Source organism: Cupressus sempervirens, chromosome 8, assembly GCF_028749045.1.
Source record: "Cupressus sempervirens isolate cs-2001-9-10 chromosome 8, ASM2874904v1, whole genome shotgun sequence".
Lineage (NCBI taxonomy): Eukaryota > Viridiplantae > Streptophyta > Pinopsida > Cupressales > Cupressaceae > Cupressus > Cupressus sempervirens.
Window position 1 is genome coordinate 543675260 of NC_143125.1, and position 72089 is coordinate 543747348.

The window sequence follows — 72089 nt, forward strand, 5'->3', positions numbered from 1 at the left end:
TTCTGAGGGATCTTGTGACCTACTGGAATCTGCTCAGTTTAAGATAAATATTTAGGTTCACGAGGAGGCTTTTTTTGGTTTGAATAATTTTGGATAAAATGTTTGATCTATTGTTTGAAAGGTAACCACAAAAGAGATATATTTTTGGTATTTTATGTTTTTATGATGAATATAATTTATCGACGCAACTATATGAATTCCTATTTTAACCAAGTGTTTGTAAAGAAAATAACAAAGATAAGATAATGAGAGTTTAAAAGAAAATAACTTGAAAGGGAAATTCCTAACAGACATAAACCATGGTAACAACATGTTTGTGAGTTAAATCATTAAAAAGATCAGGTAAGAAACCAATGAAAATAAGAGCATTGCTTCCTCAATTCCATTGATGCAATCTTCAATGGGAACTCAATAATAACTAAAAGATGTTTAACTTCTCATCAAATTATAAGGCCATCGAAAGTGAGTTCATGCGAGACAAGAAGCTATGTAGGAACAATAGGTGATCTTTTCTCCAATTGGTACATCAACAAAATTCATTAACACAAGGCAAATGTCAAAACTAAAAGGTTGCACAATTATAACAATGCAATAAAACCAATGGCCCGATTATTATTCATGAACATACATTCACAAAATAACACAATCTGACAAGAATAACTACACTCACAATGAGAGTGCCAATAACATATATTATTGCATTAAAATAACAACCTTTAGTACATATTATATCCATATATATATAAAACAAATCCTCTCCTCCTTTTGTGTTAGGAGTGAGAGCTCTTCTAATGCAAAATCATGCTAAAAAACTAATAAAATAAAGCTAATTACATACAAAATGATTCTCTATATGGTGCTCAATTCACTAAAAAAATTCAAAGTTCTCAATTTTGAAAATGGTTTCTAGGCTTTTCTCAAATGAGGTCTGAGAGCACTCTAGTGTACTTATTTTTCCCTTTTTGATGAGTTATACCCTATTTATAGCCCAACATTTTCATAGACTTCAAATCCTCCTACTTCTTCTATCTGAAATCTGAAGGCAGCTATTTTGAAAAATGTACATGCAATACCATGGAAATTATTTTGTGCCATGAATGATGAGGATTCCATGATGACCTACACAAAAGATAATCATTAGTATACTAGTGTTTGGGGTTAAAAAAATAATGCTAGTTGACCAGACTTCTAAACACAAACTACAAAAATTCTACTCCTTGAGCCACCTTGGAGGATACCCTATTCTGACAAACAAGCTTTTGTGACCCAAAAATAGGGGGCTCCCATTTTTGAAGTTGAAAATGGGGTGTGTGTTGTGGAACCACAATAAATAGCCCCCAAAAAAATGAAGAAATAAAAAAGGTATTTCTTCATCAGCAAGCATTCTTATAACATTGTCAAGTGACAACTGGATTTCAAATATTTTAAGAAATGTTCAAGTCCTTTGGAAGTTGAAACCTCAAAATCTCAAATATTCTAGCTCAGTGTGGATTTAGTGTATCAATTTCCTTTGACATTTCGAAGTGTAGTCTATCATGAGTATCTAGCAACTTGGAGAATTTTTTTAACTCAACTAGTCCATTCATTAGGAATCCACGTAAACCTCTTTTTTCCATCACTATCTAACCAAATGAAAGAATCTATTGTGAGAGCTCTTGGAGAGTTATCAATTCTTTCCATTCTGAGTCTTTATTAATCTTATTTAGCTTGCTTTGTGGAGCTTGCATGTTTCCACTTGATTCTTCCTTGGATCATTTTCATAGAATAGGATAGCCATTTTGGAGTGAATATCCCTATATATTTAATTACCTTTTATAATTCTATGGAATTTTTAGATGTAACACCTTTTTTATTCTTATTTTCTTTCTTTTCTACCCTGACCATGGTTAGACTGTGTGGTCAAGGTATTGGTGTTATTTTCTAGATCTGTACTTTAGTCGACAACTCTTGTTTTCCTCTTTTGATGAACTTTTAGGAAACTCTCATGCCAAATAGTGATCTTAGTAGTTCTTTGAAGAGATCATTTGTCTGAACCAACAATTTTTCAATTATCCATAGCTACTATCAACCTAGACTTAGAAAAAACCTAGATAATCAAAATTTTAATTTGTAAAGTGTTGAGAGATATCAATCTACAATTATGATTTTAAGACTAGAAATCATCTACAACTACAAGAAACACCTTGTTTTAGTTGGTACAAGAAAAAAATCATCTGAATGCTTTGACAAAGAAATACATCTTCCCTAAAGTCGAGACTAGTTGCGATGGACCACATGTTGGGACTTCTTGACTCAAAGACTATAAAAAAAAATGTGCAAAAAAAAACCAAACAGAAAAGACTCAACACAAAGAAAACTAACACCTAAATAAAAAGACTAAATAAGTAAATAAATTTAAATATATATATATATATATATATACACACACACACACACACACACACACACAAAAATATGAATAAAAAGAATGTGGGGTGGTTGTTAGAAGATTTCTCATTTTTTGTAATATTAATAACTCAACCCATATAGTTCTAAAAAATGTTGACTTGTCTTTGTACTCAGAACAATAAAATTTGGACAATCTTGGTTCAAATTCTAGGTACAAATCACACAAAATTAGAAGTTGTGATAACTCTCCATGGGCATGATTAATCCACAAAAAAGTTCTCTTAACCTTAGCATCATATGAAAATTGAAAATTGTCAAACTGAGACAGATAATGAAAAGATATAATATAGTGAGTCCTCCACCATAGGGGTACACTCACACATTGTAATTTCTCCTTTTGGTGGTCTTTTCTCATGGTACATAACTCCACAAGGACATGTAAAAATTAGAATTGATGATGTGATATAGCTATTATAATAAGACCCATAAGATAGAATAGTGCTTTTATGGTCCTTCTTATCACCATCATTAGGCTTAAACCATAAATTGTCACCTTCAAGCTCCTTGGTGTTGAAAATAGATTTATACAAGTATGAGAATGTGTTTTGAACATTGGTTTGTCATTAATATCAAACCTACCACTTGTTTGTTGATCTTAGATTGGCTTTGACAATTGAGTGTCAACACACTTAAGAAATTTTCTAAGTTGATGCTGAGTCACAATATGTGCTGAGCCAAAAATTCATCAAGTGCCAAGTCATTCAGATGTCGAGAAAACAAACAATACTAAGCAAGTTTCAGATGCCAAGTAACTGATAGATTCTAAGCAAAGTTGAAGTGTCAAGCAAGATAGAGTTCAGTATGTGTCGAGTATTAGTAACCAGTAAGTGTCGAGTAGCACAGAATCAACATAAGATTTTGTGCCCTCACAAACTAAGATGTAAACCATTTTTGAGCTGACATATGGTTAAAGGATTAAAAGATAAGATTAAATCTATTTGATTTCCTATGCAATCAACATGCAACCAATCAAAAAAATTAAAATATTTGAGTTGGAAAAATGGATGAATCTCAATTGTAGATTCATACCTAATCCTGAGTCACGAAACCTTGATTAGGAGGTTGAAACCCCATAATTCAATAATGTATGAGAGAGTATGTGAGAAGAGAATGCATGCAAGGAGAGAATACTGGCAAAGTTTGAAGGTAGTGGAAGGGGTGAATTAACTTAGAAGAAGGACAACATTGCAATATTAGTTAGTAGAACAATGAATCAAGATCACAACAATTCCATACCAAATTAGTGAGGATTAGATTGGAAAAAACAAGGATATGAAATCAACATTAGTGGATTACAAGTAATCATGTCAAATATTCTACTATACTTTCTAACAATTGTATTAGAAGAATGAAATCCTATGGAGATAGGTTGGTTTAATAGCCATTATATAAAGCCTTTAATAGGGTGACATTCTAAGTGAATGGTTTGTAAATCCTTTAGCCAGGTACACTTCTGATAGAGTGTTAAAATACTTTAATAGGGTAGGATCTAACAATCCTTGTAAGCTTTTAATAGAGCAAACCTTTCACAAGGCAGATCATGAGAATTCTCAAAATATGTAACCTTAATAGGTGAACTTTATTGCTACAGTAGTGAAGAGTTGTGGGTGTCATCCCCTCCCCAATTTTACCTTCTCATTGGAGGGTTTTCGGGTAACCATATTTGGTGTCAAGTGTTTATATGGATGCATTTACTTTACATGTTACTTTTATATGTTCATGCATGCAAAAAAAAATTAAATAGTTAAAAGTTTTATTGGTCAAAATTTAATACTTCTTATTCATCCCCCCCCCCCCCCCCCCCCCCCCTCAGAAGTACACTTCCCACTTGTTAATTCCCAACAATTCGTATCAGAGCCTAGTTCTCATTAGGAGAAGCCTTACAAATTGAAGAAAAGATCTTGATATGGAAGTCTACAAGTTGGGAAAAACCATTGAGAATCAAGAGATTGAGATACACCTCCTACTACAACAATTGAAAGAAGCCAAAAAATCCTTGAGGAGTTCACTAAAGAGAAGGAAAGAGATTGCCATAGCTGAGAATGACACTCAATACAAGGAGATTGACACCACAAAATTATTTTTAGATGGTAACTCATGTGAGTTTGATGCAGCAATTGAAAATCTCATGGATAAGAATAGAGCACAAGTTAAAGAGATTAGAAATCTCAAGTTGGAGCAAGAATCATAGGCAATATTGCTATGTGAAGTAACTGAACAAAAGAAGAAAGCCATTGAGAATAAGGGCATGATTGAAGAAGACAGAAGAATTTTGTCAAACAGATTGGAAGAAAAGTCAACAGAGTTGTATAGGATCTCAAACATACAGGTGGATACCTTGAGTCAAATGATGAATGCCCATCATGAATTGAATGTCAAGGACATTGAAATAACCATATTGAAGTTACAAAATGAGTAGCTACAAAATGACCTAAAAAGAGAAAGAATTTGCTAAAAGCTTCAACAAGCCAAATGAAGTCATCAAGTACTTTGAGCAACTACCGAGATTCCCTAAATCTAGTAAAGACACATTATATTTGGGCTATACAAGTACTACGGAAGGTGAGTCATCCGAAATTGCTAAACAAAGGAATGAAAAAGGTAAGAACTAAAAACCCACTTGTCATTTTTGTGGTAAGAAAGGGCATACAACTAATGTTTGTAGGAACAAGAATGGCAGTCAAAATGCTAAGCCAAAGAATATGACACATTGTTACAAGTGTAACAAACAAGGTCATCAAGAACATGAATGTAGAACAAGGATAGTGCATGCACCAAGATTTGAAGGACACTGCTACAATTGTCAGAAGTATGGACATAAAGCTTTTGAATGTAGATCCAAGCCCACATGGTCATCAAATAAGGGAAGAATAAATGAAAGTTCCTATAATTAGGATTACAACACAAGAAACAGCTGTCAATACTGTCAAGAGTATGGACACATCCCTAAAAATTGCATAAGAACACATTTTAGTGGAAGCTACAATAGATGGTTGAGCCAAACAACATGCTTTAGTTGTTTGAAGATGGGTCACATCAGCAAGCATTACCCAAAAAGGACAAGGGCACCTAACTCTAACTCAAACATAGGAAAAGGTAAGGTAGATGTTGAGCATTTTAGAGGAGAGATGAATAAAACATGGAAGAAGAAAGATGGATGCAACACATCAAATGAAGGGATCACTTCACCTAAAGGGTTAAGTGGTCATACTTCATCAAACTAAGCAAAAAATATGTGGGATTGATATTTAAATGCTTTATCATACATCAATTCCTAGAATGATTTAGCACTGATAAGGTTAGATCAGCATGAATAAAGATGCAAGGTTAACTCTTCAAAAGTTTTCACAATGCTTCTGAGTAAGGAAAGTTGCCCTCAAATGCCGAGTAAAATCCTAGTGTATGCTTAGTTGTCTGCCAAAGTCAGTATGAGCCAAGTGTGTAGTGGTTGTTGAGTAAAAGGAAAATTCTTATTGAAGTCGAGTAAGGGAAACTCCAGTGGATGCCAAGTGTTGGAAAATAAAAAAGAATTTACTGCTATGAAATAAAGGGTATAAGGTCAAGTTTTTGATCATTTCTCATCATCGCAAACACAGAGCAAGAGCCAGAAGAGCATAGAAATGATTTCAAAGTAGAGATTGACACTTTTGCAAAGATTCCAACAAAGATTTAGCATTGTTTTGATGATTTAAGGTATTTACTTAAGTGTCAAGCTTGGTTCAATTGGTCAGCAATAAAGTAAAAAAACTAGATTTTAGACCAATTCCTGAAGTCACTTATAAAAATGACCCTGCCAACACTTTATCTATTATCCCACCAAAGGTTGTTATGGTGCAAGATGTTAGAAAATGTTACAATTGCAAAGTTTCAGCAATAGGTGACATGGAGATTAGGAAATCTTATGAAAATTTTTGTGAAAATTAGATTGTTGAGAGAAAGGGCTTAATCTGTGCCCTAGATTTCCCCACAGTTTTCAAAATTGAATGGATAAGGAGAGTGTTGAGCAGAATTCATGACGGATGCTTATGGTTGGAGGGTGGACCTATAAGGTTGTCAAAGAGAATCATACATAGAGAAATAGGGTATCTAAACCTAGAATGGCCAAAGACCCTGAGGAGTGATTCAAAGGAAACTATAGAGAAGAACACTAGGGCTAAGTGGAACAAAAGAGGCATGACAATAGACAAAATCAGAGATCCACTTGTAGAATTTGTTGTTAGAATAATATCCCATAAATTCTACCAGTCAAGCTAACTGAATAGTGTCCCATGCATCGTAGTTGATGTAGGGTAAAAAATTGTCAAGAAGGATCATACATGTGATATAGAAAAGCTGTAACTGCAACTGATTATGGAAAGTTTAAGAGCAATAAGGAGATCCAAGAGTGCTCAGTGTAAGTTTGGATCAATTTTGATATGTGTATTTTTCTATGTTTAGAATGAATTCCCCTCTTTTGGTAAAATAAGTTGGAAAATAAATAGGTCTATAGTAGTACAAGTTAATGAGTATATAGAGCAAATGGGAGCCAATTTCAAAACCTTAATGACAAGCTATTTTGAAGACTTTAAGAAGTCTATGAAGAAAAGGCTCAGAATACCAGTATCTCTAGTAGATCAACATATAAATGATTTTTTTTCTTGGTTGACATTGATTATACATACATCCAAGTAGCAATACCAAGGGTAAGATGGCTAAGGCCACTTGGTTATGAAATTAACATTGATGAGGCATCAACAACAATCACAACATTTCTAGCAGAAGACATTGATAAAAGTGCAAAGCCCATTTAAACTTTTGATATTGTGAAATCCAAGGTAGAGATGGAGTTGAAGATTGCTTCAACCCTAAAGAGGAAGGATAAATTGGTCAAGAAACTAAAGGCCAAATTTGATGAAGGGACTGCTATAGCAACAACAAAAGAAGAAGAAGAAGAAGAACAGGGCCAAGGGCCACTTGCCTTAACACAAGGCATGGGTGAAGATTCCAAAGAAGAAGAAGGTGTTAAGGAAGAAGAACAAGCCAAGGACACACCTATCAAGCCAAAGCCAAAGAGAAGGAAAGCTCAAAAAAAACCTACAGCTCAACCTAACGGTAAGAAGATAGCCAAGCCTAGCCCAACAAAACCTACTACAAGGGCAAGTACAAGAGCTACAAAAAAGAAGGCTAAGGAGAAAGAAAAGAAGAAGGATACTGAGTAGGAAGGTCTAGCTAAGAAGAAGCTGAGAAGAAAGTATGTTGCACCTCCTGAATTAGATGAGGAAAGGACTGGATCTAATGACAATGGCCAATTTAGAGTGGTAAGTCACACCACCAAGTCCAATTTAGAAAATGTATGTGATAACATTAGAGATGATGTAGACTTATCTAGCTTAAAAGGCATTGATTATAATAATTGAGTAGAGAAGAATAGAACATAGTTGAAGAATCTATCTACACTATGATGGTCAAGTTCAAGAACACTCCACTTGAGCTTGACAATTCAATGCCTAAGGAGTTATATTCTATTGTTGAAAATAAATGGCATTACTAATTTAATATAGAGAAATAAATAAGAGAGTCAAAATTGGATCGAGCAATGCTTGAGCTCACTAAAGGGAAAATAAGCAAGGCAAATAAGAAGCACGGGAGCAAATTTGCACCCAAATATAGAGCATTTAGTATCCTCCAAAATAAGATTGAGGATGTTGTGAAAAATTCCACACAAATGTGGAAATTAATCTATGGCCTCACAACTATAAAAGAAGGAGAAGAAGATCCCTTTGAAGGGAGAAATAATGGAGAGGAAGATGAAAATGAAAAGGAAGGTGAAGGAGAAAAAGAAAAGGCAGATACAGTGTAGAAGGAAACACAAAATGATGATATGGCAACTGCTAAAGAGCAACAAATAGAATAGAGTGTGCAAGACACACAACTACCACCTCCAAGTCCTCCACATGACACTTCTACACCTGCAAAAACCATAAAAGTAAAGGATGTTCCTGACAATTATAGTCAAAACATAAATCCATTGAGTAGAAAGGATCTCAAAAAGATCCTTGACCAAACAACACTACAAGCCCAATTATGCAGCAATCTAGTGTTGGTCAGTGTAGATGAATTGCAAAAAGTAGTAGCTGAATTAACTAGGGATAAGATGGGAAAACAAGAAACATCTTCAGTCATCCCTATATCTATAAGTGGACAAACTAAAGAGCAAGTTGTACAAGATACATCAGCCAAGGTTGACTCCATAGTCATAGTCACTACAACTGCCAAGGAGCCAACAAAGGATAAAATAGGATGGATGGATACCTCTATTCTACTACACAAGCACAAGGTGCACCACCTCAAATAATAATCATTGATCAAGGAAGATCAAGGGAGGAGAAGGAGACCCCAAAGGAAAAGGAGCAAGTAGCAATTCAAACTTTGGTTAATCTACAAACCTTTGGGACTCCAAAAAAAATGCAACAAAAGCTGAGCACTGAAGCAGTACCACTTCAAATATTAGCACCAGGCTTGAGCTCTACAAAGGTTGCAAGGGTAATTCACTATGGAGACCTTGCACTAGATGAAAAAATAGTCATTCCTATGTATGACTATGAAACTATGAACATTGATCAAATCAATGAAGTGCAAGAGACACTAGAGAGGAAAAAGAAGCAAGAGATACTCATGAGAAAGTATAAATAGAGGCAAGCATTGATTGAAATAAAGAACATATTTTTTGATGCTTTTAGCTTGCAGACACCTAATGAAACAAAGCCCATAATGGAACGAATTTCAAACATAGTGGACCAAGTGCAAAGCAAAGACCATGATACAAATCCCAAGCTGATGGAATGGTCAGAAAAGAAGTTTCAAACAATGGTAAATGAAAGAATATCTAGTGAGATAACACTATCTCACGTAGAACTAGAAAAGAAAATTGAAAAGGTGAAGCAAGTACTTGAGAACATATTCTCATTGTACTCAAAATTGTGTGATCCTTCCATCTTCACATAGGAGACTAGCTAGAGAATCATGAGCTTGGAGAGGAACTTGAAGATATCAAGTATGCAACTACCCAAAGATCTAGCTCAAAGTGAGAAACACTTTAACACAACAGCTCACACTCAAAAGGAATTAGTTGTATTAATAGTCTAGGGTAAATCCTTTTCATGCCATAACTCAACCTTTCCTCTAGGTTCTTTTTTTAATCTCATTTGATAAAACTAATTCCTCTAACCACATGTCGACTCAAAAATGGTTTACATCTTAGTTTGTACCAGTCTAGGGTATATCCTTTGGATTAAGATTTACCTAACAATCATTTGTAAATCCTTTAACTGGGTGGCATTCCAAGTGAATGATCTAAAGTCCTCTAACAAGGCTCACTCCTAATAGGGTGATTAAAATCCTCTAACCAAGCCACATTTAATAGTGTACATTATAACCTTTAATAGGATTGGCTTTTCACAAGAAATCACTTCAGAAAAGTAAGAATGAGTAGCATGTAACTTGTGGTTTTTCCCAAATTGGTTTCTACATAAGATCCTAGTGTAAAATGTGTTATATTTTATGTTTACATTTCTACAAAGTTGTTTTGACCTAGAATAGTAATCTACAAGTTTAAGTCATTTTATGATCTAATGGATGCATGCATGAATATGTTTTATGGATATGGGTTCACTAAGCTATGATTTTTTTTTTGTACATGTATACCTTGGATAATTGATTCCAAAAAATTGTATTAGAGCCATATACTTAAGAGGACTAGTTTTGAGGTACTAGAACCAAGAGATTAAGATGTCAAAAAGAGAGGTACCCAAGCTTAATAGGGACAATTTTCCTACATGACAAGTTCTGATGAAGATACACCTAGGAGGTCTTGGAGATCATGCACAATCTACCATCACCAATGAGCATGTTGATCTTGCTGGAGCCCTAACTACTAAAGATCTGAAAAAGAAAAAAGAACACAATCAAGCAATGTTGGAGATTGCCTCTGCCCTAAGATATTATGAGTACAATGACATCAAGGGTTCTGATAGTGAAAAAAAAAAGTTGGATGCTCTTCATACCATCTATGGAGGAGATGCAAATTCTTTGAGAGCCAAATCTGAAATTCTTAGAGGTAAGATCAATGATATGAGAACACAAGAAGGTGAGAATATTGCTCAATATTGCTCTAGGATAAAAGATGGTGTTAATGCTATAAGAGGCTCTACTAGTAAAATAGATGATGAGACTGTATTAAGTAAATTTTTTAGAATATTGCTACCCATCTATGGTATTAGAGTTTCTACAATACAAGTATTGAGATGTATGCCGGGTTTTAATTTGACTCTTGAAGGTCTAGTAGGCAGGTTCACCACTTTTTAGCTATCTAATTTTGACAACCTCAAATATAACAATGTTGAATTTGTTTTCAAAGCTAAGCTGTTGTTGAAGGAACATAATGAGAAGAAGAAGAAAAAGGTAAAATGTGTTTCTAGTGATAGTGACACAAATGAGGAGGATGTAGAACAACTTGAAACACTACTAGCAAGGAGATTTCATAGAGGTAAAGGAAAATTCAAAGGTAAGTTACCTATCATGCATTTCAATTGCAATGAGGTTGGTCATATTTCTACTAGATGTCTAGAGAAGAAGAACAATAGAGGTGGAGAAAAATACAAAAGTGGAAGAGATGAAGACAAAGACAAAGGAAAGAGGTCTTTCTACATTGCAGAAGAGGAAACCAAAGACAAAGGAAAGAAGTCTTGCTACATTGCAGAAGAGGAAACCAAAGATAGATTTGACAATCATGATGATGAAGTGGTCTATGTTACAATGAAGGATGATTTTGATGAGAATGAGGCAACTACACTAGTGTCTTGTGTGAACAAGAATGACAGATGGATCATTGATAGTGGGTGTTCACATCACATGACTGGAGATAAAAGTAAGTTCATTACCTTGAATTATTATCATAGAAATAGTGTAGATTTTGGTAATGATGCACCCTATTTGATAAAAGGAAAAGGGAAAAAGGTTCTACAAAGACAAACAAAAGAAGTCTTGCTACATTACAGAAGAGGAAACCAAAGATGGATTTGATTATCATGATGATGAAGTAGTATATGGTGCCATGAAGGATGATTCTAATGAGGCAACTATACTAGTGTATTGTGTGAACAAGAATGATAGATGGATAATTGATAGTGGGTGCTCACATCACATGACTGGAGATTAAAGTAAGTTCATTACCTTGAATTATTATGATGGAAATAGTGTAAGGTTTGGTAATGATGCACCATGTCTGATAAAAAGAAAAGGGGAAAAAGTTCTATCAAACTCATAGAAAATATTTTATGTGACAATGCTTATTATGTTGAAGGACTTAACAATAATTTTTTGAGTGTGTCACAATTGAATAGTTCTGATTGTAAGGTTGATTTTGAGGGCAAGATAGATAAGATATATGATACTGATAGAAAACTAATGAGAAAAGGTGATCAAACTAGAGATAATCTATTCTACCTTGATATGGATGGTGCTACTTGTCTAGTTGTAGAATTTGATGATGTGTGGTTATGGAACAAGAGGTTATGTCATGTTAATTTTGATAACTTGGTTAGTGTTAGTAACATGAGAAGAGTCAAAGGTTTTCTTAAGTTGAAGAAACCTGACAATATAATTTGCAAACAATGTTAGTTAGGCAAAATGACAAAGCCTAGTTTTAAGAGTAAGACTGACACCTCTAAAGGAATTTTGGATATTGTTCATATTGAGTCATGTGGACCAATTGCTGTGCAAAGATAAAAAGGTGATAACTATATGCTATTTATTAATTATTATTCTAGGATGATGATAGTTATGTTTCTAAAACAAAAACATGATGCTTTCCAAATGTTCAAGTTGTACCTAGCAAGAGTTGAGAAGGATACAAGTAAAAGTCTTAAATGTTTGAGATCTAAAAGAGGAGTAGAATTTACATCAAATGAGTTAGAGATGTTTTGTAATGATAGAGGAATCAAAAGATAGACATCTACCCCTGTGACCCCTCTAAAAAATGGAATTGCTGAAAGGAGGAATAGATCTATAATGGATTGTGAGAGGACACTCATGATGGAAAATAATGTTTATTTAAAATATTGAAGAGAAGCTCTATGTATAGTTGTCTATACCTTGAACCATGTGCAAGTCAAGAAAGGTACTAATTCAACACCTTTTGAACTATGGTATGGATATATTTTAAGGTATTTAGAAGCAAGTGTTATATTCTCAAAGATTTCAACAATGGAAAACTAGATGCAAAAAGTGAAGAAGGTATATTCCTATAATACCCCAAAATTGGCTCATTGCCATGATCACCAATTCTGGTCTATTTTAATCAATCCTAAGTCCTATGTCACTAGGCAATTCTAGTTCTAATTTTTGCTACTTGACTTAATTGTCAAATGCAAAAAACCCTAAATCTACATTAATCAAACTATTTATTTAATTCCTAAGTATTGACTCAAATTAGCCACATTAAACCTATTAATTAAGATTTAACTTAATTTGAAGTGTTTGTACTTAAATTAAATTAAATTAAATTATATCCTAAGGCTAATGTAATAATGAATTAAAATGTTTAATTTAATAAGTATGCCCACTTTAATTAATTGAGTTAGATTATTCAATTAAATAGAAAAAGGCATTTATGAGGTCATGTCTCACTTTATTAAATTAAATAATATCTTCAAAATTCTCTCTTCAGTTCTAAAATGGAAACTTTGAGTGAACTACTTCTTGAATTAGAATCAATCCAGTTTACTTTCTCTCACACTTATGAAAAGTTCAGTTAACTACTCATCACACTTAGATCTGAAATAGTTAACTTTACCTGCACAAGGAAGTTTCTATCTTAACTAAATCTTCTGTCTAATCTTAACCGTTCATCAAGGTTGATCCTGACCATTGATCGATTCCAAGATTCTATTTAAAGGGCTATCATTCCCTCATTACAGAGGTTGGATTTTGACACTACTGAATTGTTATCGAATTGAATACTCACTTACATAGCTTTATATGTGTTTTTTCTTAATATCTTAGTCTCATTTAGCTTAAGAATGCATACATTTAGCTTAGTTTTCTTTTATTGATTAATAGAATTAATTGCATATCATATAGTTTACATGCACACTCATACTTTGCATAAATCCTTCATTCTAGAAAGCTCTAGTTGCCTACATCTCGTTCTGAGAGCACATAGGCAAAATCCTTCTAGTTAGAATGCAACAGGTTGCACTGTCGGGTGTCTTGGATAAATGACTCCATGTTTATCCCAACATGATTTCACAGGTAATGACCATGTTGAAGTGTGTGTGAGGTTTAGAGTCCAGAAAATTCACACATACATTTCTAGCGCCCACTATGGGGCCAAGAAAAATAGTTTTTCTGGCCTCATTCATCTAAATTTCTATCATTTCATTACTCTATTATACTAGTCCATACAGATTTTTGGATTTTCATGCAATAAATTTCATTTCATGCGAAGATTTTAGAGTCTCGCACGTTGCTCTCCACTTTCTCATGTGAAAAATTTCCCTATTGCACAAGTCTTTGTGTGGCACCTCATTTTCTCACGTGGGTTGGTGAAAGATCTCATGGGGGCCTGTGCAAGATTTCACGTGAAGTTTTAAAAAAACATAATTAATTTGTCATTTTTTATCATGTTGTTAATTAATTTTTCCTGACTTTTTTTTTTCTCTGAAGCATCATTATTCCAGTTTTTTGTTCTTTATAGCTTAACAATTGTCTGAAGGACATTTGATAAAGATTCCTTATACAAAATCTCCAAACATGAACTGATTGTTTGTTTGTAGGATAATTATCGAAGATATGTTTGCTAAAGAACAACATTAAAACCCACTAAATAAACATAGTCTAATTATAAGGGCTTGTGAACTTTGTAGGGTGCAAGATAGAAGAATAGGGAATTATGCTTTTCACCACTTGGAGGTCATGACCAAGTGTGAATTAGAAACCTAGAAGCTTTTGAAAGATGGCATCCAAGGGAGGCAAGCAGCTTAGTGGTTCTCTAGTGCCAATTCTTTTCTATGAAGGGATGATGATTTCCTTTTAGGGAATCAGAATCTTGAGAAAGGACAAGTCTGGATTGATTAAGCTAAGTCGGTAATTAATATGTTCTACATGTTTGGGTGAGGTGATAAGGTAGAGGATTACGCTCTTTCCCCTTGAGAGAAATTAGAAATTTGGACCCTTAGATCTAGACCATCAGTTTGAGTCAATCTTTTAGAGGGACTATCGGACTGATCCAACCTCCGAGAATGACCCAAGTGAGCACACTCCTTTCACCATAGATTCCAACTCACTATAATTAAGATGCTTTGTAGAGAAAAATATTCCAAAGCCGTATTAATTTCTTCCTCTTGATTCTTGATATCGCATATGAAGAGGAGGCTCTATTTTTTGCACTGGTCAGCATCAGCCCCATTCTTGCTAAGCAAGATTGTGCACTCCTAGATGCTGGTGTGGGCTACTGATCTTAGCTCCACTTGTGGAGCCACCATGGATTAATACAAATAGAAGCCAAGTAAAAACCTTTAGTTAGAAGCTACTTGGTTCACCTCTGAAAGGAGGCATAATCTTTGTGCAAGGAGGGGGAAGAATCTCTCCTGTAGAACTCATCATAGGCATGTTACTAGGCATTTGAAAGTGGTATACATGCTTGACCCCTACCACAAGGGTGTGCACTTAGTGTATATGTTATTGAGCCCTTTGAAAACACCAAAAACATGGGAACCCTCTAGGGGGTGAAATGGCTATGTGAGGTGCACACATGCACATAAGTTGTGGGAAAAAGGTTTTTCCTTCTCTACCATTTTCTATTTTTAGGGATAAAGCATGTTTTTTATCAAGTCTTAAACATGTCCAAACCTGTATGAACAAACTAAAGGTCAAGACTCCCTCGTCCGTCTGAGTTGCTTTGCCCTCAGTTGGATTGTAGTCGACTACTGCTTGCTTCTCGTGTCTTGTTGAAAACTCTTTGTCTTGTTTGAAACCCAACGCTACTTCACAAATCTGAAAATCAACCCTGTAATATGTCTGTTACCTATCAAACAAACCTTTAATCTGTCCAGAATAGTTTGAAATGGTCAAAATCTCTTCAAAATCCAAGTCTGCTATCTATTTGGTCTCAAATTTCATGCACAATTTTGCAAGATTTCGTGCGAGCGTATTTGTCCTATCACTTCTTCGTGCGGGTCAATCAAGATCTTCACATGAGGACTTGCATATCTCTACGCGAGATCTTGCTAGTTATCTTTTTTCAAACCTATCATTTCTTCCCATAGCCTGGAGCATGTCCTTGCGTGAGTTCTAGTTGTTGTTTTGAGATTTTGCGCCCACCTCTGTACTTTTTTGTGGTCCTCCTGGAGGATCTTCGTGCGAGAACTTGAGTCAAAACTATCAAATTATCTTGTTTGAACAACTTGCAATCTGTGTCTAGTCTATTTCCTGCATCGAGTTACCTCTTCTCTATCTGTAAATAGTCTCAAACAACAACATTTCACTCAACTAATGACTTGTGGTCTATACTTTAATGTAACGCCCTGCTTGGGAACCCAAGAGAAATAAACCTAATATGTTACAATGTTTACTAAACTACTTTTTTTTTTTTTTGAAGTTTAAACAACATCAAGATAACATTAATGCGGAAGCAATATGAACATACACAACAAATACACATTTGCAATTACAGATATAGTTTCAATTCCTCAAGAGTTCCTTTACGTTGAGTCACATTTAATGTTTTTAAATTAATTAGTTTAAGTTTCCAAGTACAATGTCTCGTGATCATAAAGAAATAACCGATACAAGATCACATAAGCAAATGCATAAGTATAATTAATACAATGAAATTACATCCAATTAATAACATCCACTGCACATGTCGCAGGGTATGTGAGAAAAGATACAATACATCAGAATACATGACAATATATATACATCATCTAAAAAGAAGTCTCTGAGATAAGGAATAAGGATGATAAAGGTACATCTTCTACAACGAACATCCCACAGCTGGCAATGTGAAGGGGAACCCAAATGGTAAGAAGGCACTACCTCCCGACTGCGTGTTTACCTAGTCAGGCTTCCACTCCCACCGTGCAGGGAAGATAATGAACAATCCACAAACGGCTATCAAATATAAAAAATTCCTAGGCATGGAATACCTACTAGCCAAAACTATCTCAAAGGTAACACATACTACTCAAGAAGATAAAATAATCCAAAAGTAAGAACACTCAATCCAATACTGACACCACATAACCAAACATCATACACGAACCAAGTATAAACCAAATAACAAGATCATAAGATAAAGTCAACGAAAGATAATCATCTCAAGTCAAAAGCCACATGTCAAAAGTACATCATCCATGAATCACCAATCATCATCAATGAAAGTAATAACCACCATAAACACATCCAACAATAAATACACCACCAACAATAAGTACACCACCAGAGATACACAAAATCTACAGAGGAGACTCAGGCTACATACTAGGGAGTGTCATCACATGGCTGCTTGAGTTACCCTGGACTGATCTCTTAATAGACCCCAGACCCTCAAGCGTTGAGTTACCCTAGACTGGTTACTCTGAACCCCGGACCCTCAACATCACACATATGGAAACTAGAAAGCCCTCTCAAGAAGACGAGGCACTCATCTCATTCCCATCCTTAGTCTATACAAGCACTAAAGGCATGGATAGATCAAAAATCTCTAACTTATCTTTTTAGTGTGTTTTCCCCCCATAAATTTTACTTACTAGATTATCACTTATTACATAACTTGCATTAGGTTACCCTGGTACTGACCACTTTGGGTCTCGGAACCCTATGCAAGCCACTCCCAAGTCACGTACCTAGACAACCTCTCCTAAGCACATAAAAACACAGTTGTGTCCCATACCACAACACCCATAAAGATCAAACTTGGTTCCTTACAGGCAACCCGAAAGCAAATTGGTTCTCCAAACCCAAGTACACATAAATGTTCCATAGAGTAAACCTCATAAACATAATCTCAATATGAATCACAAAACACATCACAACATCTAGTCCCATAAATAGTATACAAGAAATCTCACAAAACCTCTAGTGTACATCCTAGACTGGTCAACACCTACTCGACTCCAAAATCCAAAGGCATAAATAACACAAGCAACACCACAGTTTCATAGTTTGGTTTGATTTGATAATACACAATAAAGTCAAAAGTAAAGTTTCAATTCTCGTTTCAAAGTATGAACTTGATTGACAATATATTGTTGAGTTAATGATTAGTTCCCATTTCCAGTTGAACGTATGTTTTAATCAGATAATTCCCATAGTTTACCCTTGCAAAAATATCTTGTCCCTATATCCAAATGATTTCAAGTTAATTCCCCAAGAGTGATAATTAAATTATTAATAATACTTATTGATCCATCAATATAATAATCTACGTTTTTCATTAAAATTTGGTATTATAATAATTTAATTATCTTTAATATAATCCACTTCCTTTACTCAATTAAATCAAATTTTAATTAAACCAATTAGTATTATTTTTCATAAGAATCTATATTATATTTACAAATAATTTATTTAATTACAAAATTATTAATAAATGATAATACAAATTCAATATAATTAAAACTTAATATATTTAAGTTTAATAATTTAAAATTTTAATATAATTAAAATATAATAAAAACTAAATTATAATTAAAAAAATTTAATGCATATATCAAGAAACGTTTATAGCCCGCCGACTAACAGTACTGGTCGCAGCCCTTAGTGTGGCAGCGCTGCCGTAGCAGGCTGTTGCTATTGCAACAATCACTGCTGCGACAACGGCTGACCGTCGTGCGAGGAGGTCAAGGGGACAGGGGGTGGGTAAAACCCGCCCCTCCCCATATTTATTTATTTATTTATTTATAATATTTAAAACACCCATGTCTTTTTAAATATATATATATATATATATATATAATTGTTTTATTATTTGATAACTTTTTATTTCTTTAAAATTTATGATTTTCATTTCAAACAAATTCTACAATAAAAATTATTTTAAATATATATATATATATATATATATATATATATATATATATATATATATATATATATATATATATATATATATATATATATATATATATATATATATATAATAATATTTACATTATTAGTCTGATAGGAAAAAGACTAAGTTTGACCATTCAAATTTCTAATATTAAATCTTTGTTTTCCTTCAAACCCTACGTGATTTAATTAATTTCCTCTATGATTCTTCTGTATAAACAATGAGAAACTAATTTTAACCAATCAGATCTTGAAAACAATCGAGATGATAAACATAATTTCAATCACAAAGCAAACAAATATTTCCAATTAAAATTGCATTCACGGGATTTCAAAACCCTACCTCGTACTGATGCTAAAACTCTAACAGCTGGATGAAAATTTCTACTGCAAGCAAAATCCTTCAAGCTACGAAAAATTCCTTCTTTTCCAAACCCTTTGAATTGCAGTCCAAACCTGTGTGTGCCCTTGACACTTGTGTGTGTCTTGAAAACCTGTGTCTGAAAAACTCTCTCCTAAATAATGACCCCAAAACCCTCTAATATAGAATCTAATTACCCTTTAGGGTTTCTGTCACCACCACTTCTAAATTAGAATAATTTTATTTAATTAATTCATTCATGCACAATTAATTTTCTTTTTTAATTAAGATATTCTTTTATTAATCCTTCATGCACTTTAAGTGAATCATTAAATTACTTTATTTAACTATCCACTTGACTTCTATTTTAATCAATTTATAACTTATAAATCTCATGCGCACTTAATGCGATTAAATATCTTTATTAATTTCACATGTTTAATCTTTTCAATTAATTTCTTTTATTTTCAACTCATGCATAATTCATGCGAACTATAATCTTTATGATAATTAAATATCTTTTAACTTTTAATTTCATTTTAGAAACTTAATTGATAAAATATTTATTAACTTAAATAACAATAATATTTAGTATTTATTTAAAAATGCACTCTAAATATATTATTATTAAATTAAATAAATATAATCACGTTCTAAATTTAAACTTTAACTTTTATCTCCAATATTTAATTCTCTCTCATTTAATTAATTCATTCATGCACAATTAATTTCCTTTTTAAATTAAAATATTCTTTTATTATTCCTTCATGCACTTTAAGTGAATTGTTAAATTACTTTATATAACTTTCCACTTTACTTTATTTTAATAAATTTATAACTTTAATCTCATGTGCACTTAATAAAATATCTTAATCAAGTTCACATATTTTATCTTTTAAATTAATCTCTTATATTTAAAACTCATTCATGCGAACTTAAATCATTTTTATAATTTAATATCTTTTTCCTTTTTAACATATTTTGAACGTTTAATTTGATAAATATTTATTAACTTAAATAACAATAATATTTAGCATTTATTTAAAAATGAACTCTAAATATATTATTATTAAATTAAATAAATATTATCATGTTCTAAATTTAATCTTAAAACTTTTATCTTCCAATTCAATTCTTTATGTTTAATTAATTTCTTAATTAATTAAATATAATTAAATATTCAAAAAGTCATAATAATTCTTCATTAAATTAAATTATTAATTTAATCTATTAATTAGACTTAATTAATAGAAATTCATCAAAGACTCACAAAACAACATACGCACAAAATACTCACGGGTTTAAAAAGGGTAGACAGTCTGTTACGAGTCCTCCTTGCAGGACAAGTATTATAGGCTTATGGCTAGGATTGGACCTGATCATTATCTTCCCATTCTCACCATTTGAGTATTTGTAATAGGGCACGCTCATCTTGGCAATTCAGAGAATTCGATGCCTGGTACCTACATCCTGCATAAAAGACGAGCATGTACATGTATATAATATATCTAAACTAAACAGACAATGGCGGGGAGTGGTTCATCGTGTAGATCCCGACTAGCAGGTGACTATGACTCCCTCCCTTAACCACATCAAACACGTCAGACAGAAAGATAAAATAAACACGCACACCATACACATGCAAGTATGGGGTAAGTATCGTAAAAATCACAAGTCTAACATCAAATGCGTACATATAATAATGCATCTCTATCAATACAACATAATCGTCATTAAAGACATCTTGTTAACATTTTTATAAAAGAAACCACTTTTACTAACTAGGATCATCATTAACGTCATGTGAAATGAAATCAACTAAACAATTATAACCGATATATTTTTAATCAAAGTCATGAAATAATATCATAGTATTGTAAATCCAATATCTCTAAATTAATCAATGCACAAAATCAACCTAAAAGAACTTGACAATGATAACAGAAATGCGAACTAGGGGCAGGCACTACATTTAACTAGTCTTTTCTCTCCTTGTCTTATTCCTATCTTCTAGTGTTTTTTATACTCTGTGTCACAATAATCATGATCCTCGGTTGTTCTAGCCTTCACTTAGACTACTTGTACCTTAGTATACAACACTCTTCCTTTTTCTTCTTTGAGACTATGTTTTAATGTGATCCTTGTCTTGGTTTTTGCTTCTTGTCCCTATCTATGATTGTCGCAACAAGAAGTAGCAACATGTTTTGTCCTCTTAGACTTAGGCAAGGTTGCACTAGGGGTCGTAATCATGATAGAGGTTACCTTCCTTTTTTCACACGGTCTGTATCTAGTTCACCCAATGAGGCATCTTCATGATCTCCCTCATATGTTAGATCACCTTGAGTCTAGCGAACATTCTCCATAAACTTACGACAAACCAAGAATTCCTTGTATGAAGAGGATCCTAAGACTAGCAAAGGTTTGACATCTTCAAACAAAATGTTTGACTTCCTTTTCAAAGGACCTTTCCAATCACAAGATACTGAAACTAAACACATTCCTACAATGGATGATCACAAACCTAAACATGGTAATCACAGTAGATACCAAGATCAACATAGGAATGACAAAGACAAAGACCATGACACTGATGAGGAACATGAAGAGGTGGAAATACTTCCTGAACACATAGAAAAGTGCCAAAAACAAAAATAAAAATTAGAAGGTCATGGAAATCCTACTCAACGAAGAGAAAGAAAAGTACTTTCTCAAACTTGCCTAAGTGGGAGCTAAGCTACCCTCTCATTTCGATGTGGAAACCATTGTCACACCTAAAGAGGAAACTGAGACTTCTAAACTCCAAAAACAACTAAAAATCATGCAAGACCAACTAGCACAGATGACACGTGAGAAAGAAAAACCTGCAAAAACATACACCTTAGATGCTCTTTGTCCAATTTAATTTGACAAGAGCATAGACATGGCTCCTTTCCTGAGAGGAGTAGAACTACATAAGTATGACAAATACTTTGGAACCATTGATCCCTGAGATCACTTGTAGGAATTTGGGGCCTTTTCTATAGAATTTATGCATAACCATACATATCTCATTCATTTATTTCCTAGAAGTCTAGGTGGTCAGGCTTTGGAGTGGTTCTTACACTTGCCTCCTGGTATCAAAATGTTTGACCAAATAGCTAACTTGTTTGTCTAGTAGTATTCTCATAACATTCAACACCCTGTCAATATTTGAGATTTATGCAACCTTAAGTAGAAAGTTGGGGAACCCTTCCTCACATTCCTCAAAAGGTGGAGACAACTTTACACTAAGTATTCACGCAAGATTCTAGAATAAAAAAAGCTTGACATCTTCATTGATAATCTCTTACCTGATTTTGGGTATAGAGTCCAACTTCAAGGTCCGTGTACCTTTGAAGACATGATCACATAGGCCATATGCATAGAGGAATTTATAATCAAGAAGGGTGAACTCACTCTTTAGAAGGACACAAAACAAGCCTCCACCTCAAACAAAGACAAAACCAAGTATGTCAACAAGAATTGAGAAATTGTACATGATGGGGTTGTTGACAATGTCACACCTAAACCTGCTAAAGCAACCTTTAATCTCATAGATGGTCTCAATGTAGCCAAAAATGATGAGAAACCTCCTCCTGACAATAAGAAATTTGAGAACAAACTGAGAAACTCATGGGCTACACACCCTAAATGAGAGTATATACCTCTGGGTGTACAAAACCTTGCTACAAAATAATCTCATTTCACCATTGAACAACTCTCGCCCTTATGATTCGCAACCATGCCCACCATGGTGGAATGAAACCATGTTCTATGAGTACCACCAAAATAAGGGGCACAAAACTTGCAACTGAATAAACTTGTGCCACAAAGTCTACAAAATGATTGATGCTGGTGACATTATGGTAGATGGAAATAACAAGAACTCGGATCACAAGGTGTTCAAAGAGCCCTTCTTGGCTTATGAAAAAGGAGAGAGTTCAAAACCAAAACCTAACAACAAGGTCAACTATACATATTCTAATAATGATGATGAGATAATCAACATGGTTGAATCTATGAGTTTTGAATATTGTGACATCATTACCATTAAGGGCAAGCAAGATAATGATAAACCCAAGACACCATTTTTCTTGAGAGGCCCTACTTCCAACACAACAGACGACACACCTTTGCAACACTGTGCTAATGCTATCACATGCTCTTGCACCAAGTTGGTGCTCAAAGGCCCTATTCCTTATACTCCTAATCTTGAACAACATAAGGAGAAGACCCTTGCTGGTCCACCTAGAAAAGGTGCAAAACTTGCAACAAATTCAGCAGCAACTAGCTATAGTGTTCTCGATCAATTGAAAGGAATGAATGCTCAAATCTCCATCTTTGAGCTACTTAAAATCTCACCTACTCATAGGCAGAATCTGGACAAAGCCCTCACTAAGGCAAACATTCCTCAAGATCTTGATCTTGAGTGATTTCAATCTATGGTATGTCACCTGACCTTGCCTTACTTTATGTCCTTCTCTGAGGAGGACGATAACTTATTGAGTCACCCGCACAATAAACCCCTACATATCAAGGTCATGATACATCAAACATGTATTCATCGAGTTCTCATCGATAACGACACTAGGTTGAACATTGTCTCTACCTCTTTGCTTAGACAATTAAATTATTCTGAGGACTCTATTGATCCTCGATACAATATCACTATCAAAGCATATAATGAAGTTGAACAAAAGTCTCTAGGTCTTGTGGTCTTACCCCTTTGCATTAGTCCTATAGAAAGGGATGTCACCTATCAAGTGCATGACATTCCTTTGGCTTATAACATTCTACTAGGACAACCATGGATACATGAGATCCGTGTTGTGCCATACACATATCACCAATGCATCAAATTATCATTTCATGGCTCTAAAGTCACTATTCCTTCCACTACTAGTTGTACCTACAATATGCTTAAAGAATTTTGTCCCTACTAATAGGGAATTTATTGATTATCATGACAACAAGGTGAAACAAATTGAGCAATCATTCAAGTTGAAAGAAACTAGCATGGGGGAGTACCATATCGTACCAGTGTTGTCATTGACATCTCTTCTTGAGTCTCCTCATCATTATGGGAGACCATCTGAGGCAAAGAAGTCATTTGTGTTGACACCTCAAACCAAGTATAATGGCACTTTTGTCAAGGCTATAGTTCCCTTAGAGGATGAAAGTGAAAAAAGAGCCATTGTTGCATGAATTTACAAAGAAGAGAGTCCAGTAGACCTAATAGAGCAAGCTCGAGAGATTATTCTTGAGAAATATGGGCCTAGTCTAAGACTCATGAAGTGTTTTGGCTACAAGGGAATTTGCCCTATTGGGTGCAATAACAATGGCCTAGTTCATCCTATCAAGGCAATAGCTCGAAGAAATAGAGATACATCTGGTCTAGGCTTTAAGAAGGTTCCCTTCCATTTGGGAGCTAACAAATTCATACCAAAAACTGAGAGTTCATCTAGAAATGAGTCACAAGCTGAGTCAGATACTCAGGATGACCAATCTGATGATGAGGATCCTTATCCTTATCCTATTCTTCATGATCTAGCTAAATTCTTTGTTGAGCCTGATGACTTCGTGCCACATGCAGCACTATGGATGATACTAGTAATTCTTCTGAGGATAATACTAATCGACCCAAAGCTCATTCAGAAGGGGGAGAGTCTAGTTAGGTATTAAGTGTTGAATACTTGTGTAAAAACCTAGATGATGAAGGTAAGTATGTCCCTATCACTATAGGGGAATTCTACAGCCTGTTTCCATGCAACACTGATTCTAAGGAATATGAGTTTGACTCTCTTTCAGAAGAAACTACTGATAACGACATTCACCAAGTTCATGTCTATCAAAACTAACTCAAAGTGGGTGAAACATCTAGGGTTAGGTCAGACAGGTCTAATCCAACTAGTGTCCTCGAGTCATCAATTGCTAACATTAGTACTCAAAGACATCTGAACACACTTGTGGATGAAGTTGTTGTAGGTCTCAAATTGCTAGTCCAAGCATTTAATGACTATACCATGAACACAATCAAACCCGCCACTACTCTTTCACTCACACATCTTGAACTTATAGACTAGAACCCTAATGCATCTAGTGAGGTCCCCACATCCTAGAATGACTATGCTCTTTCTTACTACCTAAACACTATCAAACTTGTAATATCTTCCACTAGTGAGTAGAGCATCAACATGATTGAAGCTAACATCAGATATCTTAGCCATACAATTAAAAAGAAAAAATGTAAAAGGTCTGATGGTGAAAACCACATTGTGACAGTGTTGGAACCCAAAAAAGTAAAAACAAAAGATGTATCTAAGGTTGAAAACCTCTCTGAGGTGCTCACAGATGAGATATTTGATGCACTTTCAAGTCACTTTCAAGAGAGATCATTAGTGTTGATAGAACCGACATAGCTGATTAACCTAGGTATAGAAGAAAATCCTCGTATGATACATCTAGCACAGTCACTGTCTCTTGAAGAAAGGGAGGAATTCATTGCCTTCTTCTGAGAAAAGAAGATAATTTTTTCTTGGACATATTCTGACATGGTAGGACTAGATCATGATCTCATCATGCATCATTTGTCCATCGCACTAGGCATTAAACCAATTAAACAAAAACTTCGAAAAATGCATCCTCATGTTGCATTACTCATCAAAGCAGAACTAGAGAAACTTTTGAAAGCAGGATTCACCCATGCAATTGATTGTGTTGAATGGATATCCAACATTGTCCCAGTCTCCAAGCACGATACATCTATCAGAGTTTATACTGACTTTCATGATCTCAACTTAGCATGTCCTAAGGATGATTTTCCACTTCCCAAAATTGATATGATAGTGTATATGATAGCAAGATATGAAATGTACTCACTTATGGATGGGTTTTCTAGTTACAATCAGATTAAAATTGCATTAGAAGATTAGGAAAAGACTACTTTTACATGTGCATGGCGAACCTTCTACTAGAATGTAATGCCATTTGGCTTGAAAAATGTTGGTGCAACCTATCAAAGAGTAGTCACTACAATTTTCCATGACATGATGCATAAGACCATGGAGGACTATGTGGATGATACCTTGGTCAAAAGCACAAAATGCAATAATCATCTACAAGATTTAGGACCCATCCTAGATCACATGTAAAAATTCAATCTTAGGCTCAATCCTAAGAAATGTGCATTTGGTGTCACATTAGGAAAGTTGCTAAGATACATCATGTCTATGAAAGGAATTGAGGTAGATTGAGAGAAAGTTCAAGTAATTATGGATATGCCTCCACCTCAAAACATTAGCCAGATTAGAGGCCTACAAGGTAGACTCCAATCTACTCATAGGTTCATCTCACCATTAGCAGATAGATCACAACCTTTTACAAAGACTTTACATAAGGGTGTGAAATTCAACTAGAGTTAGGATTGTGAGCAAAGCTTAACACAAATGAAATAGTATCTTGCCAATCCACCAATCTTGATGCCTCCTATCTATGGGAAGCCCTTGATTTTGTACATTTAAGTAACTAAAACATCTTTGGGAATCTTATTAGCTCAAGATGATAATGATAACAAGGAGAGAGCTATTTACTACTTTAGTTGCACATTGATCTCTTATAAGAAAAATTACAACATCATTGAGAAAGCTTGCTTGGCAATTGTCTTTACTTCACAAAAGTTGAGACACTACATGCTTGCCCACACTACATGGTTGGTAGCTAAGATAGATCCACTGAATTACTTGCTTAGTAAGGCAGCTCTCATAGGAAGATTGGCTAAATGGGTCATGATACTCAGTGAGTTTGACATTCATTATGTTGAACGAAAAGCTATCAAGGGACAAGTGATTGCAGATCAGCTAGTAGATGCACCTATGCAGAGTCTTCTCTCAATAAACATTGATTTCCTTGATGAGTCATCCTGAAACTCACACACCAAATGTGGGTAATTTTCTTTGATAGGTCCTTCACACAACATGGATCTAGTGCTGGATTACTCTTCATAACACCGCAGAGATATTCATTACCCAAAGCATACAAGATTTTATTTCCTTGTACAAACAACATCATTGAATACGAGGCTTTGATTAATGGCATGAAGATTGTAGCTGAATGGAGAGTGGATCAATTAGATTTCTTTGGGGACTCTCAGCTCATAATCAGCCAGGTTAATGATTTGTATCAAAAAAAAGATGGGAAATTGATCCCTTAAAAATGCATGGTTGATGACCTAAAGAAGTATTTTGTGCACATCACCTTCTAGAAAATTTCTCAAACAGATAATAAAGTGGTTGATGCTATGGCTACTTTGGCCTCCTTGCTATAGATGCCTAAAAATGATCTCTGACATGAGTTCTTGGTGGAAGTGTTACACTATGTGACCTACAATATCCCTAATTCTAGGATGATTTGTTCTATTGTAGGACAAGATTCATCTCACCACCATCACATTTACTCCTCCAGAACCAAACCATTCTACATGGTCTAACTCAGAAAGAGAAATGTTACCTTATCCATAATGCTTCGTGGTATGCCATTATTGTTGATGACTTGTTTAGGAAAGGTCTCGATGGAACACTCCTTAGGTGTTTACAACCTAAAGAGTCCAAATGCTCATTAATTGACATTCATGAGGGTATTTGCAGATCTCACTCAAATGGCTTGACACTAGCTTGCAAACTCATTAGAGCTAGTTACTATTGGCCTAAAATGGAGCAAGAGGCTATCAAGTACGCCAAGTCCTGCAAGTAGTGCTAGCTCCATGGGAATTTGATTCACACTCCAACTAGGGAGCTGATCCCATCTACTACAATGTTTTCATTTCAATAATGGGCCTTTGACTTGGCAGGTTAGATTCACCCAACTTCTTCTAATGGACATAAGTTCATTATCATAGCTACAGACTACTTCATGAAGTGGGTAGAGGTAGTACCTCTCACAATAGCAAATGGAAAAATTGTAGCTCTTTTTATCACAAACTATATCATCTACAAGTATGGTGTACCATCCTCCATCATTACCAATAATGGAGAACATTTTAAAAATAAAGACCTTAAGGAACTATGCAAGAGATTCAAAATTATACAACATTGGTCTTCTATCTATTACCCCCAGGGTAATGGCTAGACCGAGGCATCCAATAAAGTGATCCTCAAGATCCTCCATCACATAGTTAGCAAATCTGGGAGGGACTAGCACCTCTAGATTAATCCAACTTTGTGTTGTATAGGGCAAGCATCAGGACCCCAATGGGTACAATGCCATTTGCTTTGGTTTATGGAGCAGATGTTGTGCTTCCAATAGAGGTCGAGATTCCTACCTTGAGAATCTCTATGAAAGGCCTTATTACTGATGAAGATTACAAGATAGCTTGGCTTCAAGAACTAGTGCTACTAGATGAACATCAACAAGCAGCATGTGATCATCTACGAACTTATCAGTAGTGAATGTCAAGAAGTTACAATTGGAAAGTTAAGCCATGTGACTTCCAACTGGATGATCTCATCCTAAGAGAGAACCCTAAGAATCAACAACAACGAGTCCAAAAAGGGAAGTTTGAACCAAATTGGCTTGGTCCTTACATCATCACTGCAGTATATGGATCTAGTGCATACCAGCTTTCTATAGCTGAGGGAGAAGTGCTCAAGGAGTCTATCAACACTCTCCACCTGAAGCAGTTTTATAGTTGATCTAATATCAGAAGCTCCTTGTACATATCTATATGTTCTAAAAAAATCCTTAAAATGAAAAAAAGTCATGAAAAAAATTATTATCCTGGTGAAAACCTAGCAATAGGTGCCTTGGTAATACCAAAAGAATTGAAAATTTCCAAAAAAACAAAAATAAAAAAAATAAAAAATAAAAAATTGAAAAACAAGAAAAGTGCCATTGGTGAAAACCTGGAAACAGGCATCGTCGTATCAAAAAAAATGAAACCTCTACCAAGAAGGTGAAAACCTTATAAATAGGTGCTTCTTATTCCTAATGCTCCATCTTGCAGTGCCTCTTCTAGCTTCTTGTACAATTGCTTGCCTACTTTTCCTACTTTTTGCTCATGTATTCATGGATTAAGTCTTCACGGCTTGGGGGGAACTGCTCCCCAATGTCCTAGAATCTCTTTTGTGACAATCACCAGTCATTCTGGCTATGTCTACCACTATGTCACTCTTGTCAAGATTCTCCTCATAGAATCTCTTTTGCGATAGTCACTAGTCATCTTGGCTATGTCTGCCTACTGTCACCAGTGTCACTCCTTGTCAAGATTCTCCTCAATAGAATTCTCTCGCAATAGTCACCAATTTTTCTCAATTGTGTCTACCTACTATTTCTTATGTCACATTCCCAAATTTCTTTTTGGAAGATTTCTCTTGCATCAGTCACCAGTCATTCTGGCTATGTCTATCTACTGTCACTTGGACCTCTTAGGTTCTTCACCTCTAAGATTCCTCCTTGACTTCAATCACCAGTTGTTTTGACTGTGTTTGCCTATTGTTGTCACCCTATTGAAGAGATTTCTTTCATCCATGTTCTGGATACTGACACTTGACATCAATCCCATGACAAATATTGCACTCAAAATGATATACTTGTTTGGATATGCTAAGCATTTTCTTTGTTTGTTTTTCTTTTTCTTTCATCATGTCTCCTCGAGCAACTTGATGATGTCATTTCTGACTAGAAAAGTAATGACTAGGGTCATGATCTTTTCTTTGCTTTTAGTTTGTAGTTTAGTTCTAATAAGTTGACATATTCTTATAAGAGGGGTGTCCACTGTAAGAGCCTCCATCTTGTATTGGATGGCCGGGTGTACCTCGACTCCTTATATATAGATATGTCAATAACATTGGTTCTTCTCCTTGTTTGTTGGAGTGAACTCTTCATGCTATAGTACATACTGATACTTATCCTATTAAGTGAATGTATGGGTCACTACAAGTATATTTAGCACACTTCTATCTCAAGTTAAGAATGTATGTCATTGTGGATAGAATACATACTGAATGCTTAGCATAAGAAAAATCTCTTATGTGTTTGGTGTGTTTGCCATGCAAGCAACATTCTGGTCATCCTAGAATTTATGCTCCGATGCTTATGTTAACTTGCTACATCAAAAGGGATAAATGTTTTGGTCATTCTAGGTTCTTGTGCCTTAAATGCTTTCATTTCATCCCAACAAACCTATAACATATGTCCTATTCATATTTCCATGTTTGCAATATTAGTGGGAATTGTATGACATATGGGATTTTTTCCTATGCTTAGTGATGATAAATTTGTCAAGCCTTGGTAACCAGACCTAGAGTTGCATCTAGTTTAGGGTTGCATATCGCATAGGATTGCATTACTCAGTGAGCATATGATTCAATTGCAAATCTATTTTTTCCTTCTTTGATGAGGGATTTCTTATCTCTTCACACTATCATGCTTCTTCATGGGATGCACAAGTATTTGGTTCATTGGTTAGTCCTCTCATGCTCCTTGTTGAGATACCTATCACTATCAAGCAAAAACATGGAACACTACATGAGATGTCAGTCCATTCACCTGTGCATTTCATTTCATACATACATAAAATCATTTCATCTACATAAACAACTCAAATCGAACGTGCATCCATACATTAACATCATATTTTCCATACTCATAGCATAAAACATCTCATGTAAATCAAAAGGCTAACACTAACAATGACATACACACAATGATACTCGGCTCCAAAATCTCATGTATATCTTGAAGAATGTGTCAGTACAAAAAATGAGTGCTACTTGAACACTATCGATCAAAAATGGTAAAAAATGGTGCTGGTACACCAATCAATACATAGCCAAAATCACAAAACTTGGAGGTAAGAGCATCAAAGATCTAACTCTATCCACTGCCCTCACCTCCTGGAGGAGGAGGCAACATGTCTAGCCTAGCTAGTGGGTGTGCACCTCCAGAATCTCATGCATACTAAGAGAAACATAGCACCCACTGAGCCTTATCAGGCACTACTGTAGAAAATTCTACGAATTAATAGGCCACTCAAGCTGCCAATAGTCTCACCTCATCCTATAACATCTCTACCCTCTGCTCAACTGCGTCTACCTGCTCTCGCAGCCTTTAGATCTCATGGTCTCTCTCTATGATCCACGCATCCCTCACTGCCACCTATATCTACAACTCTCCCAATTGTTGGGAGGCCTGCCTAATCCTCTCTTTCACTCTCCTCAAGATTTCCTAAGGCCCAGTAGCAAGCTAGTCCTATATCTCCTCATATAGCATCTCGGGCTGCTGCTGAGGTGCCTACTCCTCCACCCGCGGTCTCTACCATTGGCCCTGCTCCACCCCACTACCTCCAGCACCTATGTCTGATCCCATCCACCATAGGGGAATCTATGCTTATCATACCCTGTATCTCACCTATGGTGGCTAATGTTGTGGTGGATATTGCTGTGTTAGCTGCTAGACTAGACCCTATGCAAGTGCCTGTTGTGGTCCCTGCATTGCCATCCCCACTAGATCAGTAAATCAAAGAAAAGGGTGACTAATAAAGTATGCCTGGTATGTAGGCATTATCCTTTTATCTGCAATGTTTGGAAGGTAGTCCCATTGTACCACAACTAAGTTGCACACATCAATCATAGATCTACCAGGGTCTAACCTCACTGGCCATCCTTGTGCCAAGTCCCAAGCTAACCTAGTATAAGTGCAATACTCTTGAGAGACATCCTTTTTCTGCCCATACTTTCACCACACCCATGTGATGGGAAACCTCTCGATAATCTTTGTGGCCTAGCCTAATAGTGGTAGTGAGGAGAACATCCAGCTCAGCTCTCTAGGAGCATCATCCCAATCCTCTATCTCTCTCCAGGGCCACCATACAATAGTGACTAGGTCATCAAGATGGGTCCTCCAATGCTCCATCTTACCTAGGCCTACTTGGGTAAGCTGCCCTCCATATATACATATATATGGCTCCATAGGCTCTCAGGCATCCTCAAAAATGGGCCTCATAACTGGCAGGTGCTCCCATGCCCAAATATGCAAAATGTATACTCCAACGGCCATACTCCTCTAATCATGATACACTATCTCATTCATCTAATAGAACATGTGTGCTAGCATGCACTAGCCCCATCCGAATCGCTTAGGAGAATCAAGCATCCTCTAAAGCAAGACACCCCACCTAAACTCTAGCCCATGTTGTCCTCTATCCGGCACCAAGAAGCAGCTGATAAAAATGGTTAACATTGATGCCAACCTGTGCATGGTCCCATATGTGTGGATGAGCTAATCCCATGTGATGGTTCGCCCTATCACCAACTCTTTCTATAAGATGGCCCTTAGTGCCTCTATGCCTGCTTGGGCACTATGTCGTAGACCACTCATGGCCCATGGAAAGGAATACATGGAATCCAACAGATGTCCTCAGGGGTGATGGTCATCTCTCCCTGTGGTAGGTGGAAGATGTTCATCTCTGAATGGAAACACTCCACCAATGTTGTCAATAGGTCATGATTCACCAGCACTTTTGGGATCTAGCATAGAGAGGTAAGTCCCAAATGATCAATATGTGCCATATCGGCATCATCTAAGCTCCACAATAGAGCCCTGTACGACGGATAATGTGACCTGAACACGACATCATCAAAGACCATCTGCACACACGAACAACAACAACATGCAAATGGTCAGTACTCACTCAATAAGTTAGAAAGACGACAACACAACTACAAAATTTTGGATGAAAACATCAAAAATATAATTTTTAGATGCTAGTTTTTAGTGCACAATTCGTGCTCTCTTGTGACAAAACACATCCTTGTGCGAAGAATCACATTCTCACACTAAAGGTGACAAGATCATAAGCAATGAATGCCCAAAATCTTGCACATCTCACACCACAGGTGGGTATCTCTCATGCGAGATTCCCCACCGATGTGAACAAAGAAAGACCAGACTAGTTTATCTTCATGCGAAGAAATATTGGGCTCACACGAAGAAGGACACCCTCGCTTGAAAACCTATTGACCACAATTAAAAACATGCAAAAAAAGTTTCAAAATACATCAAAATGTGTGAAAATTTAAATACAAAGCGAGTTTTTCAACTACTCACTAGAGGTCAATAGTCCATCGGCCGATTATGTCATCGAAAGCACTCAAAATGATGCATCCACACTATGACTACCATCTTCCCCTTAGAGCTCTAATTCACTAAAGAAAAAAGGTACAAATGATTTGAAAATGACCCTTTGGGCCCTTATATAGATTTTGACCTAATTTTTCAAAGTTCTTTGGTTTGCACAAAAATCACCCCCTGGTTAATTTGATCGTTCTAAATCCATTTTTGGAAATCTAACACACTTAAGTGGCTCAAAAATGTGTTTTAAATTTTTCGGACCAACACAATCGAACGCTTGTGCAGTCCAAATTCTTTAGATACTTTGTGAATCTTAGAATCTTTTCAACTTGAAATTTCTTCAAATTTTACTAGAAATTCTAAAAAAACTCAACTCCGATCAAATCTGGTCAACTTGGTCTTTAGGACCTCAAAATCATGTTGAATTGATTTCAAATTTTCTTCTAATTATTCTGATCTCTTCTATATTCTTCTCATTCTTCAATTTCTTCTGCATCTCTCAATATATTGCTTCACATCATAATTCTGGTTTGTCATCTTTCGATTTCACTCCCAACGGGGCAGGATGATTACATCATTGAATCCAAATTTCAAATTGATTTGAATATTCATTACTCGTGACATCTTGTTCCCATCTGATGTCCTCATCACTTGGGGCATCTTGTTCTCCTCTATCTGACCTCTCTATCATCTATTTTATCTTGTCATCAATTGATCACACTTTATAGCAGTTCTTATTAGAGTTCAATGGATAGGTATTGGGATAGTCTAAACCCTAACTCCTAAGGATCAAGCCTTGTTCTGAGAATGATTCTATGACTCATGATTGGATCTTGTTATCCATCAATCTAGGTATCTAGGTGTTCTATTTGGATCCTTAAAGGTTAAGCTTTGTTCTAGAGAAAACCTTCTAAATGCTTTTCAATCTAGATATCTAGGTGTTCTATCTAGATCCCTTAGGATTAAAACTCTTTTCTAGAGATAATCCTTAAAAGCTTATTAATTCAAGTATCTAGGTGTTCTACTTGGATTCCTTAGGATTAAGCTCTATTCTGGAGATAATCTTTAAAAGCTTATCAATTGGTCTCTATGTCATCAATTTCGGGACCAATCTTCCTTATTGATCTTTGCATCATGCTTTCTGATTTTTTTCTCTGAATTGAATGTGTTGCTCGCACATTCATTCAAAGAGGGGAAAAATATAATACCCCAAAATTGGCTCATTTCCATGATCACCAATTTTGGTCTATTTTCATCAATCCTAAGTCCTATGTCACTAGGCAATTCTAGTTCTAATTTTCACTAGTTGACTTAATTGTCAAATGCAGAAAACCATTAATCTACATTAATCAGACTACTTATTTAATTCCTAATTATTTACTTGAATTAGCCACATTAAACCTATTAATTAAGATTTAATTTAATTCGAAGTGTTTGTACTTTAATTAAATTAAATTATATCCTAAGGCTAATGTACTAAGGAATTAAAATGTTTAATTTAATAATTATGCCCACTTTAATTAATTGAATTAAATTATTCAATTAAATAGAAAAAGACATTTATGAGGTCATGTCTCACTTTATTAAATTAAATAATATCTTCAAAATTCTCTTTTCAATTATAAAATGGAAACTCTGAGTGAACTACTTCTTGAATTAGAATCAATCCAGTTAACTTGCTCTCACACTTACAAAAAGTTTAGTTAACTACTCATCACACTCAGATCTGAAATAGTTAACTTCACCTGCACAAGGAAGTTTCTATCTTAACTGAATCTTCTATCTAATCTTAACCATTCATCAAGGTTGATCCTGATCGTTGATTGATTTTAGGATTCTATTTGAAGGGCTCTAATTCCCTCATTATAGAGGTTGGATTTTAATGCTATTGAATTGCTGCCAAATTGAATACTCACTTTCATAGCTTTATATGTGCTTTTTCTTAATATCTTAGTCTCATTTAGCTTAAGAATGCATACATTTAGCTTAGTTTTATTTTATTGATTAATAGAATAAATTGTATATCATATAGTTTACTTGCACACTCATACTTTGCATAAATCCTTCATTCTAGAAAGCTTTGGTTGCCTGCATCTCATTCTGAGAGCACATAGGAAAAATCCTTCTAGTTAGAAGGCAATGGGTCACACTGTCAAGTGTCTTGGATAAATGACTCCATGTTTATCCTAGGATGATTCCACAGGTAATGACCACATTGAAGTGTGTGTGAGGTTTAGAGGCCCACAAATTCACACATACATTTCCTTGGCTATTCCAAAAGAAGTAAAGCTTATCAGTGTTTAAATACCAACACTAAAAAAGTTGTGGAAAGTGCAAATGTGAAATTTGATGAATACACATAAGTACATGAGGCTAAACCTATGAAGGAACTAGAGGAATACAAATCTTTTGTATACTTTTATGAAGGTATGCCTGCTAATGAAGATGTTGTAAATCAAGTTGTAAATCAACAAGATGTTTATGTGACTATTGAATCACATACAATCAATGTCAAGTTGCATTCAAGAATCGAGCTACAGTCAGTTGTCAAGTTACAGAATGAAGTTGTGGCACATTCTGATTCTAAGATTAGTGTACATGAAAGAGATTTTGAATTACCTGATAGAGAAGTACATAGTGATTCAAAAGTTGATACGCCAAATGAGGAGAATAGAGCATAATCAAGATTGTCAAAGTATGTCAAAAGACATCACCCTATTGCACAAATTATTGGAGACAAAGATGCAAGAGCAATGACAAGAAACAAGCTAAGAAGTGATACATGTATTCTTAGCATGCATGAACCTAAAACAATGAAAGATTCCTTAGAAGATTTGGACTGGTGTAAATCCATGAAAGAAGAGATTGAATAGATTGAAAAGAATAAGATATGGACTCTAGTTCCTAGACCAAAAGATAAAAATATGATTGGCACCAAGTGGGTGTACAGAAACAAGTTAGATGAAGATGGTGAAGTCGCAAGGAATAAGGAAAGATTAATTTGCAAGGGATATGCACAAGAAGAAAGGATAGACTATGGATAAACATTTGTTCCTATTGCAAGATTGGAAGGAGTAAGAACTCTACTTGCTTAATCTACATACAAAGGTTTCAAAGTTTATCAAATGGATGTTAAATCTACATTTTTGAATGGAATATTGGAAGAAGAGGTCTATATAGAATAGCCAGAAGGATTTTTTGATGGTAACAACAAAAACATGGTATGTAGACTATAGAAATATCAATATGGTTTGAAGCAAGAACCAAAAGCATGGTATGAAAGGCTTCACAATTATCTTGTGAAAATTGGATTTGGGAGGACTAATGATAACAATAATCTATACTTGAAGATAGAAAAAGGAAAAGGTACTTTACTATCTAAAATTTTTGTTGAAGATATCATATTTGGTGGTCAAGATACTTTATGTAAAGCTTTTGCAAATGAAATGTAGAGAGAGTTCAAAATGCCTATGCTTGGAGAGATCAAGTTCTTTGTGGGTTTGCAAGTACATCAAATGAAATATAGTATATACATCACTCAATTAAAGTATGTAAAGGAGGAAATCACTGAAAAGATGGGTAGATTCATTGAATCCTACCTAATCCTACCTAACCTTGAAATGAATGATAGAGGATGAACAAAAAAAGATCTTAATTTCCTATTTATAGAGATGGCTTGTTAGAAGCAGGGTTGGTCAATGTTAGAGAACTTAAGTTAGACAAGAGGTCTAAGGTATTGCTTCATTTAGAGACTAAATAGAAGAGACTTCTATTGGAAAGAAAAGCAAGAAGGCTTACAAGTATGGATGCTTGAAGGGTGAACAAGCTATCAAAGTTGAAGTGTGTGAAAGCCAAGCAAAATGGAGGACTAAAATAGAGATTTGTAATCTACAAGTGAGTTGTAATTTTTTATTAGATCAAGCCTACTATTTTTTTCTAATCATTTTATCAGTCTAGGGTAAATCCTTTGGATTAAGGTTAACCTAACACTCATTTTTAAATCCTTTAGCCGAGTGACATTCCAAATGAAAGATCTAAAGTCCTCTAACAAAGCTCACTCCTAACAAGGTGATTGAAATCCTCTAACCAAGTCAAATTTAATAATGTACATTATAACCTTTAATAGGGTTGGCCTTTCATAGGGCATCACTTTAGAGGAGTGAGAATGAGTAGCATGTTACTAGTGGTTTTTCCCAAATTGGGTTTCCACATAAAATCCTAGTGTCAAATGTGTTATGTTTCATGTTTACATTTCTACAAAGTTGTTTTGACCTAGAATAGTAATCTACAAGTTTAAGTTACTATATGATCTAATGGATGCATGCATGAATATGTTTTATGGATATGGGTTCACTAAGTTGTGAAAAGATTTATTTGTACATTTGTACCTTGGATAACTGATTCACCCCCCTCTTAGTTATTCTAAACAATTCCAACACTTGGGACTATAAAAATAAATCATAAGCCTTCTTTTTGAATTACAGGATTCATTAATATCATTTATCAAGATGTTTTCTACCTCATATCCCAAAGATGCATGTTGAAAATCATACTTACCCTCTATTGCAATCTCCCAAGCTAACAAGAAATCATGACAACTTACTTCTGGATGGAACCCAAATGGATGGATTCTACATGATTCAGTTATTGCATAGTCTAGTATATGTGTAGAATACCCACAAATAAATATTTTCTCAGTCAAGCTTGACACCAAATTCAGCACTCTATCCATCTCTTCTAATAACATATCTTGTTTTGAGGGAGGTGTCTTATCGTTATCCAATGAGGGATCAATATCATAGTAGGAAGCATTGGTATCTTATTCTTGATGAAGTTCTAATTCAAAAATCTCACCAACCTCAAGATCTTCCACATTTCCATCATTTTTTGCAACTTGGAGAATTTTTGCAACTCCATGGAGTTTTGTAACTTCAAAATTTTTTGTATCCTCAAATTTTCTTGGGATATCCACACTTACTGCAACATCAAAAATTGAAAAAATTTCATTACTTCTAAAATTTTTAACAAGCCTATCTATCTATGCTAATACATTAGATACTATATCTTGGCAACTAGAACATTCCAACTGTAAATGAATCCTTTAATGGGGTCAACAATAAGTAGGAAGCAAAAGGATGTTTGGATTCTAATCTTCTCCAAGGTACTCCAAATGTCTTGTTATATTATCCATAAAACCTTTCAAAACCTCATCCTTTAAATGTAATGCATTATGAATTGTTAGGGTAATATTGATCAGAGCCTCATAATGCATTCGAATATTACAAACCTGCATATCTAAAGAAGTAGGTGCCTTGAGTGTTAGAGAGTTAAGACAGAACATCAGCACCTGGCTAGACTTTTGTAGCCAAATCTCATTCCTTCTTGGAAGTGGGATATCATCTCCATGGATTTCATTGTAGGATTACCTATGACTGTTCGATGTCATGATGCTATCATGGTCACCATTGATCGGTTGACTAAGGTGGTGCATTTCTCACCAATTAGGTCTTCCTACACAGCAGCTTTTGTGGCTAATGTCTTCATGCATGACATTGTGAGATTACATGGTATTCTTAGAAAGATCATTTCTGACAGGGATCCTGTATTCACATCCACATTCTGGACATCACTGCAGCATGAGCTTGGAGCGCAGTTAAACTTCAATTCGACATATCATCCGAAGACTAATGGTCAGACAGAGAGGGTGAATCAGGTTTTCAAGGATATGTTACAGATGCATGTGATGGATAGGCAAACACATTGGGAGGACTATCTCTACCTAGTGGAGTTTTCTTACAACAACGGCTATCATAGTTCTATTGGTATGGCACCATTTTAGGCATTATATGGACGTCCTTGTCATACACCATTGAGTTGGGATAGCCTTGAGGATCGCATCCTGTTGGGTCTTGAGATGCTTCATGATATGGAACAATAGGTAGTGCTTATCTATGAGCACTTGACTACAGCACAAGATAGGCAGAAGAAGTATGTTGATGCTCATAGGACTGATAAGTAGTTTGCTGTGGGTGATAAGGTTTTCTTGAGAGTGCGTCTGCAAAAGAGTCCAATCCATTATGGAAAGGGTTCTAAGCTAGCACCTCGCTTTGTGGGACCATTCAAGATTTTAGAGGGGATTTGCCCAGTTGCTTACCGCCTTGCTCTACCGCCCAGCCTAGCTCGCATTCATGATGTTTTCCATGTTTTAGTGCTTCGACAGTATATTCCTAATATTGTACATGTTCTTGTTTGGAATGCATTGCAGGTAGAGGATGGGTAGCTGGCTTTGGAGCCGGTTCATATTCTGGAGCAGTGGAAGTTGACCCTCAGGGGTCGAACCATCGAGCATGTAAGGGTCCAATGGGACTTTACTGATGACTCTTCAGCTACATGGGAGGATGCAGCTAGATTGCGAGAGTTATATCCCTACTTGTTTGTAGGCTTCTAGGAGTAAGCCTAACCCAAGGGGGGGTGGATGTAGTGCCTGCCCTCGTTCACATCTTTTCTGGACATTGTTACTATTATTATCAGACTATGTTGGACTAGTTTTATGTTGATGGATTAGTAGTATTGTTTTGAGACTATCCGACATTATGTTATGGATTTAGTGGTTATATCATGAGATCATTTAGACTTTACATTTCATGTATGCATGATGATCATTATATTGCTTTCAGTTATTGTTGATGATTAGTTAGATGGTTTATTATGGATACTTACCCCATACTTGCATGTGTATGGTGTGTGTGTTTTCATATTGTATTGCGTTTCTGATATGGTTAAGGAAGGGAGTCGTAGTCACCTGCTTAGTCGAGATCTACACGATGCACTACTTTCTGCCATTGTCTGTTTAGCTTAGCATTATATATATTGTATGTACATGCATGGTTTTTTTTGCAGGTTGCAAATATCGGGTATCGACTTTCCTGAATTGCCAGGATGAGCGTACTCTATTATACTATCTCAATGATAAGAGAAGGGAGATAAATTCTCAAGTCCAAATCCCAAACCCTTAAGCCAATTGTCCTAGTGAGGTAGGACAAGTATCTGGATATTTTACCTACCGAATTTGTCGGATGACATAATTCATGATTTTTAACCCTTTAGATTGATTTTGTGTGAATTGCTCTATGATTGGTTTTCATATTTTATCTTGGAGGTCTATGGTGAATTTTCTATTAATTAAGTCTTAATAAATAGATTTAATTAATTAATTATTTGAGAAAATTAATATAAAATATCATGATATTTGATATTTTGTTTATAATTAATTAAATGAGAATTAATTGAGGAAAAAGGAATTAAATAAAAGGAAATTCGAAATTAAAATTAATAATAATTATAAAATAATAATAAAGTAATAAATAAATAATAATAATAAAAGTTAAAATGAAAGTTATAAATATTTAAATAAAAATTATATAAAAAGTAAATTGGAGTTATAAGCTTGCATGGGAATTAACACACCTTTTCATTTCTCATATGTCAACAACACGGGGGTTAGTGCATCAATTAAGCACATGGTGTCTACAACCCTATGACTCATCTAAAAGGTTGGAAAAGACCCATGCTTAGTTGGTGACACTTTCTAGCTATTTCTAGAAGCATTCTAGAGGCTTCCTGAGAGCTCTTTATATTCAGGCATTCCTAGAAGCTTAGACATAGTGTTGGAGAGCAATTGGAGCATTGGAGGACTCGAGAACTCTGAAGGAGGGAGGAGCTTGCTCTACAGATTTTCTGAGGAAGAGCGAATTAGCATCAGAATCCGGATAGATTCTTGTGATTTTACTTATGCTATTTTCGCATCTTGCATTCCTTGTCTTCTTCGTGTCTTCCATATGTCTTCTGAGGATTTTCTTATTTTTATTGTATGCATTCTCAATATGGGTAGTTAAATTTATTTGAAAATATTATATGCATAGCAAAGAACACGGGGCTAGGGATTAAATTGTAGCCAAGCCATTAGATAAACTATTGAGTAAATTTTGAGATAAAAAATTTATAGAAAAATTTTGAGAATTGAAATTTATATATTGTGTATATATATGTTTATATTTTTAAATCTGAATACATATATATATATATATATACAATTATATATATACATATATGTGTGTGTGTGTCTATATGCTGTGATATTTGATTAAACTTTATATATACACACACACACACACACACACACATATATATATATATATGTACTTATATATATATATACATACATATGTATATATACATAAATATTTAATTAAAAGTCGAATGACATATATTTCACAGCGAGCGAATGTTAAATGCATCGCGATTTACATTGGAGGGAAGCGTTTTTAAAAAATGCAATATACAAAAAAATAATAAGTAAATTTTGGAATGGGCGGGAGGGACTTATTTCCCCACCCCCACCGACGGCAATGCCCATGCGGGCTGCAGTACTGCAGAGTACCTGCGATCTGCAATGTACCTGTGACCGCAGTGTACCCTGCGATCCATAGGTCATATATATATATATATATATATATATATATATATATATATATATATATATATATATATATATATGTTGTGACTGGCGGTTATTAAACTCGCCATGTGTAATGTGCAGTTATCATATGTTTTATTAATTTGATTTTTTATATAATTCATTTTGTAAATTAATAATTATATATGTATATGTATTTATATATATATATATGTATATACATTATTAATAATAAATAATTAATATATTGACAGATGATTGGAATTTAAAGAGTAATTCTTTAATAACAAATTATTTTATAATGTTGAGCAATATAGGATCAATTTAACCTTTAAATTTGGAAAGAGGAATATGAAAAGAATTTCAATTATTATTTTGAAATGATGGGGGTCATTATCAGCAAAATGTGTATACGAAAGACATTTAGAACATTTAGAAAATTGAGTCTAACAGTTTTTGGGGAGAAACTTTTATCTATCAATACAATACATGGGTTAAGTAAAACGTGAAATTTCTCCACTTGATATTTAAATTGGAAAACGTAAACTGAGACCTTTACATTTAAATTCAAGTTTGTAAATTTAGCAAAACCAAAACATGTGTTTGCATTGTGTATTCTTTATGCTATTGTTTTGGGTTTTTGGGTTGACTAGTGTTGACCAGTTATAGGACGTCTACTAGAGGCTTGGGGGGTTATGTGATTGTGATGTCATGATGATGTTTAATCTCGATCTTTATAAACCCAAACATGGTTATGTGATGGAATGCTCTATGCATTGGTTGCAATTACTTATTGTTATAGTTGAGATTCTTATGTATGAGACACTTGACTTAACCATTTTTGGTCATCGATCAGTTATCCTTGGTTATTTTCTAGTCGCTATGATGGGACTGAAATGTAGATTTATTCTTGATGATGTCATTTTGTGACATGCTTGACTCAACCATTTTGGAGTCTTCGATCAGTATGATTGAGATATATTTTGGTTATTGAGAACCAATGGATACTTTTTGATTATTAGTGATACTTCAGTTGCCAATAGAGAGTTGTTGTGATCATGATTTTCTATGGATGCTTGCTCATGGAGATTTGATGCTTTTATGCATATTTCATGATTTTTATTATGGATTATCTTTTTTGATTTTGGGATTTATGATTCCATGAGCTTAGGGTAGGATATCTGCATGTAGTGTCGGGAAGTGGCTTGCAATGGGGGCCAGGGCCCTAAGAGGCTGCCAGGGTAACTCATTGTAAGTTGGATTAATAAGTGATAACATTCACACCTAATACTAACTAAATGAACCTAAAAAGATAAGTGTTTTGTTTCTTGCCCATGCCTTGAGTGCTTGTATAGACTAGGATGAGAGTAGTGAGAACTCATGGTTGCGACCTTGCATTCCATAGTATGCCTTGTCAGTATGAGAAGATACTAGTGGCCGCATGAGATCAGTCTGGAACCGTGAAGTTTAGCTAACTACCAGGGTCACTTGTACGTGATAAATGCGATGACACTTTCCCACTTGCATAGTAGGTTCCTACATGTCATTGTGTGCCTCTGGGATTAGATGTTAGATTTTGTGTTTGGAACCTTTGAGTTAGTATACTTTTAGGATTCCCAAACTTTGGGACTTGAGATTATCTCCTCAGCACGGTGGGAGTGGACCACTTAGGTACCACGCGGTCGGGTGGTAGTGTTTTTTCCACTCTTATCATTTGAGATTCATTGAGACATCGTGGTTGATGCATCCTTCATGATGGTGGATATGTAACTTTTCATTGATGATTAGCATATGTTAGATGATGTTATCTTATGCTTTTATTTGCATGTTAGATTACTTTCTGCATATGATATAGTATATGTTAGGAGTGACATTCCTACTATGTTAATACTGATAATCTCTTCGGTGATTTGGAATGTTACGCATGGAGGGATGGCTAGGATCCACGATGGTCTAATGATGCTATTTATGGTTGGGAGGAACCGTGCACTTAGTTTATTATGTTTGATCCTTATGATGGATGTATATCTTTTATGATGATGTATCATGTGTATCATGTGATTATCTTTACTTTGATGTATCATGGATTAGAATAGGATGATGTATCTTATTTCACATATGTATATTCTTTTGAGATTTTTCATACCCTGCAACATGTATAGTGGATGATTGAGCATTTGAAATGTAATGTATGAACATTGGACTTATCATTATTATTTCATGTGGATGTTGTACTAGATGGATTCATTAATGTTAGTTGTTTAGATGTAATTCAATGTTAAGGGATCTTAAAGAATGTAATCTGTTATGTATGTTATGTTTAATTTCAGATGGACATTGCTATTGCTTCCATTATTATGCATAAGTTATATGTGTTATTTACTTTCATGTTTAAAAAAAAAAATGCTAACAATCTTAGTGAAATTCTAGGTTAGTTCTTTGGATCCCTTGGCGGGGCATTACGAAATAACTAAAAATGAAGATGCAATTATTTTTTAATAACACTGATTACAAATAGGAAATTATGCATCTACATCAATAAGACATTAGGAAAAAAAAATTGATATAAAATTCTAATATAAATTAGATTCAATAGATTTTACAAACCCTAATAATTCCCTAAATATCTAATGCAAAATGTAGTAGATAAAAATCTGAAATCACTCCAAAAATATGAATTTTCCTGTAGAAAATTACTATAGAAAATTCCAATTTATTCCTTACTCCACAAAGCTGGCCTCAGGCCACAAATTTGGCAAAATGAAAAGACTAATTTGTCTTCTCCAATAGTCACAACCCTTCAAAAGATATTTCACCACCTCAGTTATGCAAATCAATGGGAGTGTTTGTTCCTAATGATCAATATAACAACTGTAGAAATCCTTGGCTCCACAAGCTATCTAGAAGAGTAGATGGCAACACATTCAATACTCAACAATGAGGCTACCCTCCCTATTTATTCTTTTCCTTCACCCTTCTAGAAGGAAATAAAATATTATTTAGTTGTACTTTCTAGAAGCTTCCCCCTCTCCAAGGCAATAATTAGTTGTACTTCTAGAAAATGCACTCTCTAGAAGCCTCCCCTTTTCCAATACAATAATTAGTTGTGCTTCTAGAAAATTAAATAAATTAAATATAAAGTAACTTTTAATTTTAATTTATTTAATGACTTTATAAGAAATTAATTTAATCAATTTCTCCTTATGTCTCCACTTAGCCTTTAGAGAATGTAAAGTCTAAGAACTCCACTGATATGCTAAAACTATGGGGACATTACAATACATTCCTCATTGGTTATCTTATTGCACAAAGTTCTCCTTACGATCAATTTTTTTCTAGCCTCAAGTCCACTTGGTGGGCTTACATATCCTCCATTAACTAAATTATACTTTTTTCCATAATTATTACATTCAAAGGCTTTATGTTCTTCTTCACCAAATTTGAAACAAGTCCCACAAAACCTCCTCTTCCATAACTAGCTTGGTAAGAACTACCTTTTCTTCAGTAAGAATGACCAACTTTCCACTCAGTCTTTCCTTTCTCATTCCATTTATATTTGCCTTTATCTTGTATAATATTCTTAGATGTGGTGTTTTCTCTATAAGATCTATCTCTACCTCTTTGAAGTGTTCATCATCTTCCTCTTTTTCTTTTCTCATGCTTCTTGTGTTAGGTAGTTGAGTGGGGTGACGGGGGGAGGAGGTGAATTAGTTATGTGCAGTTATCTCATGATCCCTTCGAGCATTCAAATACCATCAAAGCATCATAAATATTAACAACATTAACTTCAATTACTCGGTAGACACATTCAACTCAATACTTAACTCATACATCCACTTCTTTCCAAATTGTTATCAAAATATTCCTTATACTAATGATTACCACTAAATTTCTAGTTATTACCTAGTGATATCTTGGGTATTACCAAGTAGTACTAATTTTTTAAATATGTAAAACAACTTGCAACACAAACATTCACACAATTTGACACCAATATTTGTTTAACATGGAAACCTTATTAAGGGAAAAACTACCGAGGACCAACAACCCAAGAATTTCACTCTTTAGAAGTGATCTTTGTTAGGAGACAACCTTGATAAAGGTTATATACACTTTGCTAAAGTGACCTTGTTAGAGGATTTCACCAAAAGGTCATCTAGACCCTATCACTCCTTTTCCTTGACTAAAAAGAGTGGTCTAATTTAAAGGACTTACAAACACCACTATTTAATGTTAGCATATAGGATTTTAGACTTCTTAGGTCTACTTGATGCTTCTAAGATTTTTTGCTAAAATGGTTAAATAATAACAATACAAAGTGATTTGTTAAAAATAGCTACTACCTCAACTTTTTTAGATATTTTTTCTTGCTCCTCTATCTTTTACTCACTTTATTTATTTTTTCTTCCACAAAATCTTCTTCTAATCTCCTATCTACTATTCTTGGTTCACTTTTCTCAACACTTAACTCTTCTCCTTCAATGACTTCAACAATTTGCACTCACTAAAATTTTAACACTTCACCATAATTGCCTTCTAGCTAGCAACATGAGATCAACAACCTAGTGAAATCCGCTCAACATCTTTTCAAATCAAAATCCTAAATTTGTCTTTTTCTCCTCCTTAAATAGTTCTCTTAATTCTTCTAGACCCCTCCATCTTTTGTCTCTTAAGAAACATTGTCAATCTTAGGTTTACAACTTAATTCCTCCATATAATGAATTTAGAAAACATAGAAAATATAACTTTATATTGAACTTTGGGTCAATCATTATCCTTCTTAAATTTCCTTCATCGAATCCTTCTTGAATTTTCTCCATTGTTGATCTTGCAACAAACCTTTACTCTCTCTTTAGACCTTCATGAACTTTCCATATCTGCATGTAAAGTTGGCCTTAGTTTCTAATTTCTCAAACTTCTTCATCTAGTTATCACTTAGTATACATTATATTTACTTGGACAATATATAACTCCATTAATACTAACTTTCTCAAGAAACATTATATTCTTCATTCCTTTACCAATCACTAGGGCAATATTGTAGTCACTCAATGAATATAGTCTTCCTTCATTAACCTTATGACTCAATTAATCTTGTGATCTTCAATACATTACAATATTACATGATTGTAAAATAATCAAACCAATATTACATCATCATTATCCAACTCATTCAAGAAACCATTGTATACCTTACATATCAACTCTGGTTTCATCATAATTTCTTCAAATTCTCTTCATCAAGCAAATGATATGGTACTTTCCCGAGTTATCATAATTTCTAGCTAATTAAGACTTTGACATTAATGATAATATAACAATTGATATTAGTTACTTGCCTACACTTATGTCATCATCATTTAAAAATTTCCCACTGTCAATTACAATATCAGTTGGGGCTAGTAATCTCCCTATTTGGAATTGATGCCAACACATAACATAATATTTTACATTACAAAACATTACATAGGATTATCAAATGTATGCTTTGACAACAATACAATTTTTTCAATTTGGTTTCTTTAAACTGTAACTCTATATGTGTCTTTAGTAACAACAGAACTCTTCATCATCTTTGATATTACTCCCCCTTTGATTATTTATTAGGTTCAATTTAGTCTTCTGTCATCAATAGCTTCATCTCTATAACACTCCCCTTTTGGTTAATCCTTGTTTCCTTTGTAGTTTTTTATTGTCTTTTCTTCTCCACTGATTCTCTCACTTTGACATATATCTCTCCCCCTTTGACAAAAATTCCAAAGGTCATTATAAATTTCATAATGAAACTTATAAAACATTGCAATTACCCTTGTACCTTGTGTGTATAAATTATATCAGATTCATCACAATTACCTTCACAACTTCATAAATGCTTGTAAAGTATGAACACTTTTACATCAACTCCAAAAGATATTTCAATTCATCTATGAATTAATGCAACATGTATCTTTACCTAGTGAATTTTGGATAGGGATAGGACCCCAATTTACCTCTAAGATACTCAAAAGCATCCTTAGGCCTTAGACTTCAAATACTCAAGCCTTGCTTGTTTCTCTTGAAAATTTTCCCTCAAGTATATGTGCTTTTTCTTTACCTACATCATCAATTTTTTTAATATATTTATAGCAATTGTGTTATCATAGTAAATAGTGATGGGCTTGATTACTTCTTCTTTCATTCCTTCCAATAGTTTTTTGATCCATGCAGTAATTGAAATTGATTACAACAGCAACATATTCAGATTTAGCAGTAGATTGTGAAATACAATTTTGTTTCTTGCTTATCCATGTGATAAAAATTTCTCCCTAAAAGAAAGCTCCTCCACTTGTTCTTTTTTATGTCATTAACATTTCCAACCCAATCAATATCAATGTAGACTTTAAGATTAAAATCATCCTCTTGTTTGTACCATATGCCATAATCTTTAATTTTCATGAGATATCTAAATATCATTTTTACAATAATCAAATGAGTTTCTCTTGGATTAAAGCCTTGCAACAATTCTAATAGCTAAGGCAATATCTGGTCTACTATGTAAAATATATTGTAGCTTCCCAATCATAGATTTGTATTGTGCTTGATCAACTTCACCAGTAGTGTCTTCCTTTGACAATTTTACTCCAGTCACCATCAATGTACCTGTTGGAAATGAGAATAGAGTAACTGAGAGGGGAACGGGGTGAATCAGTTACTACAAAAACTTTCCACAGTCCCTAAGATGTTTGAATATACCTTTGATCAAATTAATATAAAATGCCGAAACTTAATAATGTAGCAAATGATAAATATTAAGAACTGATATGTTATCATGCACAAAGTAATTCAGCAAATAAGAACACAAGAGACACCAGTTTTAACATGGAAACCCAATATGGGAAAAACCACCAATGTAACTAGATACTATTTTTCACTCTTCTGAAGTGAGCCCTATTAGGAGCCAACCCTGTTAAAGGTTACAAAAACACACTGTTAGGTGTGACCCTATTAAAGGATTTAATCACCCTATTAGGAGTGGCCTTGCTAGAGGTCTTTATAACAATTCAACTGAACTGTCACCTTGTTAGAGGATTTATTGAATGGCTGTTAAACCAACTCTGTTAAGAGATTTTGAATTCACTGTTACAATGGTTAGAAAGCAACAATGAAGTGACTTGATATAATGTACAACTTATCTTTGCTGATTACACATCTCTATTATGCTTGACTGGATCTTACTGATCAAATGCAACTTTACAGCTCCTTCAACACATATGATCCTTCATCAAACTTTTCTCAACATTCGCCTTTCCATTTCATACTATAATTCACATTCATAACTTTTTTTCTCACAATTACACACACCTTTAATTCATAACTTGAATGACCATATATATCTTTCAGATTATCTTAGTCGGCTCGAATCACTAACTAAACAAACAATTACAACAGTCGGCTAGAAGTAATTAATTTAGCAAATCCCTATACTAGCCGACCTTGCACGGTGAACTTTGTTCAGAAAATAATTCTTGTGTTAATCGAATGAGCTCGGTTAATACACCGAACTTCATGACAATCCTTCAATCACCGAGAGAACTTGGTAAGTATTGAGTTTCCTGAGATAACCGAGTGAGCTCAGTGGAAACTATGCTTTGGAGACCGAGTGAAGCTTGGTTGACATTGACTTCTCCATGATTCCTTTGATGATCGAGTGAGCTCGGTGGAAACTGCCCTTTAGAGACTGAGTGAAGCTCAGTTAATACTGACTTCCAAATTTCCTTCGTTGACCGAGTGAGCTCGGTGAACACTGTCTTTCACCTTTCCTTTGTTGACCGAGTTAGCTCGGTTAACATTGTCTTTCACATTTCCTTCGATGACCGAGTGAGCTCGGTTGGCACTGTAGATTGCATTGCAAATTGTTTGAGCTTGGTGAACTTGAGACTAATGATTGATATGACATTTGTGTGACATCAAGGACAACTTTATCCAATAATCTCCCTCTTTGGCATTGATGGCAACACAACATGTCATAACAGAATGAAATTTTGAAAACAAGTCCAACAAGATAACAGACTTCTCCCTCTTTTAATAATCTCCCTCTGTTAAGGGTCTTCATGGAAAAATTTTCAAATCTCACAAATTTCAAAAGGATATGATAGTAAATCTCTCCCTCTTTGACAACACATGCCAAAGACAACAGAAGTTAAGTGAATTGTAAAGTACCTTTAGTACTGATTCATATGCAGTGATTTTTGATTAAACTGCATCAACAGATAGATCTTCAATCTTGTATGCGTTGATGCATCACTAGAACTTATTTTTAGTGGACTTTAGATAGGGGAATGACCCCTAACTTACATCTAAGATACAAAAATGCATTCTTAGGTAAAGGCTTTGTGAATATGTCAGCAATTTGTTCCTTTGTATGGACATATTCCAATCTGATCTCCTTGTCTTGCACCAATTCTCTAATAAAATGATATTTTATTGCAATATGCTTGGTCTTGGAATGCATTACTAGATTCTTAGATATGTTGATTGCACTAGTATTGTCACAGAACATGACAACTGGTTCTTTGATTTCCATCTTCATTCCTTGCAATAACTGCTTAAACCAAACAATATTTGAACAATTTACTGCTGCCTCTACTATAGATTGGGATGTACAATTCTGCTTTTTGCTTGTCCAAGAAACCAATCTTTTTCCAAAAAAAGAATGCTCCTCCACTTGTGCTTTTTCCGTCATCAAGGTTTCCTGCCCAATCAGCATCAGTAAACACTTTCAAATCCAAATTACCTCCAAATTTGTACCATAAGCCATAATCTTTAGTTCCTTTCAAATATCTCATTATTCTTTTGATTGCCATCAGGTGAGTTTCTCTTGGCTTTGCTGAAAACCTTGCAACAATACCAACTGCAAGGGAAATATCTGGCCTAGTATGAACTACATATTGCAACTTTCCAATCATAGATCTATACAATGTTTGATCTACCTCTTTGGATTCATCATCTTTGGTAAGTTTCAATCTAGTACACATAGGAGTTCCAACAATTTTACAGTCCTCCATACCAAACTTTTTCAATATCTCCTTGATTGATTTTGATTGAGTGATGTAGATGCCATTCTTATTTTGTTGTATTTGAAGACCAAAAAAGAATTTTATTTCACCAAACATAGACATTTCAAATTCCTTGTTCATTTGTTCTAAAAATTCTTTGCAAAGATCATCATGCCTTGTGAAAATAGTATCATCTACAAATATTTCTGCCAAGACAATCTTATTATCTGGTCCTTCCTTTATATACAAGCTACTATTATCATTAGTTCTTTGAAAACCAATCTAAATAAGATAGTTATGCAATCTTTCATACCATGCTCTAGGGGCTTGTTTCAGACCATACAGTGCCTTGTATAATTTGCAGACCATGTTTCTTTTATTTGGATCAACAAAACCTTTAGGTTGTTCAATGTAAACCTCTTCATCTAGTATTCCATTGAGGAATGCTGACTTGACATCCATCTGATAAACTTTGAATCCTTTGTGAGCAGCATATGCAAGTAAGGTTTTGACTCCTTCCAATCTTGGAACAGGAGCAAAGGTTTCTCCATAATTTATGCCTTCTTCTTGAGAGTATCCTTTGCATACCAATCTGGCTTTGTTTCTGGATACCTTACCATCTTCAGTCAACTTGTTTCTATATAACCACTTGGTTCCAATTACATTCTTATTTTTAGGCCTGGGTACAAGAGTCCATGTCTTGTTCTTCTCTACTTTTTCTATTTCCTCGTTCATTGCCTCAATCCAACTATCATTTGCTAATGCATCTTTAATGCATCTTGCATGCCTCTTTCTTCTGGTCCTAGACCACCACCTTGATAGTTCCATTTGTCAGTGATGAGCTTATGTTCTTGGGGATACTTTTGGCTGAAGTGATCAAGGTGTGCCTAATTCCTTTGAGGTGCATCCTTATGTAACCAATTGTTGATATCTGGAGTGAGCTCCTCATGAAGAGGGATTTTCGAGGATACAAAGGTTGTTGGGCCAAACTGTTTGTATCGAGGAGGTGGAATCTCCTTAGCTTTGTGATATGTCGGTTGTCCATGGGCATGTGGATCAAGTTGGAGTGCCCCGACAACAAATGCATCTGACAGACTATACTCTCCACAACCCTTGTTATTGATCTTCACGGTAGACAGGGTAGAGGTGAGGATGGTTTCTGGGTCATTACAAGTGTGGGATGAGCTAGCGATGGATGTGCCGATATCAATTCCAGGGCAATGGTTTGTACATGAAGCTTCAACCACATTGCAGTAAGCAAAGGGTTCTGGATCGGCATGGATGGTTACCTCAGTGCCTTGATGCAGAAATTTGACGCACTGATGGTAAGTGGATGGAACGACTTTCATGGCATGAATCCATGGGTGACTAAGGAGGATGTTGAATGGTAGGTTTAGATCAATAACATGGCAGAATGTTTCTTGGATGACTGGCCCAACCTTGATTGGTGGCAAAATAGTTTCTTTTTGTGGTTCTTTCCAAGTTGTCATAAGCTTTGATGGTGATAACCTCACTGATGATATCTGCCTCAGTATACCCAACTTGTTTTATGAATTTTAGGGTGCAAATATTCAAGGCTGATCCATTATCTATCATTACTCTTTTCACGACAAAATTGGATACCATGATGGCTATGCGAAGTGGAAGGGTGTGATCTGGCTCGACCACGAGTATGTCGGTGGGTTTGAACGATAGGGAACATGAGGATGAAAGGTGTCCAACAAGATTACAAAAATTAGTAGCATTGATATCAGAAGGGACATGAGATTCTATGAGAGCACTGTCAAGGATGTTCTTGTACACAGGACTAGTGCGAAGAAGGTCTAAAATGGAGATTTGAGCTGGCATGTTCCCAAGGTGTTCCAAGATATTGTACTGGCTTTTTGATGGAGCTGATGGTGATGGTGAAACGGGTGGGCCTGCGATGTTAAATCGGGCTCTTCGAGTGGTGACTACACACTCATTGTTTGGTCCTTGGATATTGATAAAATTGATAGAAGGCTCTTTCTCGAATATACAACCTATAAGGCTACCATAGTCTATATAGGATGAAGTGTGGTCATTGTTCTTCCCATGCTGTTGGTTTGGCTGACAGTTGTTGGTGTTGTTGTTGTTGGTTTGGATAGGTGCTTTTCCAGGATTTTGATTGTTGTGAGGAGGAAAAGAATTTTGATAGATCTGTAAGCCTGCATTGGGAGAGGTTTGGGCACCAACAGTGATTTCCTTCCGATCAATGAGGTCCTGCACATAGTCTTTCAGTTTCATGCATCTGAGGGTAGTGTGACCTTTTACCCTATGAAATTTGCAGTACTCATTGTCTTTGTACCATGCAGCTTTGGATTGGCTTGGGTCAATTTTCTGGGTAGGAGGAAATTTGATGAGGTTTTCCTTGACTAATTTCTCAAAAATAACATCCAATGGCTCACCAAGGGGGTGTATAGTTTCTAGGTGTAGGTTGGAATCTGGGCTTTTTTCCTGCACCTACATTGATGGCATTAGCTTGATTGCTAGACCCTTGAAAGTTTGGTCTTGGATTGTGGTTTTGATAGTTGTGGTTATTCTGTTGTTGGTAGTTGATAGCTTGTTGATTGTTTGGTTGATAGGGTGGGTTGGACTGGTTGTGAGAAGGACCAACAATATTCACATGTCTGGTGTCAGTGACACCATCTGTTGCAACATGCTTGTTTTTGTTCCAATACCTAGACTTGTCATTGGAATGTGATTGATTTTGGTTGGCTTCCTTGTAAATCTTGACCACACCATCTTTAATGAGTCCTTGCTCAAGGATCATTCCTTTCTCTTTGATATCTTTGTAGGTCTGCAAATAGTTCATGGTCATGTGGTGAGCCAAGCTAGGATGGGCATTATCAATAAACATTTTCACCAAATGGTGCTCTGGCAAGGTACAAGATATGCAGGTGACAAGGGTTTGCCATCTTTGCAGATATTCGGGAAGGCTTTCTCCACCTTTTTGCTTGGTGTGGACAAGATCAACTATTGATAGCTCTGTTTCAACAAGATGGGCATATTGGGCTACAAATGCCTCAGATAATTCAGCAAAAAATTTAATTGTGTCATAGGGGATTCTATAAAACCATTCAAGAGCTGGTCCGACCAAGCTTTTGGGAAAGAGATGCAAGAGGAAGATGTCATTGTATGCCACTTCTTGGCAGTGCATGTAAAATTCTTTGATATGTGTGACAGGGTCTCCTTTTCCTCTAAATTTGTCAAATTTAGGTGTCTCAAAATGCTCGGGGAATGGTGTCATGGTAATGGCTCTGTCAAATGGGTAAGGGCACACATTCTCAAACTTGAAAGTTTTTGGATCATTTCCCTCTTGGATGTTCTTCAAAGCTATTTTCATGGCTTCCCATTCTGAATTAATGGGTGATGGCTGGGGTGCCCCCAATGTAGGATTACCTTGAGGTAGTTATGCACTAGATGGGGCCACTGAATATGGATGGTTGTAAGGGATTTTCTGATAGGGATTGTACATTGTTTGGGCAATTGCATGGTGGATGACGATTTGCTGAGGGGGAGGTGGCGCATAGTGCTGCATGTGTTGCGAGGCTTGTTGTTGATATGGGATTTGAGGTTGGGATTGAGGAACATAAGCTGGCTATGGGATAAATGAATTGCTTTGAGGAGGTAAGGTATAAGATGGTTGTGAAGCTTGGGGAAAGGATCGAGGGGCTTGTGGGGTTTGACCAAGGTATGTGGGTTGCGCCCCCATTTGGGATGGTACCTACAAATAATTGGTGGATGGCTGGATTGGTGGGTTACCTCCTAGAAGTGGCATTGAAAAGTAGTTGGCAATAGGAGGTAATGGATTAGTTGGTGGTGGAGGTGGTGGGAATTGAAAGCTAGGAAATGGAATTGATGGGGTTTGATAGCTTGGTGGTTGGATTTGGAAGCTTGGTAGAGTGGTGGTGGGAGCTTGGGTCACTTGAGAGTTGGGTAGAACATTGGTAGTAGCTTGTGGGGTTTGATAGCTTTGTGGAGTGAGGGTAGTAGCTTGTGGATTTGTGGCTAATGGCACTGAGCTCCCAAGACCTAATGGAAATGATGGGATTGTGCTTTGGGCTGTTGTGAACAAGTTGGGGGTGATGAAAGGTTGATTACTTAGCCCCATGGGCGGCATCCCTGTTGCATATTGCTGAGGTTGGCCAAAGATGCTAGCACTGATTTGGGAGATGGGTGGATTTGGAAGGCTGGGTTAGGGAGCAGCAACAGCAATAGTGAAGGGCGTGAACAGTGAGGTGTTTTGGGTAAAGGGGGTTTGGAGCAGAGAGGTATGAAACAAGGATGGAGTGGTGGTGGCTGGGTTGGCTTGCGGCATGGAGATTTCAACTTGGGTGGATGATGGTATGTTTGGGTCTGTTGGATCATATGGATTAGCTGGAGGCTCTTCTTTTGGCATATATTGAGGATAATTTGGATCATAAGAGCCTATGGGTGGTGGTAGCTGCCCAAACAACAGGTGAGATGGATCTGATAATGGAGGGGGTCTTCCAAATTCAAAGGTTCCTACATTGTCCCTTCGAAAATTAGCCATGATTGTCTCTTTGTTCTTGTCTATAATGGCGTTTACCAATACTGCATTTCTTGGTTGGTTCATGAAAGCTACAATGTCAGTAGATGATGGCATAGCTTTCTCTGGGTTGAAGGATGGCTGAGTGTTCAAGGGGGGTGAGGCTGTTCGATCCAAATGATAGGGCTCCATTGTTTCTTTCTTCTTGGCTAAGCGAGTGACAGGTGGCATGAAAAATGCTCCTAGGGATGAGATGCAACAAATGCTGGTGGATGCAAAAGGGAGAAAGGCTTTTCTATGCAAATGATTTCCTAGGTTGAGGCAAAGCTATATGAAAAAACCTAAGGAGGATTGGGTCGGGGATTCTAACTTCAAAGATATGTTTCCAAAGCACAAAAGGTCTACTTTCCTATGTGCAAGCTTGGTGGTGATTGTGTCAACTTAAGGATAGACTGATGATCCTTTAGGAAGAACATGAGATTGACCACTTGTGGATCCCAACCTTTAGCTCAAAGTGATGAGGGATAACAAGTGGAAAAGCTAGATTACCCTAGACAAAGCTTTGTCAAAGGGATAACCTTGGTGAGATTGGTGGTTTTGAAAGATTTTAGGAATGGAAAACTTTTAGCAAGGTGACAACAATTTTTGAAGGCTTGGATGTGAAGATTTTGGATTGCTGGCTAGATGGTTTGGTCCTAAATGAGATGGATGAGCTAATAATGCTTAAGGGGATAACCTAAGATGGCTGACTTTTCTACAAAGATGACTCTAAGGTGAAGCTTATCCAAGAAGGTGTGGAGAAACAAGGGTGTCTAATCATAGAAATCATGCCTAGTTGGTAATGCATAAGCAGGATTAACTCTTGGATGTTGGCTGAATTTGATGGTGCACTCTAACCAGGCCTCTTGAAGTGCTTCGTCAGCAGCTTTATCCGCTGCTTTGTGGAGTTTGGCAATTCGAGGACTTGGTGTTAGTTCCTTTCTCTTGGCTGAAAGTTCTTGGTATGCCTGAGATGGTTTGAGTTTAACTTTGTGGAACTTCTGTTTGGGTTTGGGTTGCTCTGACATCAATTCTTGAATCTGCTTGGCTTTGAGAGACCTCAATTATTTTGCTTCAACTTGTTCAACTTCTGGAATAGGCAATGACTACGCTAAGTGTACCCTAAGCTAGGATTTACCAAGTTTGGCAAACATTCATTCAACAAATAAAAAAGCAAGCAATAGATAGGAACAACTAGATAGAAGTTTTTGATTCTCATAATGTGATACTTGCACTGAGGAGTGTGTATGTTTTACAAATATTTGATCAGTCACTTCAAACACATTAACACTCTAGATTGTTGTCTACAAGGCTAACAGTTGATTTAGCTAGGGAGTCCTCGATATACCCAAAGGTACGTGAGGCCCAAATCTGTAGATGAAACCAACAAGATGTCACACAGCTGAGAGGAGTGGTAATCCACTTCTCCTCTTTCACTTCTCAAGGGTATAAAGTTCCTTGAGGCTTAGCCCAAGTGAGAAAAATCTTGATTCCAAGAGAGGTTTCTTTCGATTCACCTCCTGATTCTTATACTCTGCCATAATGCTAGAGTTGAGGTCGTACAAGGGGTGATGAAATCCCCAAGCAGGCCTCCTAAAAAGAAACAAGGTTTTAGATCCTAATCTTATGCACCCAAGATGGCCTCGAAAGACGACAAGGGGAGAGAAGACTTGGATGACCTTAGGCTAAAAAAAAACACGCTTGTTCTTTTACCAATTGACTCTTATGTGTGCTAATCTAGACTTTGCAAGCACTCATGTTTAAGAGACAATGTTCAATTCCAACTTAAAGCGCCAACAAAAGTAAATCGATCGAAGAATGCAAACAAGAAGAAGAGTTAGGGTCAACAAAAGAAAAATCGTGCGTCCGGAGGCCCTCCACGTCAAGTATCAATTAATTTCCTTTAAAGCATTCAAGAGTTGGTGTGATTTTGTTTTAAGCCCAAAGCAAAGATGTGTGAGACTCGATTTGTCAAGCGCGTGCCCAGAGGCCCTCCACGTCAATAGTTGTTCAATTTTAGTGCCCAAACTTGAAGTGTGATCAATTTAATCTAGAGTTTCGGTCATTTAAAATTTTTGATAAAGTTAAAGCAAACGTTGAAAGACCAATTGAGTGAGTTAGATTGTGGAACATTCAACACCTTTTTCAAGTAGACCCATCCCCATAAATGGCACCGAGATTGCAACCAATGGTTAAATTGATGGGTGATTAGAAAAGAGGTGAGTCAAAGGAACTACTCAAATTGATTTTTGAAAATTTGTATTTAACTTAACAAAGTTTCTTAAATGTCCAAAAATCAAACTTTACCTAAATTGCATGTGGAAAAGAGATTTGTTTTGTTCAATTTTAGAAGCTCCAAATGAAGTGTTTGATATTGCAATGGTTAATTGATCCTTGGCATTCAAGATTGGATTTTTTGTTTTAATCATGCATTCAAGGAAAATTTGATTTTAATCTATGGCATTCAAGAGTGTGTTTAGCAACATGCATTCAAAGACAAGTGATTAAACATTCAAGTTTTTTCCTTTGAGCATTCAAGATTGAGATTTTGTGTGTTGTTTTAAGAACTTTGAAGTGCTTTGTTTTAATTTTAGATCATTCAAGATTGTTTTGGACTCAAAAGTAAAAATGACTCTTTGGACTTTGGTTTTCATTCAAGATTTTGTGTTCTAGTTTGCATATTTTAAGCCCAAAAATGATATTCTTAGATTTTTTTGATGCATGAAAAACCTAAGAAACATTCAAGATTTTGCAACAAGACATTTGTTTGGAACAAATAACAAAGCTTTTAGGACCAGTTTTGGCAACCATTTAGGACTCTTAGTTTTCATGAGATTTTTAAAAGAACTTTAAAATATTTGAAAATGAGGTTCAGTTTATCCTTGATTAATGCTTTGAGTTTGATTTAGATTTTAGTGTGCACTTAGTGTTGATTTTGAACCTTTTGAAATGGAAACTTGAAGTTCTTTTTAAATTTTCAAAAATGAAGTGTTCCTAACTTTGCATGAATGCATCTAAAACCTTGATGTTGCAAGGATGCAAATGATTGAATTGGTTTAGTTTCACTTGTTAAAAGGCTTTTTTTTTTTTTTGCAAATTTTTAGTTTTTAATGGATTTAAGTATGATTTAGGGGTTCATTTTAAGCACTAAAAAGAAGTGTGTATGATTTTGCTTCCTTCAAAAAAAATGGCCAAGATCTCCCACAAGTGGAAGAAGAAGAAGTAGATGGAATAAGAAGAATATAGACAAGAAGAGGAAGAAGAATTCCAAGTGCTTTGTCCACCTATAAGCTTGAAAAATCTGCAAACACTATGAGATAGATTATGAGTTCCTTTGTCTTTTTCATGCTCATGTGGACCTACAAAACCAATTTATACAATCCTACCAATCACAAAAACAAACAAAATTAGCCAAAATTAGCAAATGACATACAAAACTTGACTAAAAAAGCTAATGAAGATGACCCATGCGGGGTCCCACTGGGCGTGCCAAAATGTATATGAGCAATGTTAGTATGCTAATAGAAACCAAATTTAAATAAAACTTCTACAAACTAAACAAAATTCATAAACTTCAAGATAGACTAAGATGAGATCTCAATTGAGAATATGAGCCATTAATGGGCTCTCTCAATAAGAAGCTCTCTTGTTGAGTGGCTTTGTCTAAATAGATAAGATGTATGCTCAAGCTTATGCTTCAAAAAGGGCTTCAAATGGAGTTGGAATTCGGGTGTGAGTGTATGGTTTTGATGTAAAATGGCTTCTTAAAATGGCATTATGACTTTACTTCATGGATTGTGTTATTTTGCAAAGGGGAAGGATCCAATTTATAGGCAAGAGGCTTGAGGGATTGAGGGCTAAGATGCAAGGATGGGAAAAAGCTCATGGAGGGCTCAAATTGCATGAGAGGAGAGCACATAGATTGTGCTTCCTTACAGCCAATCAGGGAGTGACACATGTCACAGGGTAAGAGGATGGAGGAAAGGGGAAGGATGAGTCAACAAAGGAGGCTCAAGGGATAAAATCTTCATAAAGACCCTCATAATAGCTTGTAAGAGCAATAAAAGGGCTTTGGAAGAGTCATTTATGGCCTAGTGAGCTTCATAAAGTTTTATGGTTGGGATATTTTGAGGGAGATGAGATGAATTTTGACTTGGGCTTGATTAGGAAGGTTTTAAGCTTGCTTTGGCTTGTTCAAATGATTAGAGGATGGATTAGGATGGTTTAGGATTAGCTTAGGGATAGGCAAGTGGATGGCATTTAATGAGGGTGGGTGAAGGAGGAGATATTTGTTAACTTTGGCTTGGGTTAGTAAGTTTTAACCCATGTTTAGAGAATGTGACAAGGTTAGGAGGGGATTAGGATTAGGTTTAAAGACATCTTCTAGAAGAGTCTAGACTTTTGATGAGGATAAAGACTTTCTAGAATAGTCTAGAATTTCCTAGGATGAGGATTAAGAAGTTCTAGAAGAGTCTAGAACTTCTTAGGATGAGGATAAATTAGATTTTTAGGAAATAAATAAAGTTTTATTTATTTCAAGGGTTTGGGTTGAGGAGATATTTATTAAAACTTTTTTAATAAACATGAGGATTAATATTTAATCTTAATTAAATATTTTGAGTTGGGATTAGGGGTAGGAAATGATGGGATTAGCCTTTAATCAAAATTAAAGAAGGATTAGAAGATTTTGGAAGAGGTTAGTGGTCTTAAGGAAATTGGCCAAGTTTTGGGCAAAAATTTTTTTTAATTTATTTTGGGTTTTTTGGTCAATTTATTAATTAAATAATTAATAAATAAGGAAATAATGTTTAAATAAGATTTAAACATTTTTGGGAGGGATTCCTTAATTAAATATTTTTAATTAAGATAAAGGGATTTAATGGTATAAAAATTAATTTATTAATTAATTAATAAATGATGATGTCATCAGGAATTTTTCAGAAAATAAAAATACTTTATTTTCTAAAGGATTTTAGGTGTCTACACTTTCAACTATTCCATTTTGTTCAGGAGTTCCTGGTGCTGAGACCTGTCTTTTAATACCTTTTTCAATGCAGAAGTTGTTGAATTCATGTGAGATGAATTCACCACCTCTATCTGACCTTAAGCATTTTAGTCTTTTTCCTGTTTCTTTTTCTACTCTTGCCAAATACCATTTGAATTTCTCAAATGCTTCTGATTTATTCCTTAGATACATGACAGTCATCATTCTTGAGTAGTCATCAACAAAAAGAATGAAAAACTTTTCTCCAGTATAGATTTCTATTCTAATGGGTCCACATAAATCAATATGCACAATTTCTAATATATCTTCAGACTGATAGTTCTTACTTTTAAAACTAGTCTTTCCCATTTTACCAATCTGACAATTCTTGCATAGACCAACCTCAGGTTTCTTAATGTTAGGAATGCCTCTTACTTTCTTGAATTTGCTTATTTTTACCAAATTATCAAAATTGACATGACACAACCTTTTATGCCATAACCAACTTTCTTCAATTTTAGCAATAAAACATGAGCATTCACCAAGTTCTAGATAGAACAAGTTACCTTTAGTTTGGGTGCCAGATCCTATCAGCTTTCCTTGATCATTCAAAAGTCTTGCCTTTCCATGCATGAATTCCACCTTGAATCTAGTATTGAGTAACTGTGCCACACTTAGCAAATTATGTTTAAGACCTTCAACCCAATAGGCATTATTACATACAAGTTCTTTGGTTAGACAGATTCTTCCTCTTCCTTTTATGAAACGAGGTTCATTATTACCAAACCTTACACTGCCACCATCATAGTCTTCAAACTAATCAAACTTAGTTTTATCACCAGTCATATGATGTCAGCAACCACTGTCTATAATCCATGTATCATTCTTACTTATATGAGAAACAAGTTCCATTTTATCTTCCTCATCACTGTCAAAATCATCTTTAACGGCAATATAAACAATTTCATGCTCACTATTATCAGAATCTTTAGAATTTTCAGCCATGAAGCATGATTTCTTACCTTTGTTCTTGGATGATTTGAAGTCTTTCTTGCTATTCCATTTGTAATCTTTCTTTTCATCATTGTTTTGCTTGTTTGGACATCTTGCTGCAATATGACCAATTTCTTCACAAGAAAAATAGATTAGAGAAACTTTACCTTTTTATTTTCCTCTGCCTCTAGAATATTTCTTTTCTAGTAGAGCTTCAATCACTTCGAGGTCACTGTCTAAACTTTGGCTTGATTCATCTTCGCTTTCTGACTAAGATTCCTTCTCCTTTTTGTTTTTCTCCTTGAGTGAGAGCTTGGCTTGAAATTTTGATTCAATGTTCTTGGAGGCTGGAACATAGTTGTCAAAGTTATCTAGTTCAAATGCAGTTAGTCTTCCAACTATGGCCTCAAGATTTATTTGATGATTTGCTTCACACCTTCTTTCCTGAATTGCAGAAACTCTGATTACATAAACGGGAAGCAAGGTTCTGAGAACTTTTCTTATAACTGTTTCTCCTTTGATATCACCTCCAGATGCTCTGATTGCACTCACACATCCTTTAACTCTTTCAACATACTTTGCAATGTTTTCATCCTCTCTCATCCTCATTTGATCAAATTTTTCTCTTAGACTTTCTGCTTTTTCTCTTCTCACATTATCATCTCCTCCATAAATCTCTTTTAGCTTGTTCCACATCTCAAAGGCAGTTTTACAGTCCTTAATGTCATCAAATTCTTCATAACTGAGAGCAGATGCTATGTCTATCATCATATTTTTGTGAGTCTTCTTTTCAGCAATGTCATTAACAGACAATGTGCCAGGAGGTTCTTCATATTTTTCTTCAAGGTATTTTAGTCCAGTATCACCAACAGTAGCCAAATGAAGTCTCATCAATCCTTGCCATGCGAAGAAGTTATCTCTGTTGAGTTTTGGAATTTCTCTTTTGTAAGACATCTTGATCTTTGGCTTAGATCCTTGAAATCTTTTCTTGCAAGCACCAAAAGCTCTGATACCAATTGTTGGAAATGAGAATAAAGTAACTAAGAGGGGGAGGGGGTGAATCAGTTACTACAAAAACTTTTCACAGTCCCTAAGATGTCTGAATATACCTTTGATCAGATCAATATAAAATGTTGAAACTTAATAATGCAGCAAATGATAAATATTAAGAATTGATATGTTATCATGCACAAAGTAATTCAGAAAATAAGAACACAAGAGACACCATTTTTAACGTGGAAACCCAATATGGGAAAAACCACCAATGTAACTAGATACTATTTTTCACTCTTCTGAAGTGAGCCCTGTTAGGAGCCAACCCTGTTAAAGGTTACAAAAACACACTATTAGGTGTGACCCTATTAAAGGATTTAATCACCCTGTTAGGAGTGGCCTTACTAGAGGTCTTTAGAACAATTCAACTGAACTATCACCTTGTTAGAGGATTTATTGAATGGCTGTTAAACCAACTCTGTTAAGAGATTTTGAATTCACTGTTACAATGGTTAGAAAGCAACAATGAAGTGACCTGATATAATGTACAACTTATCTTTGATAATTACAGATCTCTGTTATGCTTGACTGGATCCTTACTGATCAAATGCAACTTTACAACTCCTTCAACACATCTCATCCTTCATCAGACTTTGCTCAACATTCGCCTTTCCATTTCATACTATAATTTGCATTCATAACTTTTTTTTCTCACAATTACACACACCTTTAATTCATAACTTGAATGACCATATATATCTTTCAGATTATCTTAGTCGGCTCGAATCACTGACTAAACAAACAATTATAATAGTCGGCTAGAAGTAATTAATTTAGCAAATCCCTATACTGGCTGACCCTGCATGGTGAACTTTGTTCAAAAAATAATTCTTGTGTTAACCGACTAATCTCAGTTAATACAGTGAACTTCGTGACAATCCTTCAATCGCCAGGAGAACTCGATAAGTACTGAGTTTCCTGAGATAACCGAGTGAGCTCAGTGGAAACTATGCTTTGGAGATCGAGTTAAGCTCGGTTGACACTGACTTCTCCATGATTCCTTTGATGACCGAGTGAGCTCGGTGGAAACTGCCCTTTGGAGACCGAGTGAAGCTCGGTTAATACTGACTTCCAAATTTCCTTCGTTGACCAAGTGAGCTCGGTGAACACTATGTTTCACCTTTCCTTTGTTGACCAAGTTAGCTCGGTTAACACTGTCTTCCACATTTCCTTCAATGACCGAGTGAGCTCGGTTGGCACTGTAGATTGCATTGCAGATTGTCCGAGCTTGGTGAAATTGAGACTAATGACTGATATGACATTTTTGTGACATCAAGGACAACTTTATCCAACAGTACCTACTAGTTTAGACTCATCCACCCTAGATATTTTTTAGATTCCCTTCACATACTTGAATTGAGTGACATGAATAGCTTTCAGTCTTTGATATAATTAAAATTAATTAAAATTTAATCTCTCCAAACATTGATATTTCAAATTCAGTACTCATTTGATCATTAAATGACTTATTTAACATATTATTTCTTCCAAATATTATATCATCAACAAATATCTCATAAATCAACACCATATCTTGAGATCCATTCTTCAAATACAAATTACTATTTCACTAGTTCTAGCAAACTAGTCTTGATCAAATAAGAGTTTAAGCATTCATATCATGCGCTTAGGGCTTGTTTTAGTCCATATAATGCTTTGTTCAACTTGCAGACCATGTCCTTCTTTCTAGGTTCAACAAATCCTTCAAGTTGTTCAACTTAGACTTCCTCTTGAAGTATTTCATTCAAAAATGTAGAGTTTATATCCATTTAAGATACCTTGAATTTATTGTGTGTAGCATAAACCAATAGAGTTCTTACGCCTTCCAATCTTTCAATAGGTGCAAAAGTTTCACCATAATCCATTCCTTATTTTTGTGCATAACCTTTGTAACCAATCTAGCCTTGTTTCTTACCACTTCTCCATTCTCACTTAGTTCGTTTCTTAAAATCCATTTTGTTCCGATTACATTCTTATCAATAAGTCTTTGTACAAGTGTCCAAGTATTATTCTTCTTAATTTGGTCAGTCTCCCCATTCATAGCATTAATGCAACATTCATCATCTAATGTAACTTTAACTGATCTAGGCTCAAAATTAGTTATTAAACATGTACCTTCTCTTATTTTTCATCTTGTCTATAATCCAACATTTCTATCTCAAATTATTTGTTTAGATGAATGGTTCTTCCTCACATATTTGGCTGCTTCAGGTTTAGTTCTATGATTCTCAGTATTTTCTTTTCTCGTTGGGAGTTTAGCTTCTTACTCAAGTTCTATTCTCTAGTGCTCGGGCGTGACTGTCTATGACTTGATAGTAAATGTCTAGTGCTTAGTAGGCCTAATTTGTAATTCAGGTAGAGTATCAAGTCCAAATTCATAGACATAAAAAAAACTTACTGCAGTTTTAGGGTTCCTTCTTTCTTTCTAGATCATTTCTTTCTGCAAACTCATCAAACATTATATTTTCACTCTCAATCATCTTGTTAGTAGCTTTGTTCAATTAATTGTAAGCTTTAAGCTTAGAGGAATATACCTTCATCACCATTAACATCAAGTTTACCATTCCTAGCATCCTTGTGAATGTAACATCTACTTCCAAAAAAAAAAAAAACCTTACATTTGGTGTATGACCATACCACAACTCATAGGGTGTCTTGTCTGTTCCTTTCTTCAATACAACTCAGTTTAGAGTGTATACAACAATAATGATTGTTTCCCTCTAGAGTGTCTAAGAGAATACCTTCTCAATCACCAATGTCCTTGCATAATCCATGATAGATCTATTTCTCCTTTCAACAATACCATTCTTTTGTGGTGACCCCAGTGTAGATAATTGTCTTTTGATACCATTCTCAACAAAAAATTTAGTGAATTCAATAGAAATAAATTCACCACCTCTATCAAAACTTAAACATTTTAATGATTTACCAATTTATTTTTCAACTCTTTCTTTGTACCATTTAAACATTTAAAAATCATATGATTTCACTTTCATGAGCATTACAATTATCATCCTTAAATAATCATCCACAAATAATATAAATTATATATCAATGTATTTTCTATCAAATCCAAATGGATTACGTAAATTAGTGTGTCCTATTTCCAAAATATCATTGGAAGTGTGTGTCTTACTAGGAAAACTAGACTTAGTCACTTACGTACCAATATAACATTATTCACACATAGCATTTTTACATTTTTGGCAATTTGGTAAGCCTCTTACTCTTTTCTTTCTACTAATTTTCACCATATTTATATAGTTAAATGAAACAACCTTTTATTTCATAGCCACACATCCTCAAATCTAACAAATGAGAATTTCAATTGTAGGATCAAGGTAGAATAAGTTACGTTTAGTTTTCATTCCTATTCCAATCATATTAGCATCATCATCAAATATTTTGACCTTCCTTTTGACAAATTATAGCTTGTTACCTAAGTTATTCAATTGAGAAATACTCAAAAGATTATATTTGAGTCATTGAACCTAATATGCATCATTACATCTAATAGTATCATTCAAGATTAGAGATCATTTAACTTTCATTGGGTATGGAACATCACTACCAAACTTAATAATTCCATCATCATCAATTTCTTCAAAATTTTCAAACTTACTTAGACCACTAGTACTGTGATATCAACATCCACTATGAACAATCCATGAGTCATTCTTAGTAACATGTGAAATAAGGGAAGTTTCATTCCCATACCTATCACTATTTGGCACTTCCTAGATTGAAACATAGACCATTTCAATTACTTCCTTGGCATCATCGAAACTTGACTTGGTATGTTCTTCTTCATAAATATAGCATGAATTATTTACTTTGTCTATGTAATCCATGTTCTTCCTGTACTTGAAATCTTTCTTGTCATTTCAGTTGGATTTTCTTTTGTTAGGACATTTTGTTTAATCATATTTCCTATTAGTGTCAAAATGCACATAACAACTGATTGATTATGTTTCCTAAGAAATGAAGGAGGACATGGAAGACTATTATAGTAGTACCAAAGCTCTAGTGGAACTTGATTGATACTTTATCTATCAAGTCTAAGTCAAGTTACAATCCATACCAAGTAGTTCTATTCAAACTGAGAAGAGAAGAATATAGTGTATCCTGAGAATAGAGCTTACCAAGTTATATAGAGAATGCCAAGTGAATATTTACTGAGTGTCAAAAAGAAAGAACAATATATTTACCAATTATCGCAAGAAAAATATCAAAGTTTGAATTGGCACAGATTCAAATGCTACTCTATTCTACTGAGCAAAGAAAAATGGTTTGCATGAATCAAGGTAAAGATTTGCAAACATTTAATTGATGAATCTACATTGATTGTTTATGATTTCAAGACACATCAAATAAATGGAAATAAAGTTGGAATGGAAGGAAAGGAAAGATGATTCTAGAACCATTAATCATGATCACAGATCAATTTGAGAAGGTTATCAAACCCTAATTAGGTCAAGCCAAGAAATGGAAAAAGAATACTATAAAAGGATTAGTTGACAATATTTTGGAGCTTTTGTTGGTCAGAATTACGGTGAAGAAGTATTATAGCAAGGAATCAAGGTCACAATCAATGGTCAAAAGAGGACAAAGATAGAGATATAAAGAATTGAAGATCTATCACATGAAGATGATAACTACAGAACAAAAGAGGATCTAATCAAGAAAGGCAAGTCACTACTATAGGTCATTGCTTCTACTATTTAACCACTATAATAGTTTCTTAAATCCTTGAAAATGGTAGACTTAATAGTCTTGTATGTAAATCTCTTAATCAAGTACACACTTGATGAGTGTTGTTAAATCCTTGTAAACAGTGGATCCTTACATATCTCATTGTATAATCCTCACTAATTTAGTTGCCAGAAGTGAAAAATTTTGTAGCCCTGACAAGGTAGCCTCTTACTACAATAGTGATGGATTTTTGGTTGTCATCCCCACTACAATTTTCCCTCTAACCAAGCATTTCAATGATATAAAAATTCATTGTGTTATGTGTTATGCTTTCATGAGTTTATATGTTTAAGTTTATTTAGTTGATTTACTTTCAAGAAAATTGTTATATGTTCAATGTTAACTGAGTAACAGTGAGAACAAAGAAAGGATTATTTGGGTAAAAATAAAAGTTTTAGAGTATACTAATTCACCCTCCCCCCCACCCACAATTAGTATCAAAGTTGTGTTATCTTGTTGAATTCTTTTTTACCTAAGAGTAAAGATCCTAGTCATGGATAAGTACAGATTGGATAGGACTATTGAGAATCATATATTGGAACAATGGATGGCAATGAGTCAAATTAGTCAATTGAAGAACAATATAAAGTTATCCTTGAACAAGTGAAAATAAATTGCTCAACAAACTAATTAGATAACCTACTAGGATAAAATTATTGAAGAATTATCTAATAGAATAACATGTGATGAATCTAATGCTTCTATTGTTGATCTACTTGAGAAGAATCATAGCCTTGCTGAGCAAGTGAAACTATTGAAAAAGGAACATGAATTTGACTCCATGAGGTACTGTGAACTAATGGAGTAGAAAAGAAAAGATGAAAATGAAAATAATATTATGGAAGAAGATAAGGAACATATAGCTACAAGATTGGGTGCAAAATATGAAGAGATCTCAAGGTTGACACAAAATCATTTTAATATGATAGACCTACTACTCAATGAAACCATGAAATTGGAAAGAAATTGGAAGAAATTGTTGAACTAAGGATTAAAAATGAAAGATTAGAGAGTGAAATAAAGGCTAAGAAATATTTGATGGATAAAATGAAGAGATCACAAGAAACTATAAAATTACTAGATAAAAAATTTAGAGCACATAGGAGACCAAGAGACATATCTAGCCTTGGCTATGCTGATTACTCTACTACTAAACATGGTGAATCATCAAAGAAGGTCGAGAAGGGGAATAAGAACACCAATACAAAGCAAAAGAAACAAACATGTTATCATTGTGGAAAGCCTAGACACACAAAAAATGTATGTAGGAGAAATAATGGTAAGAGAAATTGAATCTCAAATTCAATGGTTATTGTTATAATTGTAACAAGTATGGGCATTAAGCATTTGAATGTAAATCTAAGTTTAGCCAAACACCTAAGAGGTGTGCATTTAATGGTTACCGCTATACTTGCAATAAGTTTGGACATAAGTCAAAAGGTTGCAGATCACAAATGAATTCTAACTGGAAACTGAAAAAGAAGTATAATACTATCAAATGTGATTGCCCCACATGTTATTCATGTATTGCATGTGGAAATTATGTTCATAGTGTTGTAAACTACATGATATTATATTCTCAACAAAGATTTAATAACTAGAGAAATACTAGCATGGCATGCTATAATTGTCACAAGGTTGGTCATCTAAGTAGGAACTGTAGAAACTAAGTCTCAATGCCAAATGATGAAAATCCTAAATGTAAAGGAGAAATGGGGTTCAGATGAAACGTGTGAGCAAATGAAAAATAATTGGGTAAGGAAGATAGAAGAAAATGAAACATCAAGCACAAAAAATGAGGACACCTCATCTAATGGATTAGGCGAAACCTCTACTTCTAACTTAAATATGTATAAGGAGGTTAGGAACTATATTATCATTGAAAAACCCAACACCAGTTCCTAGAATGAGATGGAAGGAAGTTTATATCTACATTACATTTGATGCAATATGATAATTTATAAAATATAAAATATTGTAGTCAATTGAGCTTAGCTGAGTGAATTTATAACTATGTGCTAGCAATAGTAACTAAGTTTATAACACCAAAAGTGAGATGTTATTCTACTCGAGTATGAATCAAACCTACTATATCACTTGAATAAATTTTGGAATCATTTCATGATTGAGTTACTGAAGGTAATTGAGTTTTGAGAGCAAGCTGATTGTGTTTGCTAAATACAATAGATAGTGGTGTACAGTGCATTTAATGTTCCCTAATGGTAAAAAAAAGGTGACTTTATTGTATATAATGGAGTTTTCAATTTTCATTATTTATCCTACATTCAAATAGATAAAAGAAAGTTTGAGTGATTAGAGAAAAGAATCTTTTATAAAATAATTTGACGTAAAATTTCATCAAAAATTTGAGAGCAAAGTTAGTTAGAAGCAACCAAGTGAGAAGATTGAGTACTTACTAAAACCCTACTACATGAAAATGTCTTCAAGCTTGACAAGTGTTAAGAGATAGACCAAGTCAATGATAAATACAATCAAATTGATAAGGAATGATGTATGCAAAGAGCAAAAATATAAATTAACCCCAAATATTACCACATAGACTGATAAAGAAGGTTACTTATATGTAATACCACCTAGGGTTTTACTCATAAATGATGTACGATCATTTTATCATTGCAAAATTGGAGAAGTGGGAGACCTCAAATTACATGAAGTTTACGATTAAAATGTGTGTGGATAGAAAATTGAAAGAAGAATGGGTAAAAGTACAAAGTTGTGTCACCTTTCAAGCTAACTTATCAGAATAACTAAATTTTAGTATTTCTATCCAAAAACCAATTTTTTTCAAACATATGATCTAGATAAATTCATTCTAGCTAAGTTATATATGGTCTCACACTTTTCCAATTGGAAATGTCTATTAAAGACATGTTTTATACTAGTTTCTATCCAATTACTAAAGAAATAAAATTATTTTAGAAAACTTACATTCAATAACTCTTTACTATTTTTTATGATTCTTTTTAGTAACATATAAACACCATTTTATAGAGCTCAAAGTCAAGAATATTCTCATATAGAGTTTATCATGTTTTAATTAGATATAGTATATTGTAATTAAAAAATTCTACATGCATGTATTTTAACACTCAAAAAGATGTCGATTTAGAGAAAGAAACAAATATTAAATCATATAAAAAAAAATTAAAAATCATATGATGATCTAGAGAAGAGAGTCTTGTTCTACAATGTATAATTTTTCTTATGGTTAGGATAGATTTTTTTTGAGAAATTTGGTGGGAGATAAAAACTAGCAATTTCAAGTGAGTTGAAATTTGAATCATTATAAAAGAGAAAATATAGGTCTAAAGTAAAAAAAAATTGATTGTTCTAGCTATATATGTTATCTATAATGTAGTCTAATTTCATATGGAAATAATTTTATTTCCATTTAAGTTTTTGGTGGGAACCAAGCCCCTAATTTTTAGTGTTTTTTGGCAACTAAAAAATTATCTATAAAAATTAGGAAAATATATCAATTCTTATTTCAAATAATTATTAAAAGCTATAATCCTAAACATCATCCATTTCTACACATTTCATTAGTTTACTTCATTTTCAAATTCTAAATAATAATAACAATTTTATGTCATCGAAGGTGAACAATTATACTTTTGTTGGCATTTTCCTTTACAAAAAGGTGACACGTGTTTGTGCTATTACCTGAATTTAAAAATTTGGAGTCAACTGGACTTATTCATACCCTACATTTTCTACAAAATTTCAAAACAAGCTAGATTAGAGTTTTGTTGAGCCGATTTTGTGACATGTACATGTGGTGGTTACTGCATGCCATGTCATCCCAAAGAAGAAATTGAAGAAAATAAAAAATCCCAATGGGATGGAAGAGGTTTGAAGGTAGATATTATCATAGATTTAGAGGTAAAATTTGGTGTCTATGCAATTGCCTATAAAATCTTCCATTCCAGTAGACACAATAGTGTTCCATGCATGATGGTTGACTTAAGATACAAAATTGTAATGGAAGGTCACAAATATGATATTGTCGAGTTGCATTTGAAGTAGCTAACTAATAACATAAACATTATCTGATTCACCCAGTCAAAAACATGTAAATTTGGTTCTCTTTATTGGAAATGAAGAGAGTAACTAAGAGGGGACGGGTGAATCAGTTACCAAAAAAAAAAAAATTGTCCATAGATGTCAAATCAAACTCTTCTCTAGGATGAACCCACAATAGTCGGTTACACTTTTTTGGAGGAAGAAATTCATCCACAAATGCGCAAGACAAATTTTTGGCCTTAAAACTTTCAATAGAAACTCCTCACATAGTTTCGATTGAAAATAATTTTGAAGGTAGTTTCGATCGAAACTAACTAAAAAAAAAATTGGCCTAAATAGTTTTGATAGAAACTATTTTTTAGTAAATGATAAAGCAATTCTTTCACCAACTTGATTAAAACTAAGTTAATCTTGTAACTTTTTAGTTAATCTTGTAACTTGGTTAACAAAGAAATTTGATAAGTATTAATCTATTTTAACCTTTAGTAACTTAGTTGTAGAAGAAAAAGCATAAAGCTAATAACATGAACATAGATGACACCAAGATTTTATGTAGAAACCCAATTTGGGAAAACTGCCATGTATCTAGTTACAATATTTTTCATTTTTCTAAAGTGAGCCCTGTAGTGCCTCTCCCATTTGACTTTTATAAGTCATCCTAATGGATGCAACCCTTTTGATCTCTCCTTGAGATGGGATCATGTTTGTAACTGCGAGTGGTCTACACCGTTGAGGTGATTGGTTTATGTTTCTATATCAATTGCTTTGATTATGCTTTGGCTGATTTTTGAGAGTATGATTTGATTTATGGTTCACTAAGGTTTGTGCCAATGTTTACTAGGATTGATGTGGTATCATGGGGTTATTCCATGATTACCCTAAGATGTGTGCAGAGATTTCATTGTGTACTATTACCCTGCTACATTGGACTAGGTTTCTGTAGCAATGGTTAGTCATGTTTATGGTTGTGTTCACTTATGTGTTTTAAGTGCCTTTTCATGTTGTGTTAACAACCATTATTAAATGCTTAAATAATTAGAAATGGATTGTCCATATTGGATTCATTAGTTATGCGTTGTGAATATTTACCTTGTTATATTTTGATCTGAGAGATATTTCCTACCTATGTTATGTTTTAC